This window comes from Neomonachus schauinslandi, chromosome 3 (assembly GCF_002201575.2).
Source record: "Neomonachus schauinslandi chromosome 3, ASM220157v2, whole genome shotgun sequence".
Classification (NCBI taxonomy): Eukaryota; Metazoa; Chordata; class Mammalia; order Carnivora; family Phocidae; genus Neomonachus; species Neomonachus schauinslandi.
In genome coordinates, this window is record NC_058405.1 from 31,950,838 (window position 1) to 32,022,926 (window position 72,089).

The 72,089-nt window shown below is 36.8% G+C and overlaps 1 pseudogene; it reads right to left on the reverse strand.

The window, feature by feature from the left end:
• Positions 1-15,465: 15,465 nt before the first annotated feature.
• On the reverse strand, positions 15,466-43,353 carry LOC110587666 (annotated as a pseudogene).
• Positions 43,354-72,089: the final 28,736 nt, after the last annotated feature.

Below are 72,089 nucleotides of genomic sequence, written 5' to 3' on the forward strand. Positions count from 1 at the left end.
CCATGAATATAGTCCACTTGTCACTTATTCAAATCTTTTCTTCCTGCTTCTCCATAAAATATCATGGTTATAATTTTCTTAAGATATTTGCCTTCCTTAGGATTATTCACAATCTTTTTTTTTTTTAAAGATTTTATTTATTTATTTGAGACAGAGAGAATGAGAGAGACAGAGAGCACATGAGAGGGGGAAGGGTCAGAGGGAGAAGCAGGCTCCCTGCCGAGCAGGGAGCCCGATGCGGGACTCGATCCCGGGACTCCAGGATCATGACCTGAGCCGAAGGCAGTCGCTTAACCAACTGAGCCACCCAGGCGCCCTATTCACAATCTTTTTAACATTATATTTTAAATCAGTTTATTTCTGGCATCTGGGAAAGATTGGCTTTAGTGTATTTACTTACATCTGACTACATTTTTTTCCAGTTGATTCTCTTTATTAGATTAACTTTTTAAAATCTTTAACAAACTTTTTCTGCCTCACACTGGAAAGCCAATTCTTCACATCAAAATGTAGGTATTCTAATAATTTTCCTAAAGAAAAAAGAACCTGAATCCACACTCATTTAAATAAAACCAATGCATACTTACTAAAGTCTACATGTGCATGGTTCATTCACTAGTAAATGCTAATGGGAATATAATGAGAATTTTCCAGTCTATACAGGGAAGCAGGGCACAAGTGCATGGACTTTGGAATGGTAGTAGGATATTTAAAAATAGCTGAGGAAAACATCCTGGTAGAGGAAAAACTATGGAGATAGAAAAAAGATCAGTGGTTGCGAGGAGTTTCAGGGGAGGGTAGAGAGGGATGAACAGATGAAGGACAGGGGATTTTTAGGGCAGTAAAGCTCATCTGTATGATAGTGTAATAGTGTTTACATGGCATTATGCAAAACTCATAGAACTGGCTAACAAAGGGTGAGCCTTAATGTAATCTATGGACTTTATTCAATAGTTATGGATCAATATTGTTTCATCACTTGTAACAAATGTACCACACAAATGCAAGATGTTAATAATAAGGGAAACTGAGGGCAGAGGAGACAGAGAGTATATGGGAACTCTCTACTTTCTGCTCAATTTTTCTCTGGACCTAAAACTGCTCTAAAATGTAAAGTTTGTTAATTAAAAGTAAATTGAAGAAGAACACAGGAAAGATTTCACAGAATAGTGTTGCCAAATGCATAGTTTAGACAAAACTTACAGTAGAAACTCAGTGGAAGGAGGTATTACTTCAAGTGAATGTGGTCAGAAAGGATTGTACAAAATATGTAGTCTGAGTGAGATTTTTGGAAGATTGAGTTAGATTGATGGAGATTTGCTGATGTGGCAGTGCTTGGTATGAGAAAAACATGGAGGTAGAAAGGTGTGAAATTTGAGACAGATGGCTACCATTTTGCCTCAAATACATTTTTTTCTGAGGTGGAAAGTAGGCCTTGTGTGGAGTTTAGGATAATATTTTTGAAGGTCTTGGATGTCAGACTGAAGTGTTTAGACTTGAATCTCTAAGTAACAGGAGCCACAACAGGAAAATAACATGATCAAGGTGACATTTGAGTGTTTAAAAGTAGAATTCTGTAAGGTAATTGCAAAAATTCTATGAAAGTACAAAAGGGGAAAATATCCTTCTCCCATCTCCTGCAACAGGATGACACTTACAGAGTTAGAGACAGAACACCCAGAAATACCGTTGATGCTGGGCCCGGATTTCTTCAGGTCTTTTTTCCTTCTGTGCACACTGGCCCCCAGCTCCTGTGTGCTTTCATTCTGATAGCCTGCCCCTTCAGACCACCTGTAGCCAGCAGCCTGGGGGCTCCTGGAGCTGCTTTGCCTGCACATGTGCAGAGAGCCAGAAGCCTCTGTGAGGTGCTGATTCCTTCTGACCCTCACCAGCCAGACCTTAGTTACACCCCTTACCAGCTTCTGGGAGCATTTCTTTATCACTTGTATATGAAACCTTGTCTCAGAATCTGCTTTTGGGGTCTCTGACCCTGGAAAACTCTCTAGTAACAACTTTTGTGAGAGTTTTCTTTACAACTCTGGAAAAACCTCTCCATCTTTCTGGGCATCCATCTTATCTGCATGATGAGATGGCTGGTCTGTGATTGTGATTTCTAAATTTCCCTTTGGCTTTAACATTCTAAGATCCCAGCTCTAACTCTTCTTCTGGGGTTCAGGATGGGGACTGCAGGCCTGAGAAGATAAATCCCCATCTTTTTCCAAGGTTGGCTCCAATTCCAACACCCAATTTTTAGGAATCATCTTTAGTACCAGCAGAAATGAGAACAGTCAGTGTGCCAGTGATTAATAATACATTGGCTTTATTAAAACCATTTGTTTAAGCAGTAAAGGTAATTTGTGTGAGAGAAAAAAATATACACAAGTAAATAGGGGATTGTTAAATTAGAGGAGAAGAAGGTGAAGGTGGAGAATTTTCATCATGAGGTGAGGAAAAAGACATCTGAGCAAAATAAATGGAAGCTGGCCTGAAAGATCAAAAGACACATTTAAAATCTAAGCAATAAACATTTCAATGGGAAAAGGATGATTGGAGGTCAGTTTTAGTCAACAAATACAACCTACTTTACTGTCACTTTATTTTCCTCAAAAAAATGCATTATAAAGTTTCTTAGGATGTAGTTTCTATCAGAACTTAATCTTACTGGAGCTTAGTGACAATAGAAGTGAAAGGAAAAGATAAGGTCCAACATTTGAGAAGCAGGATTACTCTTGGAGAAAAGTGTGAAGAAAGCTGAGAGCCCTGGGTATCCTCCTACCACTTCTTGCAATATTTCTCCTTCACATTCCTTCATGGTATCTGCTCCTCAGATGCCATGGCCAACCAAACATTCTCTCTAAGTGACAGTTTCTCCTTCATACCCCAATGTGGCCTCATCCTATTAGGGTTCTTCCTCTCTCACACACTGTTTTTCCTTCCTCTGGGCCCCACTTTCTGATACGTATTAGTGGGTGGCAGTGGCTTATTAATTACCTTAAGAAATCTATGCTAATGTGTTAGCTAGGTAACTCATTATCTTCTTGCAGAGCAAGTTTTAATCCTTAAAAGTGAATGCTTAGCAATTTAGTCAATTATAGACATGGTTAGGGGAGGGGAATATTTTTCAACAAAAGTGGTATTTTTTTTCTGGCCTTTTTCCCTAAGAGGGACAATGACACAAATCTGTTCAAATAAATTAATGTTCCCTTTTTGATGACTGCCCCATATGGCAGGAAGAGAATTCTATGCCAACATGTAGGCTGACTGATGTGCCCCACCAATCCCTTCATTGTATATTTATATTAACAGGCATAGAATGGAGTGAATTCATTTTTCTGTTTTTCAGGGTGATATTCACTGACCTATATATCTGCTAATCTGTGTAATACGTTTGTTTAGGAAATTGCAATTGTAGAAGGACCTGCCCCATAGGAAAAGGGGACATTCCAGAGAGGTAACTTCCGATTTACCAAGATGGCCAATGGATTCTTTCAAAGTTCCTCAAATCACACAAATGACTTATTTATTGGTAAGGATGATCCCCAAAGCTTTGGACAGTATGATGGAAAGCATAGGTGACAGCACTAAGAACAGTTTTTGTGAAGTTGTGGAAGCAAAGCTCTGATTACAGGAGGCTTAAAAGCAAATAGGAGAATTAGAGGCAATGAGTTTGACAACTTTTTGGAGGAATTCTGCTGTAAATGGGAGGAAAGAAATGGTCACTAGCTGGAGAGTAAAGTGAGATCATGAGGGGATTGTCTTTATTTTATTGTGGGAAAAATAAAAGTATTTTGTATGTTAGTGGGAGAAATCAGTGAGAATGATAGGTTCACGATGTAAGAGAAAGAGGGGAGAATTGCTGGAGTGCTAATACTGGATAGATGAGAATGGGATCTGGCATGTAAGTCACTGGGAGATTGACTGGCCAATTTAGGGCCATGGAAAGAGCACAGAAATGGGGCAGGAACTGAGGATCTGGGCCCGCATGCAGTAGGGTAAGTAGATGTAATGGCAGGAGGTTGTGGAGTTCTCTAAAATTGCTTCCATTAACAGGGAAATCAAGGTCACTGCAGAGAATAAGGGTGGGGGAAGATCTGGGAAGTATGAGTGGAAGACAAGGTAGGGAAGAACCTTATGTTGATTAGAGTCTTGGGGGATGGACTGGGTATCTTGGGACTGGCATAATATGACTGTCCTGATGATCAGTTAGTGACGTTCAGGTCATTAACTGTGGCCAGGCTGTGAATGTTGGGCATGAGGGTTTTCTAGAGTTTTACATGTCTATCATGATCTTTGCTGATGGAGTCTTGAGGGTGTCAGACAGATGGATTACATTCAGTGCACAGACTCCTCCTGACTCGTGATCATATGTTACATACAATATCATTTCCCACCAGAATGAGATTAGGTTTGTTGTCCTAATGATTTTTGTTTAGACATACACAGATTCTAGGCTGGTTGTTCTTTGGCTCTTAGAATAGTGATACAGTTGGGGTTAAACTGAACTTTGAAAAAAGATCTTCCTATTAAATCAGGACATAGCCACTAAACATATTTTCATTACTTTCAGAAAACTGTAAATATAGATAATTATTTTCATTAATAAGAAAAATAAATTCTATCATCCCAATGGGGGCATATTTGTGGGTGCCAGAGGTGGTTCTTCAAGTCATAAATACTCAGTGATTTATGTCCTTAGACTATGTCTTTGATGAAAATCTTTTAGCAGTTTCTTAGCCCATATTGGAAGTACCTTCAGATGAAGGTTGGATGTTTTTTTAAGCTATATGCTTGTGGATTGAGAATGGTCATGGGGAGAACATTTTGAGAGCACTCTTAGACCTGAGAGAATTCAAACCAGAAACAAAGGTAAATAACAACTTTCTCTTAGAAGAGTATCATGGTTTTGTCTTTAAACAGACAGATAACTTCAATCAAGGGTGACTTTTTGGTTGGCTGAGGAATGTCAGTAGCCACTGATTTCACAGAATCCTGAGGAAACTCAGCCTTTGGCTAGAGTAGATGTGAAAGAATCATGAAAACAAATGCCTTTAGGATGACTTTTCAACACGTGCAGAATTCTTCAAGTGAAGCTGATGTTATTAAACCATCTGCTGTAGGTCATTTAACACATAATCCATCCACTAAAGGAAAGTACTGCCTTTCTAAGCCAAAAACAGGGAGAAATTATGTCTTTATAAGACCATTTCAAATTAATGCTGGCTGCTCCTGTCACTCTGAAGATAAGACAGGATCTAAAATGAACAAACAGGCAAATGCCTCAGAGATAAATTTCCTGAGTTCTCCTAAAAGATAGGGAAGAAAGAAAGATAGAAGTAGCATTAAAAAGGAGTAATGAAGTATGTTTACCCGTTTTGAAACATGGTCAGTCTCTGGGAGCATTTTTGATCTGTTTGTAGGTGAAGAGACTCTGGCAGTGAACATGGGCTGTGTTTACAGCTGCTTTGGAGGCACACAGCCAGGGACTGGGACATGTCATGAGTCTAAAAGATTCTGTACTTTTGTGGAAGGCTTTCCATTTTAACGGGGCTGCCAATATTAATTTTTTGCCTTTCTGAACTTGTGGAAACAAAGTACTACTAGTTGAAATTTTCCAGAGATGTAATAAAATGTTCATGAAACAACTCTTATTAAGAAAGTACTAAGTTACAACTTAGTCTTCATGTATGGTTCTTTCTGGAGTATATTTTAAAGATAAAATAAATGGAAAATTTAGTCGAAAAAGAACTATACCCTTCCAATTTTAACTTTAAATTACTAGAACTTCAAGTTGATATAAAGCAAAGTAAATATTTGTAAACTATATGTAGGCATTAAGATTTATTTATCACAATAGTTTAGTGTTTTATACTTATTTTACCTGATAGGTAGATGAGTTTAAAGAATCAGCATATGAAGGATGATTGTATCAATTCAGTGGCACATTATCTAATTATATACCCTCAAAATCAAATGATTGTAGTGAAGCAAAAAATTGATTCAAGCACCCTGAATATCTGTGATGGTGATCAGCAAATCATTGTTTGTTTCTTTGTTTTAGTTGCTTATCAAATAGTATTGCACTTGTGCCATTTATTAGGAAGAGTGTAGCAGGAACCAAGGTAGACATGGTTTCCATGCTCAAAGGTCAGACTAGAGTCAGGTAGACAAATATTAAACAAGAAATTATAACAAAGTATGATGGATCCTGTAATAAAACAGGTATAGTTGTTAGAGGAACATATAGGAAAAAACATAAAGGAACATGTAAGGAATAGTCTAGGGGTGGTGGATGGTCACGGAAGCCTTCTCTAGGGAAATAAACATAGGCGACTAGACTGAAGACGGCAGCAGGTACAAAGGACTGCAACCCACACCCTCTCTTTCTATCTTACTGGAGGCATTTCTACTCAGAGGCCATTAATGAGTAGTATCACCTAGGGACCAGAGATTTATAACCCTCTGTTCTTTAAATTATAGTCTTTTACCGGAGCTTATTTTTCTTATCTCTGCACATATTGGGGTATATGGCATATAGACATCTTGAAATTCCTGTTCTCTGTCTTGCCAAGTAGAGGAGGAGGTTGGGGTCATTATGGCATCAGCTCGTATTAATGATGGTTTGGGGAAAATGAATCATTATACTGCACTCTATGCATATGAACTCTAGCACTAGATCTTTTGCATATTACAACCATCATAAATTCCTATGTAAGATCAAGATTATCTTCATCTGGCTGCATCCCGAAGATTTGAAGTGTATTTTAATTTCTTATATTTTGTTGTTTAATGTTAGTGCTGCCTAGGAAGAGCTGTATGCACAGATAAGATGTCTGGAGTAGTGGCTTCTTGAGGGTGTATGTGATCATCCTGGAGAGGTCAATGGGAGCCTGTGATAAAGATGCTGAAGAAGGTAGTTGGAAAATAAAGGTTTTTCTCTGCAGAAGTGAACAGAGCTTGGGAAGAATCAGGAAGACTTGTTCCTGATTGGCAGGATTTGAGCAATCAGCCTATTAGAAAAAATTCTAAAGCAGGAACAGATGTGTAGTGTTCAAGGGACAAAGTCATGAAATGTGGGAATTTGGCTATGATCCCAGAATAGGAGAGGTCAAAGAATTTCATAAGGGGTATCCAGAGAATATTACAGTTTTGGGGTTTGAATGGCTACAGAGGAAATTTCAAATTGAATCTCTTGTGTGAATTTGGGCCTGGGTAGCAAAGGGCATGAAGTCTCACAATGAAAATGGCTGCAAGAAATAGTTCAGCCTTTGACTGTTGGTAGAATTTTAAGGGGACTTATAAGTTAGTCTCATAGACCGAAATGTCACTATAGTTGTTAGTACAGCCATTTTACCAGCTGCATGAGAAAAAGAGTGGCTGAACAAGGCATTTTTTTTTTTTTAACTTCTACTAAGCTGAGTAATGTGAAATGGGAAGTTCTAGGAATCCTTGGTCCATGGAGGAGAATTATTTATGAAAATCTAGGTGGTGGCACCAAATAGTTATCCATGTAAGCAGTTTCTCTCTCTGTTATGTTCTGGGACCATACTTCATCTCGACCACCAAGTCCAGTCAGTAGCCACAGTCATTCTAGTTAGCATGGTGCCATGATGACTCCATGGGGTATTTTGAGTCTTTTTGTGCCATGTGAGGAGGCATGTTGGATGGAGGCTTAATGAGCCACACTCCATCCTCAAGGCTTGTCTGTTTCTACCAATAGATAGCTGAAAAGTAGAAAATACAACTTTTTCAAAAAATATTTTACTTATTTATTTGAGAGAGAGAAAGAGTGAGAAAGTGAGAGAGAGAGAGAGAGAGAGTGTACACACAGGAGTGGAGGGGAGGGAAGGGGCAGAGGACAAGGGAAGGGAAGAGGGAAAGAATCCCAAGCACACTCCATGCTGAGCACAGAGCTGGACGCAGGGCTGGATCCCATGACCCTGAGATCATGACCTGAGCTGAAACCAAGAGTCAGACACTTAACCAACTGAGCCACCCAGGTGCCCTGAAAGTACAAATTTTTGATAGCAAGAGACTTTTATAGGAAGGAATCGAGAGTGAGGCCCAGAGGTGTACATTGCTTATGTCTTCCTGAATTTGAATGAGTGAATCTGTGTCACAAATTAAACAAGATGTAAGCTTTCTACTTAATTGAACTTAATTGGGAACAAATTCCCAGGAAGATGTTTTCAATCCACCAATTCATCTCTTAGGGTAACTTTATAAATTGAGAAGTGCTCTGGGCTCATGGTGTCCTCTCTTTGAAGGTGTGTGAGAAGTACCATCTTGGCTTAGTGGAAGGGGATGCTACCTTATATTCTCAGCCAAATGAACGGGGCTTTAAGAGGATCCCCTTTGAGCCTTGAATGCCATACCTTGTGGTTAGGAGATGCAAAGGACTAATGGTAGGCTTAGGACCAAGAAGGCTCAAGTAAGATTGTAGAGTTGGGTGGGTCTGACTGTAGGTTGTAGAGTTGGTTGGGTCTGTCTGTAGGAGGCAATTGGAGGGTGCCACCAAGAAAAGCTCTGCAGTTAGAGGGTATCAGTTTGCCCAGAACTGTGGAGAGTCCTGATTTATGGCACTTTCAGTAATAGAACTGGGGTAGTCATGGGCAAACTAGGATGGTTGGTCACCCTGATATTGTGTTAAGATTGATCAGCAACCCTAGCATTTGTGAAGGAAAGGAGACCTGTTTCCTGTAGTCTAGATATGAACCACATGGGAAAGAGCAGGCATGGGGTCATCTTGAGTCTTTTCCAGTACGGCCATCTGGAGGGGCAGGAAAATATCAGTAGAAAGCATTTTGGAGCATAGCAAGACCTGAGAAAGGAGCCCAAATGACCTCTTGGAATAGATATTTATTTGGCCTGGGGCAGTACAACGGTAGGCCAGCACAATCTATCGGGGAACCTCTGAAGATCCAGTGAAAGCATATCCTTGGAGAGAAAAAGTCACCTTTATTGATCTGCCAGGTACCACTTGGGGATGCAGCTTTCACCATCTGGCAGGCCCAGAGCATGGGAAGCCACCTCGTCAGGGAAGAACTGGCCCATCTTCATACTCCCTCCTTCATCTCTGGCCAAGAATGAAATAGCAGCTGGAAGTAGGAGCAGAAGTTTGCTGGATGAAATTGAAGAGAAGTACCATGTTCCTTTCCCTTGTAGGAAGGGAAGAAGACATAATAGTAAGTCAAGTGAGGATATAATACTAAGTCAAGTCTGGTGTTTTGATACCTTGGATGGTACATTCTTATTTACTGTGTTTTAAAGTAACCATAGTATACTTATTCCCCAAGAATCAACAATAGTGCCTTGCAACAGACAGAATTTTTTTCCAGAGGTAAAGGAGGATTATGTCCACTGAATGTAGTTAAAAGGGCCCTGGGAGACAACAATCAGGTTATATAATATTTGTAAAACAAAGCAGCTACAGAAGGTAGGCTATTGATGTCCTAATGAAAACACACACACAGTAAATAACAGAAAATGCCAGGCCTATTCTGAGATAGTAAGTCCTAACCATGTCAGCAAGTAACGTATGTTTAGATATCATATGTTTTAGAGCTCTCCTTTCCCAGTTACATGCCAATGAGGAATAAGTATCATATGTTTAGATACTTATACTTTAGTTTTCTTTTTCCATTTTGGAAGAATCCAGAGTTGATGTCAGTGTGCACTGCTATTTGGGTTCCTTACATTGAGAGAATCTGATACTTTCGAGGCCACGCTTAAACGCAGTCTGTAGGCTTTTAACTTGCCATGGAAGTAAATATGTAGGTATCTGGAAGGCCCACACTACAAGAACAACGCTAAAAATCTTTGCTCTTTCCCAAAGAAGAGTCCAGACCATTTATCACAGCCAGAGGCAACGCATGAAAGGATGGTAACAAACAAATGAATGAGTGCCCAATAAATCACAGTAGCCTGATTAATCAATGAAGATATTGATTTTTTTAGTAATATTTCCCATCCCCTCCCCCTCTCTCAACCAAGGGATTTACACAGGCCACTGAAAGATAAATTTCTCTTCCATTCTTGGGGCTTGTATTTGACCTGGTATAATAGGAATTGATCATTATCTAAATGTTGTTTTGGCTGGAACGTTGTAATTCGCTGTATTACAATGTCTAAAGTTGTGGGTACAGGTGCCACCAACTCTAGTTACATCTTTTTATAATACAGACTAATGATTCTTATCAGGAATCCCCTCGGAGCTCTCCTTCCTGAATTATGTGCCAATGAGGGATGATAATAATAATAATAATAGTAATAATGGTAACTTTCTCAACATTGTCAGAGAAGACTATTTTTACCAGTGGCTGGTGCTCTCTGTCAGAATCTTATGGAATGAAAAGGCCCATTGCTGTGCTGTGATGCCCAGGGCTTTATCTTCTTCCTGAGGGAGAAAGGTTCCCAGTTCCACAGTGGGAAGCAGGGATTCCTTCTCACACCCCTAGTACTGGGGGTCATGGTTAGGTAGAATGTTGCGCACTTCTCTTGGGGTAGAAGAAAATGGGAGGGCAGTTTGTCATCACTGACACATTCTTAGCACAAATCCCAGCTCCCTTCTGTCTCCACTCTGGCTTCCCTATGAGTATATAGCCTACCTCATAGGACTGAGGCAGCCTCCTCATTTTCTCCTTTGTCCACGGAAACCTTGAAGGACCTAGTAGCAATTCGTCCAAAGTTTGAAGCAGTAAAATGTAAAAGACAAACAACCTAACCATATGATTGTGCTTTTTTTGTGTGGAAAATGGTACTGGATATTTCCTAATGAATACTGATCCCTTATAATGCTGGTTAACATACTTACATTTTTTTGTTAAATTTTTTTTTATAGTAATTAGTTGGTCTTTTATCTTTGACTATAGATCTACATTCTGGTGTGCCTTTTTTTTTTTTTTTAAATTTAAGAACATTTCTTAAATCTCTCCTCAATGTATATTCATTCCCTAGATGGGTGTATCCAATTGCATGATTTAAGTACCATGCATATGCTGGGGACTCCCAATTATATAACAGTTCTTTTATCTAAGCCCCAGACTTACATATCCAGCTGCTAATGTTGTATCTCCACTTAGCTATCTCATAGGCATCTCTACCTTAACATGTACAAAATGGAATAGTTGGTATTCATCTACTCTAAAACCTGTTCTCACCCATACTTCCCCATTTCAGTAAGTGGCATCACTACTGACTCAGTTTTCTAAGCCAAGAATTACCCAAGTCATCTTCATAGAGTTAACAGTGAGACGTTTTAAAGGGTAAATCTAATTGTATCAAATTTAAATTGCTTCAGTGTCTTCCCACAGATCTTAAAAGATAATTAACAATCTTTATTGAGGTTGTCAACGCTGTGCATGGTCTGGGGCCTACCTCTTTTCATTTTGCTGTACTTTAGCTATACTGGACTCCTTTCTTTCCCTGAACACATAATGTTTTTCCTGCCTTGGAATCTTTGCCTTTGTCTTCCTTCTGCCTGGAACTATGTTACTTCATATTTCTTATCTCAGGTTCAATATCACTTCTTCAGAGATGCAGTTTCTAACTCTCCCCACCAAATTATGTCCCTCCCCTGTTATTCACAAAGTATCTTTATTTCCTGCAGTCCAATAATCTCAATATTTAATTATTTTCTTCATGTATTTATTTGTTCATTTAGTGTCTTTGCTTCTCTCAAAGAAAGTTTTTTGAGGCCAGTGACCACATTTCTCTTGTTAATTAATAAATTCTCAGTGCCTAGGCCTATCTCAGCTTCTGGCATCTATAGACATTTAATATATTATTTGTTAAATAACTGAATGCCCAAAATGGTGAGTAAACTTACTGGACAACTGGCCTTCCCTTTTATCAAATCATTACCTATTACTACATGACTACAATACCTTGTACTGGTGAAGGTGTGAGGCAATTGCACTCTCAAGCGTAGTTGATAGAATTATAAATAGTGGAACTTTTCTGGAAGGCAATCTGGTAATAGAAAATATAAAATGTATGTGCTATATAATCCAGCAATCCTACTTTTAGAAAGTAATCACAAAATGGGAAGAGATTTATGCCCAAGGAATAATAGTATAGAGCTATTCATAATAGCACCAAATTGGAAACAACCCAAACATCCATTAAACAGGTTAAGTAAATTATGGTACATAAGTACAATTGAATAATAGGTGACCATTACAAATGGTATAGATCTATATTATTGACATGGATGAATGTCCTTGACATATTGTTGAATGAAACTCTCAGATTACATATATTATGTACATATATTATGATTTATTTATACAAAGTTGTTAACATTGAACTATATGTATGTGTGTGTGCCTCTTTAGAGAGAAAATGGAAGCATGTTTATCCAAATGTTAGTAGTGGTTATATCTTGGTAATGGAAATTAGAGGGATTTTTGCTTTTCCTGCTATTCTTCAAGGAGAATGTATACCTTTTATACTAATAATAAAACTTGTTATTTATCAGTCAGTACACCAAACTTGCTGCTGGGCTCAAATGGTAATATTTTATTTGGAAATATTTAATATGTATTCACAAATAGGGTTTTTCTGTAGTTCTGTTTTATGGTTGTTTTGTTGGTTTTGGTAGCAGGTTAACTAGTTAAATTAAAAAAAAATTAAAATTATTTTTTTTGGGGGGGGTGCTTCCGAACAGTAACACTATAGGGATGATCACATTTTTAAACCATGAGAATATCCAGGTTAGATGAACAGAAGTGGGGGAGGTGGTAATTCTTTGGCAACTTTTAAAATATCTTCTGTGAATATTGGACTATTCTGAATTACTGCCTGTTTGATTAGTTTTGGTGTTTTATATTTTCTTAGAAGATTTTTTATTTTCAAAGATATTGAGATATGATTTAAATGATTTTATTTCAAAAATAATATAATTCTGATTATATTTCTATTTTCGCACTTTTGCTCAATTAGCCTTACCAAGATTTTATCTATTGTATTGTTTCAAATAACAGCTTTTTGATTAATTGATTTTTACTGAATTCCTATTTTCTAACTAATTTAGTTGTTTTTAATCTTTATTAATGACATCATTTTAGTTTTCTTTTTTTTTTTTTAAAGATTTTATTTATTTATTTGAGAGAGAGAGAATGAGAGAGAGCAAGCACATGAGAGGGGGGAGGGTCAGAGGGAGAAGCAGACTCCCCGCCGAGCAGGGAGCCCCATGCGGGACTCGATCCAGGGACTCCAGGATCATGACCTGAGCCAAAGGCAGTCGCCCAACCAACTGAGCCACCCAGGCGCCCTCATTTTAGTTTTCTCAAGTTCCTTTCTACATTTTTGAAGTAAGTATTTTGTTCATTTATCTTCGTCTTTATTTAATATCAAAAGAGCAATTGAATCTAATTTGGGGAAGTAAAAGTCAGTAAATCTCATTTCCCATTTTCCATTACATGAACTCTCATTGGTAAGGGTGATCAAACAGAGGAAAACAAAGAGGCAAATGAAGATTTTGTAACTTAAAACACAGGGGTCTGATAAAATTTGGATAAATGATCATTTATTAATAAATGAGAATAGACATTTATAATACTTTATTTTCTCAGTGAGATTTAAGAAGACATTGTTCTCCTAAAACTATAGCTGATGACATAACAAGGGAGCAATGTAAGACCAAGAAAGATTTCTTAGTGTGTTTGTCCAATTAAAAGGGCAACAGTGAATTGTAGATTCCATCCAATGAAAAGCAAATTGCTTTATTAAAAGTTATACTCAAAACCAGTACATGGAAATTCAAGAAAATAGACATGATGAATATATATCAACTATGCCTATAATAAAATTTGTATGAGTGAACAGGAAAAATGAAATAGAAATTGTCAAAGAAATTAAAAACAATGCTGAAGTTTCGAATATAAAGCAGAATGATGAAACCTTACATTTAGATAAAGGTTGTTGACATTTTTGGGTTATAAGGATAAATAAGAAATCTGTAGTTATTTAGGCAGAACAATCAGATGGCTTATGAAGGTAGAAGCAGAAAGGCAAAATTTCTCCCTGTATCTCTTATCAGTTGAGGGCCCTTCCTAACTCTCTTGTGGGTAACTTCCTTCTCCAATAGGTAAAAACACCCGTATTAAGGAATAGTAATGTTCCCTGCTTGCTCAACTCACTATTATGCTCATGCCACGTTGGAAGTCAGCGATGTTCAGCAGGATCTGTGTGAATTCTGGAATGTGGCCACTTCCTGAGTATTAGTGTGACTGATTAAATTATTAATCCCTTCTAGGACCTGATAGCCCTCTTTCTCTGCTGTTTGAGTCGAGGAGTTGGGGAGGGGGGTTCATTAAGTTACATTGGAAAATTCTTTCAAGTACTTCTTAGACAGCCTTTTTCATTGTCTCTAGTGGTGTAGTTTGGGAGGTCTTTACCTCAATCTTGTTTAATCTTCATTATATCTTATGGAAAGTCCTTAAAGTTTTCTAGAATGTGGGTGGCACTCTTACCTAATTTCCAATGATAATTGCTGATTATATTTCTTTAGATATTTAAATGGGATAATTTGAGAGGGGCTAGAATTAAAGATGTGGATTTAGATTGTTATCTTGGACCAAAAGTCTTCAAGATTACTTCATGTGAGACACTTGTTCCTGTCTATCTGGGCCACATCTGTCCTACTTGGGAGATGTTTGGAGAGGGAAAGGGCAGCTTTTGATTTGGAAGTATGTCCCTGAGATTTTTTTTTTTTCAGTGAAATTACCTATTGATTTAGTTTCTACAATAAGTGCTATAAAATATAATTTATGTATTTAAGAATTTAGGAAAACTAAGTACTTTCTAGAACTTAAAAATAGTTCATTAATCAATGTTTATTTAATTGTGGATCATTTATAAACTATCCTTACTTAAGTCACTTCTTCCCCTTAATCCCAAGTTTTTCACTGTGTGTGTGTGTGTGTGGTACTATTTAGTTTTTGTTAAAAAATAGAGGTGAGGTTTATGTAGCAAAGTCAGCAGAAATTTTCATGCTTCACAATTTCGTCACTGGAAGGTCCCCAAATTTCTTGAACCCTTGGGAGGATTTCTCAATGTGCATATTAAAGAGCAAGAAAAGAAAACAGTATTTTTTTTTAAATGCTAAAAAGCATTACTGTGTCTTTAGAATACCATTTGTAAAACAACAACATGCTTATCTGTGCCCTCAATGTAGATTTGTAATGGTTTGAGAAGACACAAATTGTTTTCTTTCATACAGTTTGAGGCATGAAATCTACCGTGATATTGGGCAAATATATGTTGTATTTTGGGAGAGAAATATTAGAAACTCTAAATAAGAGACACAGGTGCTGTATTTAGTATTCTAAAGATGTGCTTCAGGTGGTACAATAATGATTCTGATGAGACCAACTGTTTACACACATCACACACACGGATTCTAGTGGTTTTAGAAAAGCAAATTTGTGACTTTGCAGAAGTGAATGTGGTACATTTTCAGCATCATTATGACCATTGACTCTGATTGCTCAGTCCACGCATCTGTTGCAGTTGCCTTCTATGGTGATATTGCTTTTCTGTCCCTCCAAACTGAAAAATACTGGGACAGTGAAGTAAAGTCTGAATTGTCGCACAAAGGACCATTTGCTCATCAGATCCCATTGATTTCTTCTGTGTCTGTGTTCTGGGAAAACTTCTGGTTGAAACTTTATCAATCTGATTCAAAGTTTTATGAGGAATGAATTCCCATTAACATTACACTGGTTTGATGTATCCATTTCTATTTTCTGTGTGAATCTCTTTTGATTTCTAGATTATAGGAATTAATAAAATCCAATAGCTAGTAGCTCAAAACCAGCAAGAAACATATGTAAAGATTGTTTCTTCATCGAACCTACTCTTTTTCATTAATTGTAACTGTTTGATCAAAGGTAGCATCTTGGAATACATTGCCATTCAAATATTTGAATTTAGGTTTATGAGTAGATCACAGGGTCAACCACCCATGGACTCTCAAAGAGGAATGAAGGGGTCTCTCAATTGCCTGTTTCTGAAATGGCCCTACAGTGTTTAGATGAAAAATTGTGATATTCTGGATATAAAACTGGTGATCCTGAGGATAATGAAACAAAACGTCTCATTAACAACAAAAGTTCTGTACCCTGTGTATCAAGTCTATAAGGAACTTCACAATGCCAGTCTCTTTTCTCCTTTTATAAATATGGTAGAAGAAGAGGGAAAGAATCCCAAGCAGATTACTTTATGTGAGACACTTGTTCCTGTCTAGCTGGTTCCCCAAATACATCTTCTTCCTTCAAAAAATCTGTGGCTTCATCTCTTTTAACCCTCCACTTCTTCATTTTTATTATTGAATCTTTCACTTGTTCTTCATCCACTCTAAGATATTGCACCACTGGCAACTCCTTTCCAGGCCCCTCTCCAAGCAAGAGGGTGGCACACAAGACTACCAAGAGTGGTAGAAGAAGGTGAGAGAAGAGTCTCACTGTGTGGCCAGTTGAGTGTCCAGTCCCTGTCCATGGTTTGGGGGTTCTGGCAATGTTAGCAGCATTATACTTCATCTAGGCTTCGTGGTTATAATTCTCTGTGTAAGAGTTAAACTATGAGGCGCCTGGGTGGCTCAGTTGGTTAAGCGACTGACTCTTGATTTCCACTCAGGTTATGATCTCATGGTTATGAGATGGAGGTTCACACTTGGCGTGGAATCTGCTTGGGATTCTTTCCCTCTTCCTCTTCCTCCCCCTCTGTCCCTTGCCCAGCTTGCACTGTTTCTCTCTCTCTCAAAATAAATAAATAAAATCTTTTTTTCAAAAAGGAGTTACACAATGATCAGCTTGGAAGGAATAAAAATCATGGTCATTTGGGACTCTACTGATTAAATAACATGTCTTTTGTACCTATAGACCAAATCATTTATATTACAACCATTTTGTTTTGGTGGAGTTTTAAGTTACATTTAGCTACTCTTTTATTCAAAAATATTTTTTAATCACTTCTAAAGTGGGAGTGAAGTAAAGTAGTCTTTAGAATTCCTACTATTCACAACAAACTGCAATGATTTTTATTCCAAATGCTAATATTTAATTCATTTATTAAGTACCTTTTTATCAGAAAGTGTTTGTTCCTTAGGCTTTGCCCAAGGGTTTGGCACTCTTTGGATCTTGATATCATGGCCAGTGAAATACAGACCACGAAAGCCAAACATCCTAAGTTTCAAAGTTTTGGGAGCATGGACTGAATTCCCTGCAGAGGCTTTGGACTAGATGTGACACTAATTTGGTCTCTCACATAAGCAAGTTGATTTCCTGGCCATAAAGTCAGTGGGATGTCAAATGGAACCAAGTTTTGCCTTCCTTAATCCCATCTGCCTCAACTATAGCTTAAGTATCTCTAGAGAAAAAGAGGAGGCTCCAAACACAACATTGACTTTTATGACACTATTAATCCAAACCAGGGTAAGATGCATTAGATTCTTCCCACCCAATTAAAACAAATACATCTTTTTGTTTCTTTTTTTATTAAGTTTTTAGATTTTAATTCCAGTATAATTAACATACAGTGTTAGTTTCAGGTGTACAATATAGTGATTCAACACTTCCATACATCACCCTACACTCATCACAACAAGTGCACTCCTTAATCTCCATCACCTGTTTCCCCCATCTCCCTCCCACCTCCCCTCTGGTAACCATCAGTTGTTTTCTATAGTTAAGAGTCTGTTTCTTGGTTTGTCTCCCTCTCTTTTTTTCCCTTTGTTTGTTTTGTTTCTTAAATTCCACATATGAGTAAAATCATATGGTATTTGTCTTTCCCTGATTTAGTTTACTTAGCATAATACTCTCTAGCTCCATCCATGTCATTGCAAATGACAAGATTTCATTCTATTTTATGGTTAAATATTATTCCATTATATATATATTATTCCATTATATATATTATATACAATTCCATAATATATATATATCCTTTTCTTTATCCATTCATTCATCAGTGGACACTTGGGCTGCTTCCATAATTTGGCTATTATAAATAATGCTGCTGTAAACATAGGGGTGCATGTATCCCTTTGAATTAATGTTTTTGACAAATGCATTCTTTATTTCCATTTGTAAACTATAAATCTCTAATTGAAAAACCTGGTTAAAGTTCCAAAATCTTGGAATGAATCTTGCAGAGTTAAAGCCTGGTTGAGTTCCTTGAATACACAGTGAATTAATTCTAGAATGATTTCCCAGTCTCCGGGATCAGCCCTTATGGTGGGTGTTGAAATGAACCTTACTTCTCTGCATTCAGGCTGCTTGGTTGGTTTTTTTTAAGCCATGGTAATCTGATCGATATCTCCTCAGTCTCTTGCAGAAGTCCTCATTCTTACATATGGCCTCAGAACTGTTGTCAGTTTCCTTCCAGTGCCCATTTGCTTTTAGTCTTCATTTGATTCTTGAGACCACTGGTCAGCTTTCTCTGTCATCCTCTGAGTGCTAGCAGGCTGACCTTTATGGATGGATGGTCTGGCCTTCCATTTGAGGTTGGACTGTGGGATTCCATTTGAGGTTGGACTGTGGGAGGCACTGGCAGAAATTGGAGGGTGGGATAAGAGAGAGGTTGGGGTACTTATTTCCCAGACTCTCTTTTTGTTTGGTCATCTCTTGGTAGTGGCCATGTTCTACTACCGTATGTGGTAAGTGGTTATAAACCACATATTCTGTCAGATGTTTTTTCCCTATTGCTTTAGGTCTCCCTGGGTTCTTGTTACAGCTCCAGACCCTCCTTGTGGCAGGGTGAATAGTGGCCCCCCATGATATTTAGATCCTAATCCCTGGAACACATGAATATTACCTCATATAAAAAAGGGTCTTTGCAGATGTGATTAAGTTAAGGATCTTGAGATGGAGAGATTATCCTGGGTTATCCAAGGGGGCCCTAAATATAGTTAAAAGTATTTTTTTTAAAGAAAAGATTTTATTTATTTATTTGAGAGAGAGAATGCCAGCAAGCACAGTGAGGGGAGGGGCAAAGAGAGAGAAAGAATCCTAAGCAGACTCCTTGCTGAGCACAGAGCTCAGTCTCATGACCCATGAGATCATGACCTGAGCAGAAACCAAGAGTCAGATGCTTAACTGACTGAGCCACCCAGGCGCACCCCCCCATTAAAAGATTTTATTTAGTTATTTATTTGAGAGAGAGAGAGTTTGCATGTGTGCAAACGGGGGAGGGGCAGAGAGGGAGAGAGTGGGAGAGGGAGAGAATCTCAAGCAGACTCCCCCGCTGAACCACAAAGCCTGACATGGGGCTCCATCTCATGACCCAGAGATCATGACCTCAGCTGAAACCAAGAATTCGACGCTTAACTGACTGAGCCACCCAAATGCCCCTAGTTAAAAATATTCTTAAAAGAGGAAGATATAGGGAGATTTGACTACATATAGATAGGGGGAAAAACATGTAATAGAAGCAAAGTCAGAAGGAGTAAATGCTACACTCTTAGCTTGAAAGATGAAGGGACCACAAGCCTAGGAATGCAAGGAATGCAGATCGAGATCCTGGAAAAGGCAAGAAAATAGATTCTTCAGTACTGCCTCATGAGGAAGAGTGGCTCTGCCAGCCAACACCTTGATTTTAGCTCAGTAGGACTGATTTTGGACTTTTGGCCTCCAGAACTATAAGAGAAAAATTTCTGTTGTTTTAAGTCACTAAGTTTGTGGTAAATTTTTTCAGCAGCAATAGGAAATTAACACACTCCCCTTGGCATTGTAAGCATAGTGGAAACTGTTCTTGCTGTTGCCAGCTCCAGGTTGCTGCACCACCCCGTCCCTTGGTCTCCTTTAACCTGCCCCCACCTTCATAAGATGTCCCATTCCTTACACTCTGTTGAGTTACCTTTGGGACATTGCCACTTGTTTCCTTCTGGGTCCCTGACTGATACACTTTGCTTCCTCTGCCTAAGGCCAAGAGAACTAAGACCCATGACAGGGAATTCTCATTTAATTTTCAATGAGTTCCATGAGGAAAGGACAATAGGTTTTGCTTTGTTATGCTTGTTTTAATAAGTGGATTAATTAGTTTAGGAACACTGTCAGCCTGTATTTGGGAAGAGTACCAGTGGAGCAAGAAACAAAGGATCCTAAAATGATGTCATTTACATTTATGCAAATATACCATATGATGTGAGCTACACATGATGTTATTAGTCTTTCATAAATAGTCTTTTTATTGTCAAAGCAAGGGTTTACCTTGCCAACCACAATATGAAATGAAATAACTCTTATTGAAAGAATTCATTTTTAAAATGTTTCAAATGATATGTATACTTTTGAACACAGGCTTTCTGAAAAATCTCTTCTTTTTTGTTGCTGGCTCATAAGTATTCGTCCGGAAAGTGAGGATTGTCAGATGTTATTACATACATACACAAAGTCTAACAGTTTATTTTGTGGTATTTTATTCCCACTGAAGACATTAAAAGTGAGTTTGTGGTTTGCAACTGTAGAACATAAATATATTAAGTGAAAGTAAGCTGAGGTCCAGAATTAGTCTGTAAGCTGGAGAACTTTTACACTTATGCCCTTATAGAATAACAAAACATATTATTCTCTAGAGGACTGATTTAATAGCTTTTTATAGATCTGAACCAAGCAATTATTCCAAATCCTCAGTTATTTGACCTTTCCCATCATTGTTGTTACTGCTATAAAAAGCATTATGTATGTAGTGCTGGGCACTGAGCAGGAATCTTGAGCATGCACTATCCCTAACTCTAAGCTTTAATCTTTTGCTATAGCTCTTCTGTTCCGAAGAGAAATGTTTGCTCAGAGAAACCAAAAGCAGCAGACAGGCCTTTGAAAGCATGTAAAAGGGTGCTTTATAAGTGTTCAGTGAAATACTTATCTTTCTTTTTTTTATGGACCCCTGATTGATCGATTGTCTGCAGTCCTCCAAATAACCTAATTTCCACTCCTTACATGAGCAGTTGACTTCCATTCAACACTCTTCCTGGATATATTTTTTTCTTTATAACAGTCATTACTTGCAAAATTATTCTGTTTAATGTATGTGTTTAATGTATTTTATCCTGTTTAATATATATATCCTGTGTAATGTTTTATGTACTTAATGTATCCTGTTTAATGTAATACAATAATGTATTAATGTAAAATTATTTGTTTTTGAAGGCTGCCTTCTCCACAAGAATATAAACCCCATGAGGATTGGTACCCACTAGATCCCTAGATCTTTGCACATACTTAACATGTATTAGGGATACAAAAAAATATTTGTTAAATGAATGATGATGCTATCAGCTTTGAGCCTTTAGGTGGTCAAGTTGACTGTGTCACAGGTTACGTGGTGCAGCTATGTTTATAACACTACATATTTTCTCTGAAAAGAAATTCATTGGAAAAAAACCACCTTAGTATGTTGGGCCAAGAAGTATGTCCCATACAGATTTCATCATCAAAGTAGGCCTAGAGTTCAAGCCATGCCCCATCCATCCAGAGATGTTCCATTGCTCAGGAGTCAGGGAGAAGCCCTTGTTACCATTGATGCTTTACTTTAAACAATTTAAAAACATGCTGTAACTCCCACTCCTGTACTCCCAGAGTAGGAACAAGGATTAAAAGGCTCCAAGAGTTTCCAATCTCAGTGGAAAATTGGCTGTCACATGGAACGAGATATATACTAACTGATTTTGCCATGCAATTGGGTTCTTAATGAAAGCAGCGTAAAACAAAACTGCACCCCTCTGTATTTCATTTATGCATCTTGTACCTGGAATAAAATGTAACTTCTGTAAATCTTTAAGTTGGATTCAATAAAGCAATAATACTCTACTGTGCAAACTGACCATTTAGCTTAATGACTGATTTGTTACACCATTAACTTGTCCCATGCCTTGTCTTAGGGCTCTTTGCTAACTGAGTAGTTGTTAACTATTGTAATGAACAGATTCTTCCAAGGGGAAAAACCTCTTAAACTGGGCAGTTAGTGATATCACTGGCTGATGTATTAAAGGTGGCCATGGAATAATGAACAGATTTTAAGGTTATTAAAGTTTAATCGTAGAGGCATTGTAGGATCCTAAAAAATAATTTAGAAATAAAATCAGGGGAAGAAAAAGGCATGTAGAATCTTGTCCAGGTTTTGCAATTTGCACGTTACATGTCAGATTTCTTAGCTGCTACTTTAAAAAATCTCTGTAGTCAAATTACATGGTTTGAAAGTGTAGTACTATTATTAGGAGTAGCAGCCATGGTATGCATTCTCTCTTTTTGATGAGTGTACTCTGATGTAAAAATATCTCTCATGTCCTCTAAAGAAATAGATGAAGTCATGGAGGCAGTCCATTTGGAATTAGAATAAGCTGGTGGGAAGGTGTAGATCTTCAGAAAAGAGTCCTTACAAATGGAGCAGGGAATGGATATGCTTATTAATCACAGGTAGCCTGGCCTGGATATCTACACTGAAGATTATATCTTCTTGTCTTTATAGCAGTCTTAACAACTTTTATAGAAATGTAATCAAATCATTTACTTCACTTCTCCAGTGTCTTCTACTTTGAGTTTTTGTAATATACAAGGGCCCCTTTCTCCTGTGAAGCAGAGTCATCTCATTATTCTTTTACAAAGCAAGCTATCTGGAAGTTTTTGATATGTGATTTTCCAGGACTATGTTAGTATCTATTCTTTCAAAAGCATATTAAATGAAAAATAATGAAACGATAAAAGTGTTGGAGGAAAACACCCATGAACATACACATATCACAGGGTAGGAGGGGTATTCTTCATTCTTGAAAGAAAGGCTTTCTCAGCATGGCATCAAAAGCAGAATTCACAGTTGAAATGTTCATACACTTCTACATAAAAATTAAAAATACACTTTTGAATGCAAACTACTATGAAGTTGAAAGGAAAACTAGGAACAGTACTTCTATGTAACAGATTAAATGTTAATTTGCGAAGTGTAAGAAGCAGTCTTATAAATAAATAAGAAGAATTGGAAATAACATAAATACCCAACAATGGGGAATTGACAAAATAAATTATGGGCACTCATAAAGCAAAATAAAAACATGTAGTCATAAAAAATGTTATTTTATATAGGACTTGACAAGGTATTCATAATATAGCTAAATGAGAGAGGCAGTTACACAGGATATATAGTGTGACAAATGTATTTTTACTTTTACTAAATGTTAAATGAGTAGGACAGAATTCTGGAAGGCTTAACAATAAAATATTTATAATGATCATCTCTGGTGGTAATATCTCAGGTGATTTTTAAATGATGTTATTCTAAGTTATCTAAAATGAGCATAAATTGTTTAAGTAAAAGTAAAAAAATACATCAAAACATATTAAATACGCTGTGGATATATCATAGGTGTCAGGCTGCTGTTTAAAATATTCTTTCACATTTATTTTATTTTTGATGAATTATCATTGAAAGCTTTTTTGAGTCGATGCCTTTGCAAACCATATTGAATCTTCCAGATCCTTGGGGGCATAAGTTGATATTTAAAGTTTTTGTCGATAGGTTACATGATGATCTAATATATAGAATTCTATCATTTTGGAATTTACAAATCAGAGGGAAAATGATGCAGTTACTGCTTGTTTCTGTGCACAACAGAGGAGCACAACCAAGAAACAGCACCATTGCTCATGCTGGTAATAAAGGCTCTGGCCATAAACCCTGCTCCTGCCATGGCTGTGCTAACATAGCTCCGTGCCAGGAACATAGTTAGGGAAATAATCATTGGAAAAATTACATTAAAAATGTGCTGCCACAGTTTGACTATTTTTTCTACGTATCTCGTTGTGGTCTACCACTGGTATTCTAAACAGGTACTAAATGGACCAATTCTTGCTTTTACATAGTTTTCTCTATCCGCGCCCCCCCGCCACCATAGTAGAAGTATGATGCTATGTGTAACTAAACTATTAGTGGGGGCTCCTGAGTCTCTGTTCAAATCCTGCTACTGCCACTTGCTAATGTGTAACCTTGGACAAGTCACTTCACTTCTCTGTTCTTTGGTTTTCAAGTCTTGCTGAACTCGTTTCTGCTCCCTCCACCATACCATATCCATTAAGACTCCCTGCCCAAATCTCTACCTATTGTGTACCTATTTCCTTCTCCTCCTCCACGCTCTGTTTTGTCCACTGTAGGACATCCATTGACAGAAACCACCTGCTTACTTGAGCCTCTGCCTAATGGCCATTGGCTCTTTCAATGTACTACTGGCCAAGGCAGATTTTGTTCCTGCTGGAGAATCATTGGATCAACAGCATGCTGTCTGTATTAGCTCTGTTAGGTCTATGGGTCCTTCCAAATCTATCCATCTTGCCAAAAATGAAGCTCCATTTATGGGATCTGTAATCTGTTCATGTCAGAAACCTCTTCTCAATTCCTTTTGTGGCCATTGATGCCAGCAATAAATTAACTCCTCTTCCCCATTCTATGAAGACAGAGGCAGGTGACATCAAATTGGCCTGATTTACCTCCATGTGGGGAGCCTGGGAAATTATTCATACAGAAGATGCTTCTTGCTTTTGAATGGAGGAAGAGGTCAACTGACCATCTCAACTCATGCTCAAAAAGCCAAAATGAGCTCATTTAATCTGAAATAATAAAATTGTTTATAAAATTGTATTGATGTCTTAAGTCTTTAGTGTTTAAACATTTTTCGTCAGCTGTCAAGAGATAAAGATGTCCACAGAAAGCAGAAAATATAAAAGTCAATTCTCTGACTAGAGTGGAAAACTGCTTTATTTGAAATTCTCTTGCTGTCTCCTATAAAACTGAAGACACGTAAAAATAACCTCTTATTTGCATATAAAATAGCTATATAAAATTGGTCTACAGCTTATCTCATGCTGTAAACACAAGGAAAGGAGAAAACACACATTTGTATGTACAGCTTATATTGAAAAGTCTTATTAAACCTAAATTATGCATTTCCATTCAGGAAAAACTTCTCCACTAATAGAAAACTGCAGCCATTTTGCTTGGCAAAACACTCCAAAAGTTCACATGGTAGGAAGTATTTTGCTATGTTTATATAAGCTGTTGGTTTTATTCCAAGGCAAACTATTTGATTAAAATACCATTTGTTAGCCTCCTGTGGAATATGGCTGCACTACTGAGAAAGTGTCATCATTTTTGAGGTTAGTAAATGTGAGTCATAGGGTAGAGAGAGTAGGAATAGGCAGAGAGACTGCAATGCAGACCTGATGCCTGTGAGAGCAGAGGAGGAAGGAGATAGGAGGACTGGATAGGAAGACTCTCAGACTAGTGCAGCTCTGAGATAGGCTCAGCTAGGCTGATAAGGAGCTGGAGAGTAGACTGCTCATTAGAAGAGTTCTCTGTTGGGCAAGAGCAGCCTGGAGAGTACATGGCTTCGGCATGAGTGCTTCAGCACATTCTGAAGTGTGGGGGCTGTTAGCTAAGTGCAATCTTTGCAGCATGTTCTCTCTTGAATGGAGACTGGAATGTGTACCTCCATGCTTGTCCTGCTACCATGGTAGCCATTTGCTGCCTCCAAGCAGATGTTCTTATATGCTACCCAGCTTTTCTATTTGGTACTGGCAGGAAGATTAATCTGATATACTATAATGTTCCACAGCCATAAGCAGACTCTTGAATCTTATTTGTTTTAATAAAAAATTTAATTTAGTTTTGGTATCAAGGATTGGTAATCATGAGACATTTCTCTCTGGAAGTTCTTCACAAAATGATATAAACTTAAAGAAGGAGTAAAGACAGTCTTTTATCTGATAAATTGGTTTTCTTCTCTTCTCCCTTACCGGGACAGAGCATTCTCGGTGCCTGCTACCTGACATGTCCTAGTGACTGACTAGAAATGAAACTCCTATGGGGAGAAATAATTGCTATATCATCAAGTCTTTGGTCCTCAAGTATCTTCTTCATTAATTTTTCCTACGTCTGGCCTTCCTATTCCAGTTTGATTTTGCCACTATTGAAGTTACTAATGGCTTTCTAATGACTTGATGGGGTGGGCTGGATGTAAGAAGGTGATGGGCATGTAAGTAATCTCTACTGATAGTAGATTGAATCACTCGAGACCAAGAATTAATTTTTTAAAATTATTTTTGTTTATAGGGTGAAACACATAACAGGTACTCAATTCTTGAATGATTGAATAATGATGTAGATGTTGGATAGGAGCCGAATGCGGTTCACTTGGAATGCATTTGGTAGTGATAGAAAGATCTTGTGGTGCTCTCGAGACTGTCATTGTCTTCCTCTTGTGAGTTTCTAAGCAGGGAAATTTTGTTATGGTGGCTAGATGCTACCTGAAAGATGCAGAAAGACAATATTAAGTGACAAGAAATAGGGAGGCAAGTTTAAAGACAGGGAGCATAACTGTAAAAATTATGGAGAGTCAGAGTTGAGTAGTTGCTAAAGCCAAAAACTTTTATTATCAGGCCCTTTACAGAAAATATGATCACTGAAATATAAGCCAAGAGTGGACATGATGAAGACCAACATCATCAATTTAACAATTTTGTCTGGAAGCAGGAAGACTTTTTTAGAGATTTCCATTAATATATTCTCAATATTTTGGCAGCATTCGATCTTACCTCTATTACCTATCTCCTAGATATCTCTCCTTTTCCACACTCTTCACTTTTTCCTTTTTCCTTCTTCATCTCCCCCTTCCACTGCATTTGCTTTCCTCTTCATCTTTTTGTCTCATTTCTTTTCCTTTCCCTTACTATCTTTTCCTTCTTTTCTACCTCAAGAAACTTAATTCCCCAAATTTTCTGCCAAGTTGTTAATAATATATAAATAGGGTTTAAATTATATATTCGATGTACTTAGACTTTAATTTGTCTTCTTTCAGAGGTAGCATTTCTAGTACCATGTTCTCCTAAGGCAGAGCACACCTGTACTCTTCCATGAAGTACAGAATTCCACAGTGGATTTCACACTAAATCCACTCACATCACTGGCTTTAGATGCATCTTGCTATACCAGTTTATGTGAGTGTCACCACCTGCAGTTTAAATAATGGACAATTTCACTGGCTCCGTATAGCCTCTGGCTCTTATGTCATATTTCTTCCCTACCACCTCTAAAGAAATGCCTATTTTTTTTTCTTCCCCAGTTATTACAAATCTAGTCATTACTACAGAAGCACAATTTTCTAGTCCCTTCAGTTTTGCTTGTATTGATTTTTAGCTCTATTTTATTTACATTGCTTTTAAAATAGTATGTGGGCATTTGCATTCATACAGGTGGCTCAATGAAAGAACACTGTGCTCTTTGTACTCAGCAAGCAATTTTTCTCATTTGAGATCCCTTTTTTAAAATTAAGTAATATAGTAATTTAAGTAGTAAGTGCTTCCTGTAAGAGATTTTATTATTGCATACCTTCTACCATGAATACTATCATTTACCATGAGCAAACCAAAATAAAGAGGATTTGTGAACTATCAATTAAGTTGACCCAAAATCAGTAATACACAACTCCAAATTCCCACACATCTTCGACCTACGTTCTATTCAATGGACATCTACCTCCTGCTTAACAAATAGTCAAGAAACCACACAGTATCACAAGATTTTCCTAAATCATTTTTGAAAGGTTAACTTATGAACAAATGAAAGGTAAAAGACATAAAGACATAGTATAAGCAATTAAGTTTTTTTTGCAATTAAGAATTTTAATGCAATTTAAAGTAATGATAACATTAATTATCTGTAGTAGCATGCTCCTGTTAAAATCGCAGAGTAAGCCACATTAAAATGTTAAAGGGGAAATTTCAACCACTTAGGCAACAATGATATGTAAGATGACTTAATTATTTTTTTGGAAACTGATTTTGAAGATCTTTATGAAGATTTAAATGATGGTGACTCTGATGAGTAAGGAGGCATTAGTTTAGGGTTGCTGCTATTGTGAAGATAGAATTTCATGCAGATTCCAGTTTGAAGGCGGATGGCCCAGAATGGCAATTCAAGATTTCTTCCTTCCTTTTTCTGTGACTTTCTGGACCTGCTTTGACTAATTCCCCAAAAAGGGATTTCCACAAAAGAGAAGGTGACAAGAGAGCTTCAGGCATCCAGTGTAAACCACTCTTGACCCTGAAAATCCCTTGAAGTCCCTTGAATTAAACAAGGTCACAAAAATATTATTAATATTTATGATTTCTTTCTTTTTTATTTATTTGAGAGAGAGAGAGAGAGAGAGAGCAGGAGCAGTGGGGGGAGGGGCGGGCAGAGAGAGAGGGAGAAGCACACTCCTCGCTGAGCAGGTAGCCTGATGTAGGCTTGATCCCAGGACCCTGGGATTGTGACCTGAGCCGAAGGCAAATGCTTAGCCAACTGAGCCACCCAGGCGCCCCAATATTTATGATTTCTAATTTTATATTTAAGTAAGTTTAATGAACATCCTTATACACATTTTTCCTTAGAATAAATTAATAGAAATGGAAGTTTGGGTCAGACAATAAATATATTTTTGAAGCTTTTGATACTTACTGCAAAAATGCACAGTAGAAAATGTGTAACAATTTACAGTCCACTGACATTGTATGAGCAATCCTATTTCCCACTCCTTACTCTTCATCCAGCCCTCTAAAATTGATTCCTTTTCAAAAGTATTTGTCAGCTTGATAGATAAAAATGGCAATTTATTTTATTAATTTGTGTCTTTTTGACAATAGAAATGTAGACAATTTTTCATATTTTTATAGCACATAAATATTCCCTACCTCTCTTGTGGTATTTGTTCAATTTGTTTAACTTTTCCATCTTTCTCACATCATTACTCTGTGTCTTCCTGGTCTTAATCTATGTTTAGATAGAAGAACTTATTCCAGCAGATAAGGATAACAGAGCTGTTCAGACCAGCAAAGAAATTTCTAACAGGATACTCATATGTAGAATAGCTTGCCTTTTGAGGCAATGGACTTCTTGCTGGAAGCATCTGTCTTTGGGGATTTCTTCAGTTGCTAGAAGTTTGAAATAGATGAATTTGGCTGTCTATTCAACCTCTGAAACCCTAGGATCCCTTTGAATTTTTGCACTATGGTTCCTAGAGAAATTTTAAAAACCCACAAAACTTTTGTCCCAATAGTTGAGGAGTTAGAAAACACCTGCTCCTTATAGAAAGAGCCAGTAAGGTAACTTTTGAAACTTAAGTGAGCCTCAACTCAACTGTCTACCCACAAAGGACAGGAGGGGCATGTTCTTCTGCAGTGAAATCTCAGACAGTGACTCAGCACGTGCAAACTAGGCGTTCATTACACACTGTTTTGAAGGAATACAGTCAGGAAACACCAATAGCAATAATCATCTTGACACAAAATATGACATTAGGTTTTTTTCCGGTTTCAATGTAAACAGTGCATTTATAGTCCACTTAACACTAAAAGGTAATTTTCTCCTAATGAACAGAAGAGTTGTTAAAAAAAAAATTATGATATACCAAGAGAGGTGACTATTTTTAATGGAATTATGCATGCTTGATTCTTATTACCGTAATTAGCTTTTCCCCTGTTATGTGTTTTGTGGGTTTGTATTCTAGGAGAGTGCTAAATCAATAGCAGCCTCATCAGTGTCTGAAAAAAAGTTCAAGCCAAATGAACTTTCCCATATGGTTGTAAAATAAACTGCCATAAATTAACATGAGGGGTTTTTTTCGTGCTCTTGTAGAGCCTGAAATCACCAAGAATACATCTTTTTTAGACATACAATTATATCACATTTGGGGTGGGGGAAAGGTACCAAAGTAAAAATATGAAAGAATATGCTGTTGTGTCACCTTTTCTTATTTCTTCCCCTATTATTCCTATTTCCTATGAAGTAATCTGGAATCCTTGCTATAATAAGATGAATTATCTTACAAGTTGAGGCAATAAAAAAAGGAAAAAGAAAAGGATACAATACACAGAAACAAAAGATGAGGGCCAGGCTTTGCCTATAACTCTCATTATGTACAGAACCATTGTGAATTATTTTGCAATTATATTTTTAAAAAATTCTCTTAAGGCATTTTCTCCAGTTGGTTAGTTCTTGTAACATCATCATCTCGTACCATTAATATCATCAAACATCACATAAAGTCCCATTCTGCATAAAATACATTAGAATTACTGCAATTTGGAGCTCACGATTTGATGCTGATCCCAATGTTGGTGATAAATGTTTGGCACTTACAGTGTACCAGGGTCCTGGGCTGTGCCCTTTGGAGGTGTTACATTACCTCAATTAATTCTCTTAACAATCTAATGAGGCAGACGCTGTTATTAAAGCCCATTTTAAGATGAGGAAACCGAACCTCAGAAAACTTAAATAACGTGACCAAAGTTGTCTACCTAATAAAAAACAGAACTGAGGAGTTCGGACTCCAGAGCCTACACTCTTCAGCAGTATGATTTGTTAGCTACCCACCAACCATCTCAGAGGGGAAAATTTGAAAATTGACAGACTTAAAGGATATGTGGACAATATAAACTGTGTAGGCTTTTAGAAAGCCAGTGACTAGAACGTAGTGGGGAGCTCTGAGTAGTGAGATGAGGGTGATGATATATTATCACATGGAGTGAGAATCACCACTGGCAGTATTGGGAAGCAGGCTCAGTTTCAGTTTGGATTCCTCCAAAGTTTTCTTTTCCATCTTTTCCCACCTGTTACACTGCTTTGCTTTCATTCTCTATTCTCTTCCTCAGTGAAATGTCTACTAGAGTTCAAAGGTCTTTGCTGAGTTTTAGTGATAAGATTTAAGGTTTGCCTTATGGTAATAACCTTGTTTGTGTATTATTCTTATGGTATATACACAAACTGTTAAGGTTTAGATATGGTAAAACTCAGCTACAATTTTTCAGTCACTTCCTCATGGAAGACTCATGGAAGCTAATTCAAATTTTATAAAATGAGAGAAGTAAGGAACTTGATCAAGGAAGTCTTTAAGAACTCATTAGAGCTCCGGCGCCTGGGTGGCTCAGTTGGTTAAGCGACTACCTTCGGCTCAGGTCATGATCCCAGGGTCCTGGGATCGAGTCCCACATCAGGCTCCCGGCTCAGCAGGAAGGATTTGATGTTTGAGTATCTGTAGAACTTTTAGGACTAAACCATACCTAGCAGATAGTAGATGTTCTACCGAAATGGTAGTTTCCACCTTCCTCCACTCTTCATTCCTTCCTGGTGGTGAAAGTAAGATGTTCCCCACAATTGGAGCCTGGTAAACTGCTTGTGCCTTAAAGGATTAACCAATTTGTAAAAGATCATTAATAAAATTATAGCTACTATGGACTGAACACATTGTATCCTTCCTGAGCGGATTCTGTGCTAGCTGTTCTTGTGTTATTTCACAGTTCAACCTTACGATATGCTTGTGAGGTAGATGCAATTATTCTCGTTTATGGAGGAGGAAGCTGAATGTGTAGCTCTTGCCCAAACTCTTGCCACATACTTGCGATTCCCTGGGCCAAATATTATTAAACTCAAAAAACAGTGTTCTTTCCACTCAAATATGTGCTTGCATTAAAGGTCATTTTACTGAAATGATTACTGGGAAATTTATATTGCAAGTCTACATTTTATTCTTTATTCTTAATTGTCCCCTTAATGTTTAATTTTTTAGAAATTTGATTTTGTAATATTTGATTCATATAAGGAAGGATCATATGCATGATACATGAAGGTTATAAAGCAAGATAACATAAACACTTTGAATCCATTCCCAATTTAAGAACTAAGACGTTTCTAGGCTTTTTGGACTTTCCTATGTGTTCCTTCCAGATCTTTCGTCCTGTTTGCTTTTCCCTTATTTTAGACCAGGAAGGACAAATACCATGCGATTTCACTCCTATGTGGAATCTATAAAACAAAACAAATGAATAAACAAATGAACACAAAGCAGAATTAGACCTATAAATACAGGGGACAAACTGATGGTTGCTAGAGGGAAGAGGGATAGGGAGATGGACAAAATAGGTGAAAGGGAAGGGGGGTAGGCTCCCAGTTATGGGATGAATAAGCCATTAGAATAAAAGGTATAGCATAAGGAATATAGTCAATGGTATTATAATAACATTGTATGGTGACAGAGGGCAGCTATACTTGTGGTAAGCATAGCATAACATATAGAGAAGTTGAATCACTATGTTGTACACCTGAAACTAATGTAACATTAATGTAATTAAAAAATTAGTTTCATAACATATGTAAGTATCTCTAGGCAATTCTTAACTTTACTTGTTTTTTAGTTTTTTCAAAATGATTATTAGTTTCATCACATATGTAAGTATCTCTAGGCAATTCTTGTTTTTTAGTTTTTTCAAAATGATTTCATACTATGTTCAGTCTTCTGTTTGATGTTTTGACTTGACATTATGTTTCTAGGATCCTTTCATGTGATAGCTTCTAGTCCTATTCATTTTCATCGTTATATCATATTCCACTACATTTTTCAAAATTTATTTATCCATTTTCTTTTAGATGGATATGGAAGCTATTTTTTTAATTTAAAAAATTAGCTGTAAAGCACACTGTTTTTACTGATATTCATGGAAATACCTTCTGATGTACATGGGCAAGAGTTTCTTCCAAGTGTATGCCCAAAAGTGGAAATGCAAAGACAAAGGGTATGCACATATTTATCCATACTAAAATGTGCCAAATTTATTTTTGAAGAGGCTGTATTAATTCATACCTTTACCAGCTGTGTATAAGAATATCCTTTGCTTCATGTTGTCTCCAAGCCTTGCTGGTATCAGACATAACTTTTTCCCAATCTAATGAATGTTAAATACTATCTTGTTGTGGTGTCATGTTCATTTCCCTTATTATTAACCAAGTTAGACTTCTTTCTCAGTTTATTGGGCTTTTAGTATTTTCTCTTCCATAAAATTACCTCTTCATAGTTTTGAACATTTTATTTTGAGTTGCCTGACTTAGAAATTTCATTTGAATTAGTTCTTAATATATTTTGGGTATTAATGTGTATAAATATCTTTTCCCAGTATTTGATTTACCTTTTCACTTTCTTTAGGATGCTTTGTAATGTATCATTATTCTTCATTTTTATGTAGTAGAATTTATCAACCTTTTATTGTATGGTTAGCATTTTTTAGTTTGATGAAGTCCAATTTATCAATTTTCCCTTTTACGGATTGTGCTTTCCTATCAAGTTTAAGAAATCTTTGCTTTGTCCTAGATCTTGAAGATTTTCTCTTTTTTCCCTTTAAAGTTTTATAGTTTTATATTTACACAAGTCCAATGGGTCACAATTAAGTTTATGATCCATTTTAAGTTATTTTTTTTTATAAGAAGTAAAGTTTAGGTTGAGATTCACATTTTGTGATTGGAGGCACCATTATTTTCAGCCCCATTTATTGAAAAGGCTCTTCCCCCACTGAATTACTTCTGTACCTTTGTTAAAAATCAGTTGAGCATATTTGTGTGAGTCTATCTCTGGGTTCTCTATTTTATTCCATTGATCTATGATTCTGTCCCTCCACTGACTGTGCTGTCTTGATTATTATAGCTCTATAATAAACACTAATATCAGAGTGATTTTTTCCACTATGTTCTTTGTTGTCAAGTTGTTTTAGCTATTCTAAGACCTGTGCCTTTCTATATGAATTTTTTAAGAAACTTGCTATGCCTACAAAAAATTTTCAATAGGATTTTGATAGGCATAGACATTACATTAAATCTATAGATCTAGTGAAGAATTGATATCTTTACCATGTGGAGTCTTCCAATTTATGAAGACAGTATGTCTCCCCATTTATTTAGGACATGATTCATTTCATCAGTATTTTGTGATTTTTGGTATATAGATCCTGTACATGCTGTGTTTTGAATATACCTAAGTACTTAATTTCCTTTGGAACAATTTTAATCTCGGTTTCTGCATGTTTGTTGTTAGTATGTGGAAATGTGATTGATTTTTTATGTTGATTTGTTATCTTTTGACCTTATTGAACAAACTCATTTGTTAGTTCTAGGATTATTTTTGTAGATTTCTTGGGATTCTCTTTGTAGATAACCATGTTACATGCAAAGGGAGACAGTTTTATTTCTTTCTTTCCAATTTATATGCCTTTTATTTTTTTTGCCTTATTGCAGTGGCTAGAATTTCCAGTAGTATATTGAATAAGAGTGGTGAGAGTAGATGTCAAACATCCTTACCTTGCTGATGTTACAGGGAAAGCATTCAGCCTTTCATCATTAAGTATGATGTTAGCATAGGTTTTTTGTGGATGTTCTTTATCAAGTTGAGGTTAACAACTCTCTATTCCTAACTTACTGAGAGTTTCTATTATGAGTGGTATTGGATTCTGTCAAATGCTTTTTCTATGCCAAATGACACGACCATATAATTTGATTAGCACTTTTTTTTTTTTTTGTCTTAAGAAGCAAAGGAAAAGAAACAGACTCTGCACTAGGTTCTGGGCTTTTCAGCTGACAATAGTAGTGGTTTATTACAGTTTTTGAACACATTAGGAAGTAAATCTCTATTGTAGATAGCCCTGTAAATCCAAAGCTATAGGAGGTTTAGAAAAATACAGGTTTTAGCAGCAGCTGTAAAATGATGATAGCACTAAAAGTCTAATGTTGGATTTTTCCAAGTCCTTAAACATAACATTGGGCATGAGTCAGTCATACGTTTCAGTCTTCAAAGACATAGAGAAGATATTTTGTCCCTAAATTCTTTCCTATTACTTTGTTTGTACTATGGAATCACGTAGTTGGTAGACTGAGTAAAAAGTAGCATAGACTTTTGTTGCCATCAACTGCTTATAATTCCAATTCACATTCTTAGAAAGATAAGATGCAAAGCAAACTGTTAGCAAAAATCCTCTCAAGTTTAACATGAAATGGGCTGTCCTGTTGGAATTAGACAATGCATGCCAAAGCATTGTCTTCCAGATCAACTTCAAGCCATGAAAGAGCTGCACACAAAGGTCTTCATTTACATTTTCTCTGTGTTATTCATCCCTCTTGTGGACAGGGCTAGGGCTGAGAAGTGGAGAGGATGCAAAGGGAAATGGGTAACGGACCTTGGTACTAAGGAGAAAGACAGACTCATAAACAATTCTGAGGTTATTACGTAAGTATGGCTAAGATATGGATGAAAAGTGACAAAGAAAAGCATCCAAATGCTTCATTTATGTGACAACATAAGCCCATATGTTTGAAATAATTGGTGTGACAATCAGAACCTTTCAGTTTCCATCTGGATATATGTTATATTGTCAACACTGCCCAATTTTGAAGCTAAAGCCTTCATTTGGTTTTGTAGCATGATAGGTTCTTTTTAGCTCATTTGTTTCCTTTCTTATAAAATGTGTTGTTGCAGCTTCAATAATACACTTTTGATGACATCACAGATGATTCATCTGTTAGTCTCATCACTCAACACACTTGGCTACACTGGCAGAAATCCTTCTTGCATTTATGCTACCTAAATTGAAAACTACTGTCAAATACTTCAAGAAAGAGAAAGAAACCCCAAGAGAATTAGGTGATAATATTATTCAGTGATATCTATTGAGAGCATTTACTTAATCAAAATAAAAGATGTGACACCTGCTATAAATCTCTCACTCTCCCCAGCTGGTGCAGAGGGAGGCAGACGGCTTGGGCTATGAAATACCTTCCATTGGGTACCTGGGTGGCCCAGATGGTTAAGCATCTGCCTTCGGCTCAGGTCATGATCCCAGGGTCCTGGGATCGAGTCCCGCATCGGGCTCCCTGCTCCTTGGGAGCCTGCTTCTCCCTCTGCCTCTCTCTCTCTCTGTCTCTCATGAATAAATAAATAAAATCTTAAAAAAAAAAAAAAAGAAATACCTTCCATTGTGGAGTCTTCCCCTGAGTGGTGGTTTGAGCAAGGAGGTGAGAGGAGAAGGAAGCTGCCCCAGCTTAGTTCAGCAACATCTCCTGACTTCCTGGCAAGTCACTTTGATGTGCTATGCCTTTGAAGTTAAGTCCTTTCATATATTGTACCCCTCTTCCCAATCTCTTTATTAGCCCCTGCAGTTTATCAGAGGGAGAAAAGTCCTCTGATAATTACTTCTTTTAGGGAGTCTGAGAGAAGCAAGGCATAGAAGAAAACAAAGACAGGAAGAGAGAGAGGGAGCACGAATGCTAGAAGGGGAAATGGGTAGTGAGTGTAAAGCTATTTGTCATTTGAATCTACCTCACCAAATTTTAGTTGAAAAGTATGCCATTAAAATAACCAGGACTTGGCATTATAACAGCTTTTCTGGGGTATTTTATACTCTGGGCTTCAGATTCTTGGGCCTGTTTTATGCTGATAAGAATGCTGTTTTCCTTTTTGCATTTTAGAATGTTAATTTTTAGAGAAATCAAGAGTCTTCTTGAGTATTTTTATTTCACTGATTTTAGAAACTCTTTTAGAAACTCAAACCACACCACTGCCAATACCCTCATATGTAAAATGAAGTTAATAAGGGTATCTATTTCTTAAAGTTATTAAAGGAGGAAATGAGCTAATATTTGTAAAGGGCTTAGAAATACCTGGCAAAGTAAATGCTATGTAAATGTTTATTAAATAGAACAATAAAAATAGTTTAAAAATAAAATCTATAAAAGGGAATAATGAAATATTGAATAAAATACACTTTTATAAGTGAGATTGTCAGTCATCATTGTACTTAATCTATGTTAAATTATTTCCAAAATTAGACTGGTAACTCCAGAGAAATTAATGTTGTTTCTGCCCCCTCTTGCTATATTGGATGATGCTGAAGTTCCATATTGGTGTTACCTTTTATAGGTGACACAGAAAACACTAGTTTTAATTATTTCTAAACTCTTCTGTTGTGCTAAGGAGGACACTTGTTCTTAGTTTACTTAGGTTTTGGCAAGAAGATTATTGCACCATTTGGTGGTCTGGCTGAGATGTGGCCCAGGGTAGCCAGATGGTAACTGCCTTTATCCAGTAAAAACTTTCTCTGGCTTGAGATGTGATGAGCAACATCATTTGGCCCCTCTTTCAGGAAGAAATTCAAAGTTGTTTCTGCTTCCATGTTTTCCTTCCGTGTTTCTGTTGAATCTCTTACCATGTATTTCAGAAGAATTGCCAGAATAAAGCACTTACTTCCTTGACTGATATATTTACATTAATCATCAGCCTTTCAGCAGATGAACCTGACCTAGCATGTCCCAATGACAGATTTCTTGCTGCTGTTTTTGCAACAGGCTCAGAATATTAAGGCTGGAAATCTACCAGGGCTGGGGCTATTGATCACACCCGTGCTAGTCCCTGGCTATTGCCTGGCATTTTAGTTTATGGCTTGTATTCAGGCTTTAAGGATTGGTGCACTAACCATTCACTATTGTTGATGGGCATTGGCTGAAAGCCTGACTTAAGGTTTGCAAAATAATCACCGTTTCCTGGTTACCAAGCCAACCAATTTTTAAAGTTTCCAGACAAGATGTCTACAGACTCAATTAGGGCCTCAGTGCTGAAGAAACTGTACCAGCTCTGTGCATTCAAAATACCAAGAGTCTGTCCACCTAAAAAATACCTGTGGCCATTTACATTCTTTAGACTCTTATCTTAGGAGCAGAGACAACAGTTGCTTTTTATTTGTAATAGTGACTGGTTAGAGCACCAGTTAAGAGTACCTAGGGACTTAGATTCTCTCCTCTATTCCATGGATGTGTTAACTAAATTGTATTATACCTTTACGGTCTACCTGCTATTTCAAGAACTTGTGGTTGAGAATTACCATAAAATGGGTTTCTGGATTTCAAACCTGGCTAGATGACTGATTCCCCACTTATCCCATTATCTTCTATGAACAATTAAAAGAACAACTGGAACTACTGCAATGTGTTGAGCGATGGCCATGTGCCTAATAGTGTGCTAAGTATAATCAGTAAGTGTTCTCTCATTTCACACTCACATTACCCCCATGAGCTTGCTATCATTATGTCCATTTTATTGCTGAAGAAATCAGTACTCAGTTGACTTACTTAATCATATAGATAGTAAAGAGATAGAGATGAGATTTGAATCTAGGGTAATCTGAAGACAAAGCCCATACTTTTAGTCATTATGCAAAATTTGCTTCCTCAATGGCAAGATTGCTCATTCTCTTTATTGAAGAGTTAACCAAATCTGTTGGGACATATGACAAGATTAGTGCATCAGTATGTCTGCCGTGACAAGGAATACTGGCCAAGAAGTTAAAAGGAACCTAAATTCCATCTGTCTAGAACTCTTTTAAAATATCCACATCAACATATCAACATTTGCACCTCTGCTTTCTCAAGAACTTGTTAAAGCCATTGATTTTCTATGTATATGAATATGTCCATTAATGAAAAGAATCTATTCCAATGACATAACATACACGCAGCATTAATTTTTAACAGACGTGAGAGCAAATAGTCCACACATCAGAAACTTGGCATCATCTTTCAGAAACCAAAGCTTGGCCATGTCTTTCTCCCAACTGTCCTCAGGAAAGCCCCTCATTTTCCCCATCTTATCTTCTCTAGGAGACCATGTGTCATAAATATGTCATTATAATGAGCAATATTAGGGGCACAAAGAATTAAAGACAGCTGAAAAAGAAGTTTTTCCATTAATCTACTATTCATGAATATGTAGCTGGAAAGAGTTAAAAATTATTCAGAACAGGCAGGTATATTAGAAAAAGATGGGGAGAATATAGTAATAGTAATGCAACTATTTAAATGAGAATCTTCTATGTACCTGGGAGAGAATAAAAATGGTAGTAGCAACTATTTAAAGAGAACTTTTATGCACCTTTCTTTTTTTATAGGTACATTATTTCTTTAAATTCTTATCACAACCTTTTGAGCTGGATCTCATTTTGGTAATTTTTTCAAATGGAGGAAATGGAAGTTAAGGGTTTTTTTTTGTATTTTGCCCAATGATAACAAAGCCAGAATTCAATTCTGGGTGTGTCTAACTCGGAAGTTCGGGTTCTTTCAACTAAAGCCTCCATAGTCACATTTAGCTGAACATATAGCACAGTGGTACAGTGATGGTATTGGGGAGCTCTTGGCTTGATTCAACTGTTCTGTGTGGTCAGTTTGAAAATAATTTTGTTTTATTAATTTTTTTTAATTTATGAATTTTTTTTTTTTTTACCTTTTTTAAGTTTTTATTTTCATTCCAGTTAGTTAACACATAGTGTTATATTAGTTTCCGGTGTACAATATAGAGATTCAACAATTCTATACATCACCTGCTGCTCATCACAAGTGTGCTTCTTAATCCCTGTCACTTGTTTAACCCAAACCATAGGCATAGGAGACAAGCCAAAAGAGTACTGTTGTCCACATTTTTTAAAAAAGATTAACTTATATTTTATATTATTTTAATTTTTCTCCATAATCCCTTTCTCCTTAATCTCTTTCCTTAAGAAAGAGACCATGAAGGAAGACTACTATTAACCTGATGAGAAATGAAGGCTGAAAATTATTTTGTCTAGATGTGAATTTTTCCATAATGAATCTGTAATAGGACTTCCCTGGACATAAAGAAAATTCAATATACAGGAGGAATGTAGTGGAAAGTGGAATTTAAGATTTAATAATGAGGGGAATTAAATTATATTCTCTTCATTCCTAGCATAGAGCATTACACCCTCAAATACTTAATATGTATTTTCTATTAACAAGAACATTATTCAACATAATATAATAATATAAATATAAATTTATATTCATATATAATATAATATAAATATCAAAATTGAGAAATTAAGATTGGTATTACTATCTAATGCTCAGATCTCATTCAAATTTTGCCAGAATTGCTAATTATAGCCTTTTTAGAAAAGGGATCCAGTTAAGAAACACAGATTACATTTGCTTGTTATGTCCCTTTAGTCTCCTTTAATCTGGAATAGTTTCTCCTCCCTTTTTTTAATTAAATTTTATTTATTTTTTTCTTTTGTGACCCTGACACTTTTGAAGATTACAGAGTACCACTCTTTTGAAGAATGCCACTCACTGCAGGATTCTCAGATGTTTCATTATAATCAGATTTGGTGATACAGGTGGTACACAATTTTGCTCACTTTCATCATTTGACTAAAGGTATTATCTGTTAAACTTCTCCATTCTGAAGGTACTTTCTGCACACCTTTGTAATTAATAAGTATTTTGTGGAGAAGTATGTTGAAACTATGCAAATATCCCATTTGTTGTTAAATTTCAAAAAATTTTTTATTTATCTATTTATATCTATATGGACTCATGGTTTCCTATTTAATAAGTTATATTCAATTATTATTATTTTTTTTATTTTTATGCTAAGATATTCCTAGATTTTCCAAGGGGGCTTCTGTGTCATTTTGACATGTCCCTATCATTCTATAAGCATATCTTTGCTTTCTGGACAAAATGTTACACATTCATCTTCACTTTCCCTACCTCAGCCTTGTTATCAACTATTTTTCCAAGGATCCCTGGTTCCTTTATTGAGGAATAGTATTTAGAAACCAAGATCTCACACTAGGTGTGCTCATTGCTATTGGGATATCACTGTTCTCAGGCCCTCTCAGTGGACATACACACACACAGACACATACATACACACACACATGCATGTATGTTTCTTACTATGTCTCTATCTAGTTAGCCAGCTATTGAAAACCTGGCCCGATTCTACCTATTTTGATTCAACCCTGTAGATTATATTCTAGTTTTCTCACATTCTGTATTTATAACTCTCTTTTCTTATACTGAAGAAGTTGGCTCCCATTATCTTTGATGTGTTTGTTTGATCACTTCCCCCATATGTAATAAATTTCCAATGGCTCTGTAGCCCCCTTCCCCCCACCCACATGTCCTTCTCATTCTACCCAGGCTCCAACTCCTTGGGCCAGGCTGTTCTCCAATGTGCGTGACCTCCCCCACCCTTCTTGGGTTCTGGTGCCCCATTCCTGGCCAGCTCCTACCCCTCATGGCTGTCTTCCTCAAATTGCCTAGCTCTGTCACACTGTGCTAGGCAGCCTCCCTGGCAGATGTCCTCCTCACCCTGCTTGGTGTTTAATTCACCACATTGGACTTCCTTTCTTTCTGCTTTGCCTTACCTCATCTTGTTTGAACTATGACATCCTATACCAGGTCACCTTCCAGCATGGATGCCCTTCTCACCCTGTTTGTTTCTGAAACTCTAATCTTATCCCTCATCACCCTCCTTAGGCCTTGTCACTCCATGCATTCTACCCCTTTTCCCCAAGTGGATGTTTATCTTGCCTGCCCCATCTAATGTCTTTATGGTTGAATTACTCAGGATGGCAAAGGAAGGAAATGGAGGGAAAAGGAAGGAGAAGAGGAAGTCAAGGAGAAGAATAATGAATACTTTTGAAAGAATATTATTGTCTTAGTCAGTTTGGGCTACTATAACAAATCTCCATAGACTGGGTGACTTAGACAACAAACACATATTTCTCACATTTCTGGAGGCTGAGAAGTCCAAGACCAAGACTCCTGTGGATCTAGTGTTTGGTGAGATACTGCTTGCTGGTTTGCAGATGGCCATCTTCTTGTTATATTCTCACATAGTGGAGAGCAGAGAGCTCTGGTCTCTGAATATCCTTGTAGGGTCACTAATAGTATTCCTGAAGGCTCCACCCTCATGATCACCTCCTGAAGGCCCCACCTCCAAATACCATGATATAGGGGATTTAAGCTTCAACATATGAATTTTGAAGAAACACAGACATTCAGTCCATAGAAATCATTAAGATTATGCCCTATTTTCTAGTTAAATTTTTCCTTTCTGAAGTGTTTTACTAGAATAGAGTAGCAGGGGCATTTTTTACTCAATTGTCTTTACTAATTAAAATTCCAAAAGATCACAAATAAATGACTATTATAATACTTTTTAATAATACTTATATAATAATAATTACAAACACATGGGTGGTCTATACAAATGTTAAATATCTGTTAAAAGCCTCAGATTATAATCAAACAGTAATATATGGCTCTGTTTTCTTGTATTTATATATGTATAAAATGGTGTCGTTAAAATATTTAAAAGTAAGACATCTTGTAATGGGTATCATATCTCTAAGCTGATTGGAGTTTTAATTGGAATCCAGTTAAATTCAAGGCAAAACTTATAGTGCCAACTAAATGAGTTCTTAATTTTTCATTGCCTTTATTTGAAAGGAGACTTCAGAGTCTTGCAAAATTTATCTACAAATGAATGAATGTATTAATTTAAACAAAATAAACACAAGGTTCTACTCCATGCCCATTATGGGTGGTGATATCATCATTGTTTGAAGAGACACTTGTAAGGATGACAAAAGTTGTCTAGGTTTATAACCAGCCTTGAAATTTTACTGCTTTGTACTTAGATAAGTATCTCCTTGGCCTTTAATTTATATATTTTCTTTTCCATATTTTATGATAACTGGGAAACTAAACATAGAAAACTTATTTAATTTTCTCTAGGAAAAAAATATAAAAATATATTCCTAGATACAGAACAGATGCACAGGACATGCATTGAAAATAGTATGAAAACTGTCATGTCAGCCCTCACCAGCACATTTTTTCACCTGCTTGGGGAATTGTACATCTCTGGCTTGTTGAACACATTCTTGACTGTAAAATTGAAGACTGCCAGATCAAAAATGCTGCCTTAAGCATGTTATTTCTTAGCTTATATTTTATACTGGGAAGGAAAAACCATTAAACTACATACTAAAGCATAATGGAATGGTGTTAAAGAATGGAACTGATTTTAAGAAGACATAAGTTGCAGAGATACCTTTGTAGATCAATCAAGATTAATTTATATAGCACTCTTTAATGTCTAGATTTACTGAACTTGGGCAATCTAAGCCAAACTGCAATACTTAGTCACTTAGACCACAGGCCCCTATAATCCTAAGAATATTTCTAAATTTGAGAAAATACCCACATTAAAATGGTGCAATTTATACTTTAATCCTCAGCCCCTTGAAAAAAAAATTTTTGCTAAAAGATGTAATTACCCTTTGTCTCTAAAATTCTGCTTTATTATTACATTAAATGATCAGTAAAATATTTTATAAAATAAAAATAAATATGTTCTATATTCATATATGAAGATAAGCAACCTAAATTTTTAGATTCTAAAAATGCCCCAAGAACTAAAAATGTTTTTTTAGTAAAGCAATCTATAGCTGGCTTTTATTAAGTGCTCATTCTAAGCCAGATATGCTTTATATACATTATCTCATTGAACCATCACCTCCATCCTATGAGGTCGACATTTTTGTCATCCCCATTTTTCAGATGAGGAAACTAAGACCTAGAGAGCTTACCTAAGGTCACACAGGTGGCAAATGATGCAGTAGGGATTTGAATTCGGTAGTCTGATGCTATGGTCATGCTTTTAACCTTCATGCAGTAATATATGAGTGAGGGACCAAAAGAAAATGGAATCCATATTTTCAAAATTTTGTTACTTTGTTTATGCTACATTGATTATTCTCTATCAGAGTACAATAAAAAAAAGTGGCATTTTCCCAAGTTCACTCTTTTATGGAATTCTAGAAGGCAATTAAAGAGACTATAGATGAGATTAGGCTTGAGCAATTCAGAAAAGGGGAGAATGCAAGGGAGAACCCAGTCTTGGTGGCCCCTGCTTCTACCCTGGCTCCAGAGCTGTGCCTGCCCCTCCCACTGGCCAATTCCAGGCAATGCTCACTATAGTTAAGGGTACAGAGTCTGGAGCAGACACAGCTGAATCCTATTCCAGCTGCACCATTTATTACCAAGACATTTTGGAAAAATGACCACCTCTCTGAGCTCCACTTTTTCATTTGTGAAAAAAAGGAACAGGATACAATAACACCTTGTAGTCTTGTTTGGGGATTAAAATGAGCTAAAAGTGGCCCATAATATGGTCAGTCTTTCTCGTCCTGCCTCAAATTCCTATTTACATTGCCCTGTTGCTGACCACTGGCTGTCTGAAGACCTTATTTTCTTAGTATTCTACAATGAGGTCTTGCTTGCTGCAAAATCCATTCTCTTCTTCCCATATTCATAGTCATGTTTTGTGTGTGAAGGTTGATCTCAGTTTGACTTTGGAAACAAAGCAATTGAATGAGCCTACTGGGCATATTGGCATCTTAAAAGCAAATGTGTTAACTCAGATGGATCTAGCTTGTAGACTGTCGAGCTATGTGACAATATGAAAGTGATTTCAGGCAAGGTAGGAGAGACATTTTTGGTAAGCCTTCTCAAACCAAAACATATTAACCATGATCTATTCTTTCAGAGAAAAGGCTGGCCTCCTCCATATCTGTCCCCCACCTCACCTATGGGTCCTCTTAAAAGCCTGCATATTTTCTTCTCCAGTGCTGGAAAAAGGGGGGTCTGAAGATTAACTGACCTGGTTGTTTTGAAAGGTTCCTGACCTCACTTTAGAGGCACACATGGGGGAATTTTATAGTTTGTTAGTATGCACAGGTGACTCAATAATTATAATAAAATGCTCTTCTGGTTGAGGTGTATAGATGTAATGAAAAATAAAGCAGCAAATCGTTAATGAGTAAAAAAATAATTTCAAAGAAAGGCAGGGCATGGATGGCTTTCTGAAGATGAGAGGCTAAAGGTAGGAGTCCTAAGAATAGGATTCACTTAGCTCAGGTCATGGAATTTATACATGACAGGGTAGTTTATAGTAGCATGAGTGTTGTTACTAGAATCTCAGTGTTAGTCATAATATGAAATATATGATATTATCCCTTCTTGAAGACTCAGCTCTGAAGTACCACTCACAGATACTCATATTTCCAGTGGCATGCATATTGACCATTGACAGCTAATACGGGAGGCTAGGGGAAAAGAGAATCCATCAGCTTCTTCCCATATATCATTCTTCAGAAAGAAGAATTAGCAGAGCTGAAGCAGAAACCCTCCCTTTTTTTTTCTGGCTAGGACTTATTTCTTTATATTGTTCTCTTTGGTTCTACAAAAAATAACTTAAAGGATAGTTGTCTTAGTTGCCAAACCAGACAGAACTATAACTTCTAAAAATGCAGTGATCATTAGCACATCTTGGCCTTTCTCGTAAATTCATCCAAAGCCCCTTCACAATGTAGATTTCCTTGAAGTTTCAGAATTGACTGGGAAGGACCAGCTCCTCCCTGGCCAAGGCTGACAAGGCTGTGACTTGAACCACCAGGTGACGCACCTGATTAGGTCCCTGAAAGAGCAGAGGATAAAGAGATTTTGAAAACCTAAACCCATTGTGGAGAAAGAAGTGCCCCTTTGAGCATGACTCTAATAAAATAGGGAATAAAGGAATACAAATACCTCAAAAAGTAGTATGAGATCATGCCCTTTTATTTATTTTATTTTATTTTTTTAAAGATTTTATTTATTTATTTGACAGAGAGAGGGAGAGAGCACAAGCAGGGGGATCGGCAGGCAGAGGGAGAGGGAGAAACAAGCTTCTCCCCGAGCGGGGAGCCTGATGTGGGCCTCAATCCCAGGACCCTGGGATCATGACCTGAGCCCAAGGCAGACACTTAACAACTGAGCGCCCCCCGCCCCCCACCCCAGGTGCCCCGAGATCATGCCCTTTTAAATAACAGTTTAAACCTGAAACTTTCTGTTAATGGACTGTGAGATCAACTACCAGGCCATAACTTCAGTAGGAATAATAAGCATTCAGAAGCAAAAATGAGGAAGAGTCTAGGTACTAGGTAGTCTAGGTACTAGATAGTAGTTAAATGAACTACTTTAAACTTATATGAGCATTGTCTTTTTGGAAAGGCTCTGTTGGGGCATGATCTTTGGCTTTTCTCTGTAAGATTTTTTTCTTATTAAAACCTTAGTGAGAGGACAGTTATTTCACATGTGGTTTCAGATTTTGCTTCTCTTATTCCTGATTTGGTCTCTGCTTTGTATGGTCAAGGATTTTATTGTTTAGGATGAGGCATGTTAGTTTGTAGAATTATCTGTCTAATATCCCCATCATTATTCCCTCCTTAGTATTCCTGGCCTTCCTCCCTGTGTTCTGTGAATCATTATCTGATTCTGTTTATGTCACTATCATCTGAACCTCATAATTGTATTTTTGACCTTGGTCATATCACTCATTCTTTCTGTCTCAGTACCCTCCTTTGATAAAGAAGAATGACAGTTACTTTTAAGCTCTTTAGAGAAAGATGTATATCCTTAGTTATTTGTAAAACATTAGAGTCCTGGGAAATGTAAAACTGAGAAGGTACTTAAACAAAAAAATATGGGTTTTGGAAAATCTGTTTTTTTGTTATTGTCTCCTTTTCAAAAACTAGGCAGTTAACCCAAGTGTAACACCATTGTAAACAGTCGCTGTATATTTGAACATGTTACTGTGCTAGATCCTACACACTGTAAATAAATCATGGTTCCTTTCCACTTGGATAGTGAGCATGATTTGCTCAGAATATTGATGACATATAAACAAATAAGCTAGATAAAATGCAAGTATTGTCCTAATCACTCCAAATCCAGGGAAGTTAACATATCTTTGAATAAAACATATAGTCAAATCCCAAGATCCATTCAGTAATTTCAACCAATATTTAAGCAAATCCAACCAATATAAATGGGGATCAAATATTTGGGTGCTAGACTCTTTGCTGACCACTAGGATTATAAGAAGATTAAGCTCTCTCTCTTTTTTTTAAAGATTTAATTTATTTATTTGAGAGAGAGAGTGCGAGAGCACATGAGTCAGAAGAGATGGGTAAAGGGAGAGGGGCAGAGGGAGAGGGACAAGCAGACTCCTTGCTGAGCAGGGGGCCCGAGGCGGGGCTCAATCCCAGGACCCCAAGATCATTACCAAGGTCATGACCTGAGCTGAAGGCAGATGCTTAATGTACTGAGCCACCCAGGTGCCCCAAGAAGATTAAGCTCTTATTGAGTTTATAGACTAATAGGAGAGATAGATATTGTCCTAAAGGAAAAGAGGAGTCGTTAAACATCTTAAAGCAGTTAATGGTTTATATAGCTTTGTATTTTAGAAATATTACTCTGAGTTTCCTGTGAAGAACAATTGGCGAGTGGGGAATCAAAGCAAAACTGGAAAGAAGACCAATTTGTAGGCCATGGCAATATGAAATGCTGACAACATGCAAGATTCTCTGTTAAGCACTGAAAATTCTAGAATAATATATATGACACATGGGTTTGCCTCCAAGGTAATTAGAGTATAATTAGAGATATATGGCTTAAAACCAAATGAAATTAAATAATAATACTGGCCTTGTTTTTCTTGGAAGCATGGGGTATTTTTATTTGTCTTTGTATTTCATATCTGAAACAGAGCTCTTGTTCAGTAGATGTTTGAAGGAATGAATGAGTTGAAAGACTATCTAACAAACATATGACATATAATTTTAAAAAGACTGAGAATTTCATATAAGGAAATAATTACTGTGGAGTGTGATGAGTTCAGGTACAGGGACAAACAGCAGAGAAGACAAAGTAATTAACTCCCTTCACATCAGACAGGACATCTGATCTGAAATAGATTTTCAGAGGTAAAATTGTTTTCCAGGAGGGTACAAGGGTGAAGGATAATTTACAGAGAAAAGCACGTGCAAGGGTATGAGAGTTGTGAAAGTATTTGAAATTCTCTGCCATCCTGTGTATTAATCTGTTTGGAGTATAAAGAGGAAGGGATTGAGGCTAAAAAAGAAGAGGAATTAGGTTGACAGAGAACACATCTTAAGAAACTTCAAATATCACACAAAGTAACTAAGATCATACCTTGTAGCCTTTTAAGAAATTTTGAGCCAAGGGCCGAACTGATCCATTGTTTTGCTAGTTTATCCCAGCAGCATTATGGAGGATGCATTGGGGGACCTGGGTCTAAATCAGAAAGGTCAGTTAAATAGTTAGTGGGAAGCTTCCACTGAAGTCAAGTTAAGATAATCGTTTTTTCTTTCTCCTTTCAAAATTCACTTGAAGCAACTTAGATTCTACTCTTGACAAAGAAACTAGAAGGTCTGTAACTCTGAGCCACCATGTATGAGGGCAATGAATACTGTTATGGGAAGACACCAAGAAAGGATCCCCTTGACTGAATATTTCAGACACCACAGCAGAACACTGCCAAAGAAGTGGAACACTCTGAGACAATGTTATAGATAGCTCTCAAGAAAAAAAATGTACTCTGGACTCCAGTGGTCATTTCACCTCCTCCAGGGCAGAATGAATAAATGTCCAAGAGAACCTAAGAGTTACGCAAATGGAATTCTCTCCAAAAGCAAAGGAACATGAGTGATGGGTAAAATGGTTCTTCTGACAAATACAGATGAAAAAGGACTTCCACTGTACCACAGAATTGTAAAAATTTATATTGCAAGGAAAAAAAGAATTACTTAAAAATTGATATATAACTTATATAATATAAAATTCACCCTTTTAAAGTGTACAATTCAGGGGTTTTAGTATATTCACAGACTTATGTGATAATCACAGTTACCTCATTTTAGAAAATTTTTATCAACTTTCAAATATTTATTTATTTATTTATTTATTTATTTATTTATTTATTTATTTATTTATTTTAGAGAGAGAGAGCGAGCAGACAAGCAGGGGGAGGGAAAGGGACAAGGAAACTCTGCACTGAGCACTGAGCCTGACACGGGGCTTGATCTTATGACCCTGAGATCATGACCTGAGCCAAAACCAAGAGTGGATAGATAACCAGCTGAGCCATTCAGGTTCCCCGGTTTTTATCAACTTTAAAAGAAGTGCTGTACACATTAACAGTTACTTTCTATTCTTCTTTCCTCTAACTCCTACCTACTACTAGTCAACTTTCTATCTCTGTGGATTGTTCATTCTGGATATTTTATAAAAATTGAATCATACAATAAGTGGCTTATTTTGTCTGGCTTCTTTCACTTAACATATTTTCAAGGTTTATCCATGCATGTATCAGAAATCTACTCCTTTAAGTGGCTGAATATTCTTTTGTATTGGTATACCACATTTTTTTGTTTCTTTGTTTAGTCATTCATCAATTGATGGACCTTTGGGTTATTTCCACTTTCTGGCTATTGTGAAACATGCTGCCATGAACATTAATGTACAATCTTATGTGTGAACATATTTGTTTTACTTCTATTCATTATATATTTAATAATAGAAATGCTAGGTTATATGGTAACTCTATGTTTAATTTTTGAGTAACTGCAAACTGCTTTTGAAGTGGCTGCCCTGTTTTACATTCCCACTGGCAAAGTATGATGAGGATTCCAATTTCTCCACCTCTATTTACCCAAAATTTGTTTAAAAATGTTTACAATATATAAAGGCTGAGGGAAAATTTGATGGTAAGAAAATTTGAGAGAATAAGGCTTGAGTGCTTTGCAAAGATGCTTCTTTCTCTGAGACTGGAAGGAGGGCTGTAAGGCTGGGAATGCATGTAAATAGATTTCTATGAAAAGAGATGAGAAACTGAGGATATGGTTTTTCTGGCAAACCTCTAGGCTGTGAATGAACCAGGGTTATCTACCATAAAACAAATGGAGTGATTCTTGAGGAGGGAGGTGAAGATTTGGAATAGCTGCTTGTGGGATTAGAAATTAGACCAACAGATATAAAATTAACAAGTGGTGCTGAAGAGTCAAACAATATTTAAGTCACTATGAATTATGGTTATGCCCACCATCCCTGAAATCACTATCAGGGAATCCTCCTTTCTGAACAGAACAGTAGCACTTAGTGGTCTGGGTGGGAGAGTGGCAAAGAGGGTTATTTATTAGGATCAGGGTTGAGAAGTTTAGAGTTGATTTGGATGAAAGGACCCTGTTGAAGGTGTTAGAAAAAGACTAGCCTAAGTGGCTATGATTGGAGAGGGAAGGAAATGAGGTTGGGAAAATAGAGTGTTCAGGACAATAAAATAGTATCCATGAGATTGAAGAAAAGTTTTACTGAGAAAAAGGGATTTTGAAAATTTATAAACAAAAAATGTTGATATGTAAATTTTTAGTCAAGCAAATATTGCCTTGTCCAGTCCCTCAAGCTTTGTTGTGTCATTATTTAAATAATTATATCATCTGTAAAGACAAGGTATAAACATATTTAGAATGGGGAATGATGTATTGTAAGTTGAATATGAGGACAAATGGCCTTTCTGTCTTTAAAGGTGAGGGAGAATTTCTTAAGGATATGTGGTTTTAAGAGATTTTGAAAGATGGCAAAGGAAGAACTTCTGAAAAGGTGAGGTAAAGAGGGCATTACAATTATTGTGCAGGAGGAGCTGACTGAGAGTAGATGAAGAGGATGGTGGGTTTTAATTCTTAACATCCAGGAATGTCTTTCCAAGGAAAATGAGATCCAGATGAGTCTTAACTAGTTATTCAGCATATGCTGAATCTCCCCTTGGGTTAAAGGTCTTCCATGTCACCTCTCCAAGTAAAGTCTGTGAGGTTGTAAGCCCTTGAATGACATATTCATACAGCTAATCAGTTTTATTTCACTCTCTCCTTCCTGCTCTGCTTCCTGCCCCACCTCACTCTCCAGCTTCCTTTTGGGAATGGAAGTGGCTAAAAGCAGCAGGTGTGGCTGAGAAAGCATGGCAATGAAAAGGAAAATATAAAGGGATGGAAGATGAACATTTAAAATAAAAAGTGTTCAAGTGGGGATGAGGGATTTGGAAAGAAATGGAGTTTGTGAAAGGAATAAAAATGACATTATAAGAAGAGGAAAAGGTGAGGGAAAACATGAATAGAAAGGATGATAATGCCAGAGAGTTTCTTAATCATTGTGATTGCTTTTTTGCTGGTTTGTTATGAGGAGTAGTAAATATGGAGCCTTTATTAGATCATCAGTTCTTATTATCTTTTTTTTTTTTCACTGTGAACACACGTGGGAATGGTGGTCACATGCAAGGCACACTCTCATGGATATACCCAGGTTTATTAGCAATTTACAGCATACTAATTTTAATTTCATTCCTTTTTCTTTCAGCTAAGAATGTATATTATAAGCAAATAGGTAAAAGTGATCTTGTTACAGAAATAACTAATTTATCCTAAAAATTAAAAACCCTTCAAACATTTTTTTTTAAAGATTTTATTTATTTGACAGAGAGAGACACAGCGAGAGAGGGAACACAAGCAGGGCGAATGGGAGAGGGAGAAGCAGACTCCCCGCTGAGCAGGGAGCCCAATGCGGGGCTCTATCCCAGGACGCTGGGATCATGACCTGAGCCGAAGGCAGACGCTTAACGACTGAGCCACCCAGGCGCCCCCAAAACCCTTCAAACATTTAATTATTATTATACTTTTTAGAATTCTCACAACCAATTAGAGTCCCTAGGTTGAGGACAACTGCAAGTTATTTATGAAGTTTTGTATGCCAGTTTGCTGCAAAATAGAGAATAGTAGCTGGGGTAGTGCAATCAATTCAACATATAAGTTTTGAGTGTCTCTAATGTGCTAGACATATTGATCTTGATCACTTATCATAAGCTCTCCAAGAGCAATATCCTTCTTGATCCTGTTTCTTCTATCCTTCTTCCTCCTCCTCTCCCTTGTACCTCAGTTTCTATTATTTCAGGATGTACACTGCGTGTTCTACAAATAAATGCATGAGTTATGGGTGCTTTGGTGCTTTATAATGAAAATGACATAGAGCCTCCCTCTATGTACCATTTTAAACTAAGGGGATGAAAACATGCAACTGAAATTGTGATGTTGTGATTTCTTCATACATGAACGTTATTAGTTTTTTCCTTGTCCTGTTGCAAAAAATAAAAATCAGACTGGTGAGAAACCAAGTGGCACTTGGAGAAGTAGGAAAACTCGGGTTTATTTTATGCTGGCGGACCTAGACAAGCTTGCAGTCAAAATTCTGGGCCCTGGGTAGCGGGGTTACAGAACTTTTATAGGGCAGTGCGGGGGGAGGTTCCAAGGGCTGTGCTGACTGCTGGTAGGTGGGTTAAAATTGGGGGTGGGGGGAGGTCGCTTTAGGCGAGAACAGCAGTTAGGGCAGTGTAGGAAGCTCATGGTGGGAAGCCTGTCTGCAGAAGCAGAAACGGCTTCTTATCTCTTGCTCCTAGCAGGGCTTCTGGTTATCTCTTGCTATTGCTAGTAACTTTCCATCTTCTGGGGCCTGCCAGCCTGGGCCTGCTCTGGGTAATTTTCCTCTTCAGTCCCACGTTTGTATCACTCAACTCCTATGACGTTTAAGAGTTCTGTCTTTTCCAGGGAAGTTCCAAGTTTTGGGAGACACAGAAATGGGAATATCTGAATACTGATGCAAAAAGCAGACAACAGATAAATAAGAGGCTAATTCAATCTAGAAGGTGAAGCAAAAAAAAAATGCCATGGGTGATGTGTTTTTGAAGTAGTGTTGCTGGGGTCTGGAGCCAAGGGCCAAGAAAGAATTCTCAAGACATCTTTGATGCAAAAACATGGTTTTATTAAAGCATGGGACAGGACCCATGGGCAGAAAGAGTTGCTGTCCCGGGATTGTGAGGAGCAACTGATGATATACTTTGAGGTTGGAGAAGTAAAGGTAAGGGAAGTTCCAAAAGGATTTTCATATGCTAAAGAAGACTCACAGGATACCAGAGGCCTTGCTATTTGTCAAACCAAAGTTATTTTTAACTCTAGCAAGGCATTAGCATTAAGACAGTTGGGAGCTTCCTGGAGGAACATTATACTCTGCCTGCCTCAAGTATTTGTAAATGGGCTGCAGGTTATAAGGACATTTAATTTTATCTACATTTCCTTCTGCCTTTGTTTCCCACATCATGGGTACTGGGTGAGTGGGAGAGGGTTTAACATGCGAATTGTTCTAGAGCAGTTGAAGGTAATGAGAAAGAATTGAGAAATGACAAAAGAACTTTTTGAGAAGGTTTATTGTGGGTTATAAATTGGATAGCAGATACAAATAGAGAGATGGAATTATATTGTAAATATTTTAATTGTTGGACTGCCTTTTGAATGTACTTCATATAGAGACATGGGATCCCAGCTTTTTGACAGGCTACATTATTATTGAAGACATAAGGCAATTAGTTTTAATGGAGGTAACAATATGATCTGGGGGCCCAGAGCAGAATTCTGATGGGATATTGATATTTAAACAGGTTTTTGAAGGCTATAAGTCCTTAGAGTTGTGTAATGTTTAAACCATGTAAATATCTAAAAGCTTTTTATTGTTCTGTACTTTCTTTTCTTAAAGTAATTTGATTTTAAAAATGCTCTTTACAAACACTTATTGAAAAGGATATATGCACCCCTATGTTTATTGCAGCATTATTTACAGTAGCCAAGATACAGAAGCAATCCAATGTCCATTGATAGATGAATGGATAAAAAAGATGGGACACACACACACACACATATGTATGTAATATATTTTATGCACACACATACAGTATTACTCAGCCATAAAAAAGAATGAAATTTTGCCATTCATAATAGTATGGATGGGCCTAGAGGGTATTATACTAAGTTGAAGTAAGTCAGAGGAAGACAAATAACATATGATTTTACTTATATATGAAATCTAAAAAACAAAACACATGAATAAACAAACAAACAAAAAGCAGAAACAGACCCATAAATGCAGAGAACAAACTGATGGTTGACAGAAGGGAGGAGTGGGGGAGAATGGTCAAAATGGGTGGAAGGAAGTGGGAGTACAGGCTTTCAGTTATGGAATGAATAAGTCATGGGAATAAACGGCACAGCATAGGAAATATAGTTAATGGTATTGTAATAGTGATGCATAGTGACAGATGGTAGCTACATTTGTGGTAAGCATACTATAACATATAGACACTGAATCACTCTGTTGTACACCTGAAACTAATGTAACATCACATGTCAACTGCACTTCAATAAAAAAAAGTGTTCTTTACAACAACAACAACAACAAGTCCTTAGGGGAAAGGGCAAGACATTCCATGATGAAGATAATGTCTGAGAAAATACCAAGTTGTTGTTTGAAAGTATAAAATCTTATGTGTATTGAAATGTAGATTTTTATAGTAAAATGTGTTAGGAAATGAAGTAAAAAAATTTGTTATAACTACTGTTAATATTGAATGCTTAGTAAACACCAGGTATTGAACAATTATCTTAACCTTTGCAACCAAGTTGTGACTACATTGATCATCATAGTCAAGGTAAATAGTTAGAAGAGGACTGAGAATAGAATCCTAGTGATTGCTGACACTTAAAGAGAAATGTAAGCCTAAAATATGAATGGTTAAGAATAGTAGAGAAAAAAAGAATAGTAGAGACTCAACAGAAATCAGTGTCTCAAATCAGAGGAGAAATGTTCCAAGAAGATGAGTGTGGGCAACAGTGCCGAATTTCAGTAGTATGAGGCCTGAGAGAAAAGAGTAGGAACTAATGTGTAGGCATCACTGTTAACATTTTGGGAGAGCATTTTCAGTAGACTATTGGAAATGGAAATTATATTAGAGGAGGCTTCAGTGAATGTATGAGGAAGTAGAAGCAGCAGAGAACCCACTGTCCTTAGGGATTAATGGCCCTCCAATGGTCACAAATGGGAGACTGACTCATGGTATCAACAAGAGCTGAGAATCTTCTATAGATGAAGAAGGAGGAACAACAAAGACAGCAGGCTTGATCTATGGGAGAGAAAACATCCCTGATGTAAGCAATAGGAGGGAATGGCTCCAAAGCCAGATGGAAGAGAAGAGTTGTGCTTGGCAGGGAGAGATACCACAGCAAGGCAGAGCTGGATGGAGGGCTTAAATGTTGATCTGACTCTACATTGAGTTTTTTTTTTTTTACTGTTTTGTACCATATCTCCCTATTTCTATAGGAGCAATTAAGCCAAACCTGATAAGAGGACCACTGTAATAATCACAGTAGCTAGGCACCGTAGGATGCCGAGATTGTTCCCAGTGTTTGGTCAGAATCAATGTTTCAGGACTTCTTCATAAAGTAGCTATGGCTTTTCTGAATATAGGAAGTTTTCAAAGCAATGGAGAAATGGAATCTGTATATCAGGTCAGATTTATTTATATCTAGGTTCAGCATGGACCAGACAGGGCATAGTGTGAAATACAGGCTATGCAGGGACTTAGCTTCCAAACTCTCACCCCCTCTCAGAGAAAACCTTCCTCAGTGGATTCTGTAATTATAATACCAATTACATCCAATGAGATGTTTAGCCATTCAACTATCCCATAATATTTCTGGGGTATGCAGTTGCTCAGGAGCACAGAATCCTGTCCAAGTACATTCATGCTGCAGGCAGTGTTAGCTGCACACAATTTATGTTGGACCCGGTTTTGACTTGCTGCACTTAATATTTTTTTGTTGTTGTTTTTTTAGAGGATAATTTTTTCCTTACTTAATTGAAATCTACTCTTTAGGCAAGGTAAAAAGACCCACTAATTTTCAGAACAGATGCTCCGTTAGGTCTGGCTTCATGAATTAGAAACCGAATATAATCACATGGTATTAATCTGAATGCCTTGCTAAGCAGTAGACTGTCTTCTCACACTTACCTGTTGATGTCTAGGGCCTCAAAAATTAGATATTCTAATTTTTTTCTTTGTAGCTTTTATTTTCTTATTTACCCTATAAGACTGTAAACATTTCTGAGGTGATGGTGACGAAGGAGTCTTAATTATAGTTAACTCTATAGAGGGATTCTTTTACATATGACATTTCTCAAAATATTTCATGTTATGTAATCTGACCTTAAAAAACTCCAAGGAGATAGGAAAGATAACCCCTTCATTTTATAGATGAGGAAACTGAGGTTCAGAGATTAAGTTACAAGCCAATCTTAGGAAGACGTTAAGCTGGAAGGAGAAGGCAGGTCATTGCAGTACTTAGAACCATCTTATAGAACCCCTTACTTAAGGAAGAAATTAATTGCCTAAGAATCAGGGCATCATGGTCCTAGGAACAAAGACTTTAGCCAGGTTTGAAGCCATGTGCCAAATGTGTCACTGTGTCATATTAAGAATTACCATTTCTCAGGGTGCTTGGGTGGCTCAGTCAGTTAAGCATCTGACTCTTAATTTCAGCTCAGGTCATGATCTCCAGGTCGTGAGATTGAGCCCTGTGTCAGGAGTGTGGAATCTGCTTGAGATTCTCTCTCTCCCTCTCTTTCTGTCCCTCATCCTGCTTACACAGACATACACTCTCTCTCTAAATAAATAAATAAAATCTTTTTTTAAAAGTTACCATTTCTTGAGCACCTACTGTGTGCCAGTCACTTATCAATCATACACATTACTGCAAGGTTAGTAGTATTATCCACATTTTAATAAATAAAAAGCTGTCACTTAAAATGATTAATTGGCTGGTGATGGGCCAGATAATAATATGTGATAGAGTCAGGATTTGAACCCTAGTCTGTCTGGTTTACTCTGTGCTGTCTCATTGGAGCTCACAGCTTATGTGCCATGTGACCATTGCAGTTTCAGTTTCCTTATCTTTAAAAATGGATAGACTGTACATACCTTGCAGGGTGTTTTGACAATCACATCAGAACACAAGGGAAATACCTAATAAAATACCATTGGCTGTTTCAACAGCAGTGATGGGTGCTATTTGTCACTCTAAGTTAGTCGGTTACTGTTGGAGCTGGAGCTGTGCTCTACATTTTCTGATTTCCAGCTCTCTCTCACAAGCCATGTGATGCTGAGGGAAGGGTCTTGTGAGGCAGACAAAGAAACACGAGGAGGAAGAGGAAATAGGACAGAGAGTGGAGACAATCAGCAGTGACAGTCCGAAATATAATGATGGGCAAGTGGCTAATCAAGAAGGGACCCTCAGGGAGGATTCAGTCATGTGTGCAGAGGAATGGCTGTGAAGCAAAAATAGTCCCAGTGGAAAGAGAGGCATTGATGGATGTGAAAGCAAGCAGAGACATCTTTTGGCTTAATTTACCATTTATTTGACTTGAGGTAAACTAGGAGAAAAGATCCATTTAAAATGGATTTCAAATTATGAAATTAAAGAAGCTGCAAATTGAGGTGCCTGGGTGGCTCAGTCGTTAAGCGTCTGCCTTCGGCTCAGGTCATGATCCCAGGGTCCTGGGATCTAGCCCCACATCGGGCTCTCTGCTCAGCGGGAAGCCTGCTTCTCCCTCTCACTCCCCCTGCTTGTGTTCCCTCTCTCGCTGTGTCTCTCTCTGTTAAATAAATAAAATCTTTAAACAAAAAAAAAGAAGCTGCAAATTGCAGGTATAGAAATTACAGATGATCTGACCACATCCAACTGCAGAAAGGATCAAATAAATACAATTAAGATATAATTGGAGTTAAAGATGGATACAGAGGTTTTAAAAAAGGACCAGACTATTTTGAATGAGTTTGCTCATCTATTTACTTGTTCATTAAGTACTGCTCAACTCTGGCCATGAGGGAGGTACTGTGATAGTAGTTAGAGATACAAAGGTGAAAAAAGAATGGCCCTTTCCTCAAGGAGTTCAGATTCTGTTAGGGAAACATATAAACATATATAAGAAAGTAACGGTAATATGACATGATAAGCCCCATTAAAGAGCTTTGTATAGAGTATGATTAAAGAACAGAACAGGAACACTTAATATAACCTTGAAGAGCACATTAGGAACTACTTAACTAATGGGTTAAAATGATCATTTTTATGGAGGATCAACAGAAGTTGTTCTGAAGGAAAAGTGAGGATTGTTCCAGAAAGAAGTAAGTACAAAGATACAGAAACATCCTGTGCTCAAGGATATGCAATGTGTTATGGCTGGAGTGTTGAGTGGAAGATAACAGAGAACAATGTGTTAAGAAGTTTGGAATTATACTTGTGGGTGATGGGGAAGCTTGGGAGGATTTGAAGCACTGAGAAACATCTTTTGGGGGGCAGTGTGCAGAAGAAGGTGGATTCAGAGATCACTGCCTTCATCCAGGTGAGAGAAGAAAGCCTGAAATAAGGTAGCAGAATGGAGAATGGGGTCAGAATATGCCATCTTCAGATTTTTTAAAAAAGTTTTCTTATGACTTGTAATTTGAAAGTAGCTGGCAACAACTCAGGACCTCACCTCTCCCCAGTCAAGTTTCTGACTCCAAACATAGAAGGAAAGGTTAAGCGGGGAACTCGAAGGAGAAATCTTTTGACATGTGTGGATATTTCTGTTGGGGAAAATGTAGACTAAGCCCAGGCCAGGCCCCATGGGTTGGTGGGAAGATGGACAATAATTGCAGTACGGTGGCCCCACTTTACAGAGCAGACTTACTGCTCTGAGCCAGCACTCCTGAAATCTGTTGAGGGAATTAGCTTAGCTTAAAGGTTCTGGAGCCCGTGAATGGAAGACCAACATTAGAGGCAGGAACTCTAAGAGCTGCTTGGTTTAAAGGGAGTTAGGTAGAGAGAAGTGTCAGAACTGGGAACAGCTAGTGATTTATATAAAAACTATAAAGTATGTTTAACATACAAATGTTATAAATTTACTGTTTTGTTTCATAACATTTAGAAATTTTTGTATTAGCTATAAAATGTACTAATTTGTTGATAGTTCAAAATTGTTCAAAATTAATACTATCAAATAAATTATTCAAAATTCATAATATCAAATAAATCATTCTAAAAGATAAAACACTGATGTTATTTTAGGTATCTTAGTGTTAAATAAAGGAAATACCTTAGTGGTTATTTTGTCTGGTATTACAATGGCTAAATGAAATGGCTTTCCTATTTGATTGTGGAATCCTTATACTTTATCATGGAGAATGAGAGATATTCCAGAAACGTAGGGTAGACTCAATTTCCAAAAGAGTGGAAAAAAGAAATTTAAAAACTACAGATGGAGGATTACTAGCCACATTTTAGAATGGGTTAGTAAGCTGGAAAATTGCTAACTGAGGAAAGGAAGCAGTAATCACTAGGAGCCTGGGAGCGCACCAAGAAAATCCAAACAAAAATAATTTCATTTCCTCTATGGATGATGCTGTGAGAATCTATAGACTAAGAGAATGGTTTATATATATAGTTATTTTCATTTTAGCAAAATGATATTTGAAAAATGTTTGTATGACTAAAAATGGAATGATTGTACCATTAGGTCATATTTATAAATGTTTGATCCATCTGTTACTTTGGAGCAAAAGTCTGCAAACATTTGCCAGAAAATACCAGAGAGCAAATATTTTGGGCTTTGTGGCTAATGGTCACTGTTGCAACTACTCAACTCTGCCATTGTAGCATGAGAGCAGCCATAGATATACATAAATGGATGAGTGACAGGAGTTCCAATAAAACTTTCTTTACAAAAACAGAAGGCAAGTTGAATTCTACCCACAGGCTTCAATTTGTTGATCCCTGGATTATGATTTTAAATAATGAGTCGAGATCAATCTGGACTAAAGTATATAGTGGCATGCTGTAGGATCCCAGCTGAGACTATGCTTTGTTAAAAAAATTTTATCAATATTGTCAATGAAGTAGAAGGCAGCTTAAATCGTATTCATGAATAATAAAAACTGATGCTCAATAGCTAACATTAGAAGGTAGGATTCAAAATGGTTATTTGATGGATGAGCAATGAGCAAAAATAAGAAAGATGAAATTGAGTAGGGCTAAATTTCAAGTTGTGTACTAAAGTTAAAAAGGAATTCTAAAAGTGCAGAGGGAGACTTTGCTTGATAGTTATTCATGTGGAAAAAAAAATCTCTGTGCAACAGACCAAAAAAAATTTTTTTAAATTTATTTATTTATTTGAGGTGGGGGGGGTGGAGGGAGAGAAAAACTCAAGCAGACTCTGTGCAGAGTACCAAGCCCAATGTGGGACTTGATCCCATGACTGTGAGATCACGACTTCAGCTGAAACCAGGAGTCAGATGCTTAACCAACTGCACCACCCAGGTGCCCTCAGACCAAAATGTGTGCAGTGAGCCAGTGATGTAAGGTGGTTACCAAGAAGGCTAAGGATACCTTAGGCTGCATTAACTAAGTAGAGTGTCCATGGCAAGATAAGTTGTGATCCCACTGGGTTTGGTGTGGACCAGAACCCACTGGAGGGCTGTGTTCAGTTTTAGGTATCATATCTTATTAAATATTTTGTCATGTAAGCAAGGATAGATACCCATTGGCTTAGAGAAAGATATAAATATCTAAGGCATTTATACCTTGAACTGTTGAAAATATTTTACAAAAGTGTATTTAGTTGAAAAACAGTCATTTTAGGGGTTGCAAATAATTTCTGCCTTTTGGGGGAATACAGGAATGAGGGCATATCTTTCCTTTGTTTTGGAAGAAAACATTTTGATAACCATCTTTAGTCATATATGACCTGATTTTGGTTTAGAATGACTCAAATGGAGGCATTTTAGACAGATTTTAAGAATATAGTTTAAGAATGTGTTCTTGGCTATATTAGAAGAACTCTGCCACTGAAGAATTAGATGATTTCCTTACAACCCACGCCCAAACCTGGAGTTTGACTCTCCTATGCTTGAAAACTTTTCTTTCCCTTGGGAGATCTGTATGTGTATGCATGTGTGTGTTCTGATCTAAGTAAGACTTTGTTTATTGAAGGTTGGGAGATGAGCCTAGAGTAGGAAGGCTATGTTTGTTTGGAAGATAGATTTTGATTTGATCTTGAGCTGGGCTTTAACACTATTAGGCCTGCCTCCATGTGTGCTCCTCATGGTATATTATCTGATAATGCATAACCTTGGACTATTGTGATATTCTTGTCCTGGTTATTTAGGCTTATACAGCATCCATAAAGGGAGGGATGGAGTTCCCCCGCAATACAATGGATGGTTCCTCTATAAATCTTTTTTTTTAAAGATTTTATTTATTTATTTGACAGAGAGAGAGACAGCAAGAGAGGGAACACACAAGCAGGGGGAGTGGGAGAGGGAGAAGTGGGCCTCCTGCTGAGCAGAGAGCCCGATGTGGGGCTAGATCCCAGGGCCCTGGGATCATGACCTGAGCCGAAGGTAGACGCTTAATGACTGAGCCACCCAGCGCCCCTATAAATCATTTCTATTCTCTACTCTTGTTGGGCTGTTGGAAGTTGGGCTAGAACTCTTCTGGATGATTTCTAATTCATTGGTGGAGATTGACCTGAGCCTGTGAATGCTTCACAGGAAGTAGCCAGGGACTCAGGTTGGGGTTGGCCTTGGGAGCGCTAAGACCATCCACTTCTATTGGCAGTTGTTATTTCTCTGTCTTGCTATTATCCCCAGGCCTTCCATAATATCTTGCTAAAATCATAAGTTGTATGCAGCAGGACTCTGGTAATTAAAAAAGGTAACTATGGAAAGTGGCAGAAATCTGGGGACGTTAGTTATGAGTTAACAAGAAGTAAATTGCAGGAAGGTAGAAAGCAGTCTGAAGTAAGACAGTTGTCAGAGGTGACGTACATTAATGAGGATAGACTTGGGGAATGTGAAGTACTTCCTCGAAATTCCCAGAATATGCTAAAGTACCAGGACAAGATTCTCATAAAAACGAACAAACAAACAAAAAAACGACTTCATGTGGTCTTAAGGCACTGAACCTTAGTCTTTTGTTATTTGGTACTAAAAGGAAAAGCAGACATTTGTGCCTGGTGATGGGTATTAAAGAGGGCACGTATTGAATGGAGCACTGAGTGTTATACACAAACAATGAATCATTATATTTATTATAAATATAAATATATTAAATTAAATAATTAAATTAAATAATTAGTTATTATTAATATTAATTAATAATTAATTAATGAATTGATTTTATTTAAAAAGATACAGAAGCTATGGATGGGAGACTTGGGGCATGAAGTGGTTCCTCTCCAAAGGAGGCATGGCTGAGTAGGGAATCACATAGATAAACCACACTGGCTAATGTTATCTGGTCATGGGGTAGAGATCTTTGTGGAGGAAGAAGAGTCTTTCCATGGTGAATATTTCTAGCGTGCCTGCTTATCTCAATAGGACAGGAGAACTACATGCTAAAGAACAACATAACCCTACTGCCAGTGAGAATATAAAGTGGCACAACAAGTTTGGAAAAAGTTTGTCAATTTTTTAAGTTGTTAAACATATACCAACATAGGATCCTGTCATTCCACTTCCACACATTTACCCAAGACAACTGGAAGCCCATGTGCACATAAAGACTTGGACAGTTTGTTTTGTGCCTGCCCCAAACTAGAAACAACTCAAATTTCTATCAACTTGTGAATGGATGAATGAATGTGGTATATTCTTAAAATGGAATACTACTCAGCAATAGAAAAAAAAAAATGGTACGTCTACCAGCATGGATAAATCTCATGTTGGGATAGAGTATGGGATGTGCGGGGTAGGAAGAAAGGATTACAAGGCAACAAGAGGAAACTTTTGTGGGATGATTAATATATTCATTTTCTTGTATTTTTAGGATGGTTTCATGAGTGTATACATATGTGGAAAGTTACCAAATTGTATACTTCAAACATGCATAATTTACTATATGTAAATTATATCTCAAAACTATTAAAATAATATACAAAAAGTGTTGTGATGCCTGAAAACTCTAAAATGTGGTGACTGGTTATAATTCAAATGAAAGCAAGTAATCTAATTTTCTGTAATGTTTTAGTATAACTAACATTCATTAGAATCCCTGTAATAATGGCATTTAAATCTTTCACAAATCTCATCTTTCAGTAGGATTCCTGGTATGAGACCTATTGCAATTTCAGTTTTATTGCTTATTTGGCTGAGGAGAATAAATGGTCCTAAGAGGAAAGTGTTTTTGTTTTTGTTTGGTTTGGTTTTGATTTTGGTTTTTAATTCCCATGTCCAGCCCTGAGCCCTTCAGTATCTAGATCAATAGGGCCATGATGATAGTGGATGTTTAATAAATATCTTGACTTAATGTATAATTGAAAGGCCTGAATAATGTTCTCTCAGTTGCTTATTAAAACATCTGCTGATGGAGAAAACCCTTGTATGGGTATAGAATACTTTAAAAATATCAGGTAGAAGACATTCAGAGTAGAAGAATATCTAAGTATTTTTAGACTTCTAAATTATTATTTCTTCCAAATAAATTCAACTCTCCAGGTGTGAGGACAAAATTTTTTCTCTTCAGTGTTTGATTAAAATAATGTAGGCTTTCATCAATTTAACCCCAACAAAATGAGTGGTAGACAATAGAGGTTTTACTGCTAGCAAGATACGATGATTCTTTATTTTCTGCAACTGTGATTTGATAATAATAGCACTTTCCTTATAGGGTTGTTACAAGAAATAAATGAAATAATGCATGTAAAGTACCATGGTGGATGCTGTGATAGCCCCTCCGATTCCTCTTCTGGACAGGCACTCATTCCCCCAACTGCCTGGAGAGTCAGCTGCTGAGAGCTGTTTACAGCTGAGGGCTCTGATAGAATGAAAAAAGAAATGATGTTGAGGGACCTCTTTGTCGCATTCCTTGTTGTGGGGGGAATCTTCTATTTTATCATTAAATATATTGTCTGTAGGATTTTGTAGGTAGTCTTTATCTTATTAACAAAGATTATTTCTGTGCCTAGTTTGTGAAGAATTCTTTTTTATCATGTTGGGGCGCCTGGATGGCTCAGTTGGTTAAGCGTCTGCCTTCAGCTCAGGGCATGATCCCAGAGTCCCAGGTCATGATCCTGGAGTCCCAGGAAGGAGCCCGTATCGGGTTCCCTGCTGAGCAGGGAGTCTGCTTCTCCCTCTGTCCCTTACCCCTCTCCTGCTCTCTCCTACTCTCACTCTCTCTCTCAAAGAAATAAATAAAATAAAATAAAAAATTTTTATCATGAAATGGAGTGGTTTTTCAATAAAGGCTTTTTTTTTTTGCACCTATTAAGATGACCATATAACTTTTCTTCTTTTTTCTGTTAATGTAGTGAGTTTCGCTGATTGAATTGGTGTTATTGGTGATTATTGGTGTTAACTGATTGTTATTGGTAAATAGGATTGGTGTTATTTCTTTTTGAAATGTTTGAATGAAGTTAATGGTAAAACCATTGATAAAGCCATACTGGTATTTTCCTTGTGGCAAAAAAAGTAATTATAGATTTAATTTCTTAAACAGATGGAGAATTATTCAGATTTTCTATTTTTCTTGTCTCAGTTTTCAGTTTTATCTTTTAAGAAATTTGATTATATCAACTAAATTTTCAAGTTTATTGTCTTAAAGTTGTTTATCCTCTATGTCTTTTAAATATCTTAAGGATAAGAGTCTATTTTTTAACTGTGGATAGTGGCAATTTGTGTTTTCTTTTTCTGTCCTCTCTTCTCTTTTCTCTCCCTCCTTCCTCCCCCGACTTCTTCCCCCTCCCTTCACCATCAGGTGTGGTAAGGTTTATTTATTTATTTATTTTTATATTTATTTATTTATTTATTTTTAAAGATTTTATTTATTTGACAGAGAGAGACACAGTGAGAGAGGGAACACAAGCAGGGGGAGTGGGAGAGGGAGAAGCAGGCTTCCCACGGAGCAGGGAGCCCGACGCGGGGCTCGATCCCAGGACCCTGGGATCATGACCTGAGCCAAAGGCAGACGCTTAACAACTGAGCCACCCAGGCGCCCCGAGGTTTATTTATTTTTTTAAGATTTTATTTATTTATTTATTTGAGAGAGAGAGAGAGAGAGCCAAGAAAGGAGCAAAGGGAGAGGGACAAACAGACTCCATACTGAGCTTGGAGCCCGACTTTCCATCCCACAACCCTGAGATCATGACCTGAGCCAAAATCAAGAATTGACTGCTTAACCGACTGAACCACCTAGGTGCCTCAAGGTTTATTACTTTTATTAGTTTTTATAAAGGGACAAAATTTTAAATATTCTATTGTACATTTGATCTTTATTTCATGAAATTCTGCTCCTTATTATTTGTCCCTACTTCCTTCAATTTAGTATACTGTTTTTTTTTCTACTGTCTGGAGATGGATACTTAGGTCATCAATTTTAAGCCTTTCTTTCTTTTTAATTAATGTTCATTTGATACTATACATTTTCCTCTAAATATGGGTTTAGTTGTATTCCACAATTTTTGTTGTATCACAGCTTCACTTTCAATCAGTTCAAAGCATTTGATAATTTTTATGGTGATTTTTTCTTTTACTCATAGGTTAGTTAGAGGTCCATTGCTTATTTTCTAGCTATCTCTGGACACTGTAATTATCTTTAAAAAAAAATGTTGAGTTCTAGTGTAATTCCTCTGTGGTTAGAAAACATGTTCTGTATGAATATAACCTTTAAACTGTGTTTAGAATTGCTTTGTGACTTAGTGGATGGTCAGTTTGGGTAAATATTCTGTCCGTATTTGAAGAGGATAAATTCCTCAGTTGTTAGATGTTATGTTCTATATATACCAATTAAGTCAAATTTGTTAATCATGTTACTAATATCTTATTTATTACTACTAATTTTGTCTTCCCTTTTTCAGTTATTGAGAGATGTGTGTTGAAATTCTTGTACTATGATTATAAATGTGTCTATTTTTCCTTTGAATGCATCAGTTTTTGTTTTATGTATTTTGAGAATGTGCTGCTACTTACACACTGAAAACCAAATTTTTCCCTATCAAATCAACATTTTTATTGGTATGAAATGGACCACTGGTTCTCCTATTGTCATAAAGTCTATTTTGTCTAACATTGACCTAGCAATACCAACTTTCTTTTGGTTAGTGTTTGTACGGTATACATTGTCCATCATTTTATTTCCATTTTTTCTGTATATTTAAAGTATATATCTAATAAGCATTATATATTTGGATTTTGTTATTTTATCAGTCTGGTAATCTTTAGTTTTTTAGTTGTAGTATTTAGTTCTTTAGGATTAACATAATCATTGGGTTTCAAACCATGTATTTATTATTTGTTTTTTCTATTAGACCCATATATTCATTGCTTCTTTTTCCTTCTTTCTTGTCTTTTACTATTATTTCATTTCCCCCCCCACTATACTGGTATGTTAGATGTACATTCATTTACTATCCAATTAATTGTCACCGTAGAGACATTGACTCATTGAACATTGACTCATTATGTGTGTAATACATTAGTACTTTTATTCCTGACAGCTGTTGTGCTATTGTCATTTTAATCTACGTATATTTTTTGAGAGTTGTTTTTTTTAAAGATTTTATTTATTTATTTATTTATTTGTCAGAGAGAGGGTGCACAAGCAGGGGGAGCAGTAGGCAGAGGGAGAAGCAGGCTCCCTGCTGAGCAGGGAGTCTGATGTAGGACTCAATCCCAGAACCCTGGGATCATGACCTGAACCGAAGGCAGAAGCTTAGCCGACTGAGCCACCCAGGTGTCCCTACATACATTTTTTCGAAATTTGGAATTTTTATTTAAACTCTGGAATTATTATTACTGTTTTAAACAGTAATATTTATTAAAATTCATCCACATTTTAACTTTTCCCAGACATTGTTGTTGTTTTCATCACCATGTTTCTAACTGCTAACATTTTCTTTTGCTTGAAGAACTTCCTTTAGGATTTATTTTAGAGTATACCTGCTGGCAATGACTTCTCTCTGTTTTTGTCTGAAAATAGCTCTACTTGGTCTTCATTATTTTCATGGACATAGAATTGTAGGTTTGTAGTTATTTTCTTTCAGTCCCTTAAGTATTTCTTTCCATTGTTTCCTGGTTTTTCTCATTTCTGTTGAAAAGTTAGCTTTAGACCTTATTGCTGATCTGTCTTTCTTCAGGTCATTATCTTATTGAATACTTTTTTTGAATCACATTTTGTCACATTTTTAATCACATTTTTTGGTCACGTTTTTGTCACATTTTTTCCCTCCTTCTTATTTTGTATTTTTCTCTTGTCTCATATGTTCCTTATGTACTTCTTTTTCATTTGAGATCTATCTGTGCTTTAGTTTGGTTATTTTATACTAAACTTTCTTTTTTTAAAAGATTTTATTTATTTATTTGAGAGAGAGAAAGAGAGCATGAGAGAGAGCACAAACAGAGGCAGGGAGAGGGAGAGGAAGAAGCAAACTCCTCTTTGAGCAGAGAGCCTGATGCGGGGCTAGAGCCCAGGATCCCGGGATCATGACCCCAGCTGAAGGCAGATGCTTAACTGACTGAGCCACACAGGTGCCCCATACTAAACTTTCTTCTAGTTCACTAATACTCCCTGATAGTTATTAAACTCATCTCTTAATTTCTTCATTTCTAAATTATTTCAAAACCTACCATCTACTTTATAGATTCAGTTCTCTATGAAGTTTTCTATATTTTAAACTATTTTCTTGAAGATATACATCAGTTATTTTAATATCCCCTGTGATCATTCCAATACCTGCATTACTATGGGTTCATTACTTTTTTTTTCTTTTTGTCATTTGATCCTATTTCCAGTTATGCTTGGAATTTTTGGATTGCATGCTTGACATTATGTATAAAAATTGAAAAAGTTTTTAATAATGTCATCTTCATTCTGAGAAAATTGATTTTTTTCCCAGAAGGCAGTTAAAGGTTAATCATCTAGATCCAATCAATGATGAGGTAAACTGAGGCTGATTTTTAAACAGGTCTCTTTCTGGTTTGTTCTTACCAGTAGTCTGTTATCCTTCTGAAGTCTAAACTGAACCTCTGGAAAGTTTATAACCCCTGACCTTTGGAAGACCCTGAACTCATATTTTGACTTCTAAGCTCTGTGAAAATGTGAGGTTCTGCTCAGTTTTTAAAGATCTTAGCAGCTCAGGGTGACTTTTTTACCTCTTGCTCCATTCAGCCAATATCTAAAAGGGCAAAAGCCAAGCTGAACATTGGTTTACTTCTCTATGATTCTCTTTTCTCCTGGATTTTAGCTCTTCACATCCTGGTTGCCTTGAGAATTCTGAATTCAAATTTTTACCTCCAAGCTCAGCATGGCTGCCATATGGTTGGGGCTGCAGCTTTTTGTATGGTTTCTCTGAATCATGCTGGGAATTGGAAAATATATCAAAGAAAAAATGGTAGTAAATGTGAGGTTTACCTCAATGTACTTCTCTTTTCACCCTGAGTTTAATCCCTCAAATCCAGGTTTCCTTGGTTGCTCTCAGATGCCTTTGAATAGCTGTTTAGTTTTTTGCATTTTATTCATCTTTTATGATTGTCCAAGTCAGAAAGTCTGGTTTCATATAAGCTATATATTACTGAAATGAGTGGAAGATCTCTATTGTTTGTTACACATTAGAGGGCATGAGGATCATTTGGAGTGCTTGAAAACTATATTTTTGGGCCCATATCTGAAGATTCTAATTTATATCTGCATTTTTAACAAAGTACCAGATCATTTTGACATAGTTGGTCCTACAGTCCAAACTTTACATGTTTTAGATTCTGCAGGTCAAAACCTACCACCTACTTTTGTTTCTTGTGATAAAATAAATTTTTTTATTGACAACAATATGAAACAGTGCAGCTAGTATCATCACAAACTTTAGGTTTCCTTTTTGAGGGGTAAGAGGATATAAAAGCCAAAGAACAGAAACTTAAGAAAGGAAAATGGGGGAAGATTCTATTTGCTGGAGGTGCAAAACTCCCTAGGTTTGAAATTAAAAAAGAACCTGTTAGTCATTAACTTTTCAAGAGGATGACTTGGTAGTTCCATAGAGGATCCATATTCAGGCTCTTGGAATTCATTCTACATCACCCTGCCCTAAATGTAATTATCACTGAATTGATTCACATTCTATCAAGGCACATTCTCAGATGAATTCTTTTGATGTATAGATCTTGCAACTTCTTTCCTTATTATGATCTATAAGATGAGATTGTCTAAGGCTGGAATGATTCCCAATTGTGTGTGTATGTGAGCGCATGTGCACATATGTATGTGTATGTGTGTTTTGTTTGATTTTGTTCTAGAATTATTGCAGTTATATCTCTGCTGGGCTATTTCTATCAATATGTAATCTCTGTAAGTCTCTACTCTTCTGTTAAATGGAAAGGAAAATGCCTAGTTTACAACTCTATTTAATCCTTTGGGGATCAATTGAGACTATTCTTGTGAAATTGTTTTATAACTAATAAAGCATTGAATTTTTTTATTAGTTATTTAAAGAGACAGAGATACTGTGGGCAACAACATAGAAGAATGAAAGCTCAAGATTTGTCAGCAGTCTGGTTGTTCAATATGCTTGGAGTGAGGTGAATATAAAAAAAAAAATAGTGAAACAGTGGGCAATGGGGTTAGGGCCAAATCACGGAGGTCTTGATTACCAGGCCAGCTTTGGACTTTTATTCATTAAGCAATGCAAATGATTGCCTCATGACTAGAGGGTTGAATGATAAGAAAAAAAATTATACGCCATTAAGTGTAAGATGTCCTTGAATGGAGCAATGAAGAATTTAGTGGTTATTGAAATATTCTAGGTGAGAGGTAATGAAGCTCTGAAAGGGAGAAGTGACAACGAAAATGAAGGGACATTTGAGAGAGAGGAGTTGAGGACAGAATCAGTTCATCTTAGATATGAAGAATGGATGAACAGGAATATTTGTATTATCTTTACTTTTAACTTTTGATAACTGGGAGAATTAATAGAAGTAGGGAACACAGGTATAGCCCCAAGTCTCAAGCTTACATCTGGTTTAATAACTGCTTTTTTAAATATATAGTTCCAAAAGAGATTTTTGTGTTGTACATAGTTCTTTTTCTCAAATTGCCCCTACATGTGTGCATTCATTGTTTAAAATTATTTAGTTTAAAATTATATTAGTTTAAAATTGTATTAGTTTAGATATTCAGTAGTATTCCATGTCTCGTATATATGAGCCAACATTCTAACTTCCATGTGTTCATTTTTACATAAAACACATTTACTGAATTTTTCTGACACTGCATTATATTATGTGTATAAAGGCTAAATCTGGAATAGTTTAGCAGATAAAAATCCATTCTTCCAGTTATGCACAAGGGATTAACACAGGCAACTCCCATTAATGTTAATCATTCAACTTCTTGGCCATGAAAGTTTCACCACATTCAGGGGAAGAGGTCACACATGAAGAGGAAGAAGAGAGAGAAGTAAATCATTTCCATATAGTGTATTGTACAAACCATTAAAAAATGTATAAAAGACATTTATAAAAGGAAGGGATTTTTTTTCTAAAAATTAAGGAGCATCACTTCCTTCTTAAATCTCTCAGATTAGCTTTGGCTGAAATGACCTTCCATCTGTGTTCTGAGTTGATAGGACTTGGCTATTGGTTATATCTTCTGTGGATGTTCAGTACTTTCCCTGTCATCTAGCATTTCATTAAAATGCTTTCTATGATTCAGAAATAATAATAGCTACTAATTACTGAATGTCCAGTCTATGTACGTTGCTTTCGATAAGAGGTTCTCAAAGCATGATCCCTATACTCTCAGCATCAGTATCACTCGAAAACTTGTTAGAAATGCAGATTCTTGACCTCCACTCTTGAACTAAAAAATGAGAATGTCAAAGGATGGAGCCTATCACCTCATCTTTTAACAGGCTCTGCAGATGATTCTAATGGACTTTGACTTTTGGAAACCACTGTTTTAGACATATCTATAATCACAGTATGCCTACCTATTAGGAATTGCCCTCTTTTTTGATGTCAAAACTGTGTCATAGAGAGATAAAGTAACTTTCTCAAAGTTGTGTGGGTCTAGGATCTCAAAAGCAGGTCTGTAATATACTTTACATCTCACCACACCAACTCTGTAGTGTATGGTAACTAAAGACTAAATGTACTCATGTCATAGAAAAACAAGGCTCAATTCGTGACTTCTGTTTTTATGTTATGAGGCCATGGGCAAAATATTTGGCCCTTTTGTGCTTGTTTATTCATACATAGAGTAGACTTGGGGATCATTTACAGCTCAGTATGTGTGTGATCAGCCAACCAATATGCCAGCACCCACAGCTATGAGACAAGGAACTAAGCTGTGTGAGGTGACTAGAAAGATAAATGATGAGAAAATGCATTTCCAAAAGATAGTCATGCAAATAGTAAAAAAAAAAAAAAAAGAAAGAAAACATGTTGATAAATTGGTTTATCTTTTTTTTGCAATCTCTAACATGTAAATTCCTACTGAACATGGTCTTAGACTAAATTGGAACATTTTGCCCTAGCAGTGAATGCGCCATGGACAGTGTGAATTTTTAGCCCCTCATTCTCACCTTGCTCCTCTTTCCCTTCAAGGAATTATATTACTTCTCTTCATGTAAGATTACAATAGTATGGCTACTCTCTGATAAACCCTGTACATGTCACTAATCCCACTCCTCCAAGGAAATTGGCTTTTCTCAGATTGGTCCTTATTCATTTCACTAATATTTATTGAAACCTGTTATGTTCCCAGTATTGTGCACTGGATGGAATGTAGGTGGTAACCAGAGATATTACACATTCTCTACCTTATGCCTTTGCCTGATAGTGAGTGTAAGTCACATACACACCACAAATGATTAAACAAAGCAACACTATAAGAAATCTCATAGAGGAGGGTCATGCTCTTAGAGTGTTATGCATTCAGGGACCAGAGTGAGATGTTTGGGTTAGAGTGATCTTGGAAAAATTCATACTGAAAGTCAAAAGCCTAGGGAATATCCAGAGAAAAAGAGAAGATAACAAAGGGGAGTACACGTTATGCTTGGGCAGTGCCCTTTCTTCCCACCACTCCATCTCCCTCCCTAGATCCTCTCTGCTTCTACTCTCGGGGAAACACTAAACTGTCAGTGGGCATCTGTGTGGCCCAGTAATTGAGAGCTAGTACTAACTTGCACAATAGTTATGTTTTCTATTCTGTTTTCAGTCTACCTAGTCTGGGATCTGTATTCAGAGGTAAAGGAATGAGTCACACATTTTTCTGAGAGCCTTGTTGACTTGTGTAAAATATTAATCTGACTTCATAGGAAAGGAATGAAGTGGGTGAGGGAAATGCTCATTGGTGAGGAAGAGGTAGAAGTGAGATTCTAAGTTTTTGTGGATCTTCCAGCCTTGGGAAACTGCAGCCAGGGAGCCCTCTGGGTGACATCCTCATCTATATGCTGTGTCAATCTGTGTTCCCGACATGGGTGCACTGGAGAACCTGCAGCTTATGCCAAGAGCTCCTCCTGAAAGCAACTATCAGATTCACCATATGATTTCAATTCTTTGTGGACTATAAAAGAGACACTTCACCATTTTTTGAAAAGGATATGAGCAG